Source organism: Gorilla gorilla, chromosome 6, assembly GCF_029281585.2.
Source record: "Gorilla gorilla gorilla isolate KB3781 chromosome 6, NHGRI_mGorGor1-v2.1_pri, whole genome shotgun sequence".
NCBI lineage: Eukaryota > Metazoa > Chordata > Mammalia > Primates > Hominidae > Gorilla > Gorilla gorilla.
This window is the reverse complement of record NC_073230.2, coordinates 25,449,608-25,521,696: the sequence shown is the minus strand read 5'-3', so window position 1 is coordinate 25,521,696 and position 72,089 is coordinate 25,449,608. Positions and strand designations below refer to the sequence as shown.

At 37.4% G+C, this 72,089-nt stretch overlaps 1 protein-coding gene across 1 annotated transcript; it reads left to right on the top strand.

The window, feature by feature from the left end:
* The first annotated feature begins 53,174 nt into the window (after window positions 1-53,174).
* PRPS1L1 (phosphoribosyl pyrophosphate synthetase 1 like 1) lies at window positions 53,175-54,274 on the top strand. Its single transcript, XM_031013207.3, has one exon. It carries the CDS (start codon window positions 53,262-53,264, stop codon window positions 54,216-54,218), a length of 957 nt encoding a protein of 318 aa, XP_030869067.1. The 5' UTR covers window positions 53,175-53,261; the 3' UTR covers window positions 54,219-54,274.
* Window positions 54,275-72,089: the final 17,815 nt, after the last annotated feature.

The window sequence follows — 72,089 nt, the reverse complement described above, 5'->3', positions numbered from 1 at the left end:
CCCAGGCAAACAAAAGCTGAGAGAGTTTATACCACCAGAACTGCCTTAGAAGAAATGCTAAAGAAATTTCTTCAAGCTGAAGGAAAGGACTCTAATTAGTAACAAAAATATGTATGAAAGTATAAAATTCACTGGTAAAAGTAAGCACAAAGTCAAATTCAGAATATTCTAATCCTGTAATAGTGGTGTGCAGATCGTTTATATTTAGTGTAAAGGTTAAAATACAACACTATTAAAAATAATAGCTACAATAATTTGCTAAGATATACACAATATAAAAAGATGTAGATTCAAACATCAAAACATAAAATATCAACATTATTGACTCAGAGTGAAAACTTTTTTAACATAAAATGGGTAAAATAAAAATACTGAGTTTTTCTATGCAATAAAAATTAAATAATTATCATCTTAAAGCAGCCTGTTATGAGATATTTTATATAAGCCTCATGGTAACCACAAAGCGAAAACCTACAGTAAATACATAAAAGATAAAAAGTAAAGAACAAAGCATACCACTAAACAAAATCACCTAATCACAAAGGAAGACAGTAAGAGAGGAATAAAGGAACAAAGGATCTACAAAACAACCAAAGAAAAAAATAACAAAATGACAATAATGAGTTCATACCTATCAATAATTACCTTGAATGTAAATGGATTAATTATCCAATCAAAAGATAAAAGTATATTAACAAATAGGCCCAACTACACGTTTGCTAGAAGAGACCCCTTTCACCTTTAAGGATACACACAGATTGAAATGAAAGGATGAAAAAAAAAACAAATTCCATGCAACTTGAAACCAAAAGATAGCTGATATGGTTTGGCTGTATCCCCACCCAATGTAGTTACCATAATCCCCACATGTCCTGGGAGGGGCCCGCTGGGAAGTAATTGAATCATGGGGGTGGTTACTCCCATGCTGTTCTTTTCATGATAGTGGGTGAGTTCTCACGAGTTCTGATGGTTTTATAAGGGGCTTTTTCTCCTTTTGCTTGGCACTTCTTGCTGCCACCATGTGAAGAAGGCCATGTTTGCTTCCCCTTCTGCCATGATTGTAAGTTTCTTGAGGGCTTCCCAGTCCTGCTGAACTGTGAATCAATTAAACCTCTTTCCTTTTTAAATTACCCAGCCTCAGGATGTCTTTATTAATACAATATCAGAGGTAGCTATGCTTACATCAAATAAAATAAAGAAGGTCATTATATAATGATAAAGGGGTTAATTCATCAACAGGATATAACATTCATAAATATATATGCACACATCAAAGCATCTTGATATATAAAGCAAATTTTAATAGTTTTGAAGGAAGAGATCGGCTGTAATATAAAAATAGCAGAGGACTTCAGTACCCCACTTTCAGCAGTGAACAGATTATTCAGACAGAAAAGCAATAAGAAAATCTTGGATTCAAACTACACTTTAGATCAAATGGGCCTAATAGACATTACAGAACATTCCATATAACACCAGGAGAATGCATATTCTTCTTAAGTGCACGTGAAACTTGTTTAGTGGCCTAGACAATAGTAGATCATATAGTATAGACAACTAAACAAGTCTTAACAAATTTAAAATTGGAATCATATCAAGTATCTTTTCTGACCACAATGGAATTAAACCAGAAATCAATAACAGGAAGAATTTTAGAAAATTCACAAATACATGAAAATTAAACAACATGCTCCTTGACAACCAATGGGTCAAATAAAACATTTAAAGAGAAGTTAAAAAATATCTTGAGACAAACAAAAATAGATACACAACATGCCCAAACTTATGGGATGTAGCAAAAGCATTTCTAAAAGGGAATTTTATAGCAATAAATGCCTACATCAAAAAATAAGAAAGATCTCAAACAACAAATCAAGGAGATAGGGGGAAAAAGAACAAACTAAGCCCAGAGTTAGTAAAATGAAAGAAATAATAAAGATAAGAGCATAAATAAATGAAATAGAGATTAGAAAAACAAGGAAGATCAATGAACAAAAGAATGTATTTTTTTGAAAAGATAATCATAACTGACAGACTAAGAAAAAAGACAGAAGACTCAAATAAATAAAATCAGAAATGAAGACATTACAACTGATACTATAGAAATACAAAGGATCATAAGAGACCACTGTGAGTAATTATACACCAACAAATTGGATTACCTAGAAGAAATTAATAAATTTCAAGACACATACAACCTACCAAGACTGAATCATGAAGAAATAGAAAATTTGAATAGGTGAGTAACAAGTAAGAAGACTTAATTAATAATAAAAAGTCTCCCATTAAAGAAAAGCCTAGGACTTGAGGTTGTCACTGCTGAATTCTACCAAACATTTAAATAAGAACTAATACAAATGCTTCCAAAAAATTGAAGAAAAGGGAATACTTCCAAATTTGAAGCCAGCATTACTCTGTTACCAAAGCCAGAAAAGAACACTACAATAAAAGAAAACTATAGGCCATATCCATAATGAGCATAAATTCAAAAGTCCTGAACAAAATACTAGCAAAACAAATTCAATAGCAAGTTAAAAGCATTGTTCATCATGATCAAGTGAGATTTATCCCTGGAATGCAATGATAGTTCAACATATGCAAATCTATAAATATGATGCACCACATTAACAGAATGAAGGACAAAAACCGTATAATCATCTCAATGGATGAGAAAAAACATTTTACAATATTCAACATCTCTTCATGATAAAAAAAAAAACTCACCAAATTAGGCATAGAAGGAATATACCTCAACACAATAAAGGCCATACATGACAAATCCACAACTAACATCATACTCAATGGTGAAAAGTATTCAAAGCATTTTTCCTAAGATCAGAAACAAGAGGAGGGTGCCCACTCTTTCCACGTCTAGTCAACATAGTACTAGAAGAGCAATTAAGGAAGAGAAAGAAATAGAAAGCGTCTAAATTAGAAAGAAGGGAGTTAAATTTTCTCTGTTTTCAGATGACATGATTATATATTTTGAAAACCCTAAAATCTCCACTAAAAAATTCTTTGAACTAATAAATGAATTCAGTTAAATTGCTGGATACAGAATCAACATACGAAAGTCAGTAGCATTTCTGTGCACTAACAATGAACTATCTAAGAGAAAAAATCAAACAAACAATATCATTTACAATGGCTACAAAAAACAAAATACATAGGAATAAATTTAACCAAGGAAATGGAAGACATGTATACTGAAAGCTCTAAAACATTGATGACAGAAACTGAAGAAGATACAGATAAATGGAAAGACACTGTATGTTCATGGATTTGAAGAATTAATATTGTTAAACTGTCCACACTACTCAATGCAATCTACAGAGTCAGTGCAATCTCTGTCAAAATTCTAATGTTATTTTTCATAAAAATAGAAAAAAAACTAAAATTCATATGGAACCACAAAAACTCCCAAATAGCCAAAGCAATCTTGAACAAAAAGAACAAAGTTGAAGGCATCACACTGTCTGATTTCAAAATCTATTATTAAGCTATTGTAATCAAAACAGCATAGTACCTACACAAAAACAGACATATCAACCAGTGTAATAGGATAGAAAGCCTAGAAATAAACCCAAGTATTTACAGTCAATTGGCTTTCATCAAAGCTGCCAAGAACATACAATAAAGAAAAGATAGTCTCTTCAGTCAGTGGTGTTGGGAAAGCTGGATGTCCACATGCAAAAGAACAAAATTGGACCCTTGTCTTAAACCAGATACAAAAATCAACTCATAATGGATTAAAGACTTAAACATAAAACTTTAACCTGCAAAACTACTAGGAAAAAAATAGAGGAAAATCTCCATGACATTGGTCTGGGTAATGATTTATTGCCTAGGACCCCAAAATCACAAGCAGCTAAAGCAAAAGTAAACAAAATGGGATTAAATCAAACTAAAAACCTTCTACACAATCAAGAAGACAATCGACAGAGTGAAAAAACATTGCAAAGATTAGGAGAGAATATTGCAAACCATACATCTGATAAGGGAGTAATATCCAACGTATATAAGAAACTCAAACAGTTTAATAGCAAGAAAACAACACAATTTTTAAAATAGACAATGGATCTGAACAGACATTTCTCAAAGAAAAACAGACATTTCTCAAAGAAAAACATACAAATGACCAACAGGTATATGAAAAAATGCTCAATATCTCTAATCTTTAGGGAAATACAAATTAAATCCGCAATGAGATATCACTGCATACATCTCGGAATGGCTATTGTCAAAAAGATGAAATATAAGAAGTGTTAGGATGTGAAGGGAACCTTGGTACACTATTAGTGGGATAGAAATTAGTACAGCTGTTTTGGAAAATAGTATGGAAATTTCTCAAAAAACTAAAAATAGAATTATCATGTCATCCAGTAATCCCACTACAGAGCACATATCCAAAGGAAATGAAATCCATATGTTGAAGAGATATCTGTGATCCCCTGTTTACTGCAGCATTATTCACAGTAGCCAAGATATGGGATCAAGCTAGGTGACCATCAACAGATGAATGGATAAAGAAAATGTGGTATATATACCCAATGGGATACTCTTCAGCTTTAATTAAAAGGAAATCCTGTCATTTTCAACAATGTGGATGAAACTGAAGGACATTATGTTAAGTGAAATAAGCCAGGCACAGAAACACAAATACAGCACAATCTCATTTATATGTGGAATCGAAAAAAGTTGAACTCATAGCAAAGAGTAGAATGGTGGTTACCAGGAACAAGGCTGGTGTAGATGTTAAGGAGAGGTTGCTCATAGGATATAAAATTTCTGTTAGACAGGAGGAATAAATTCAAGACATCTATTGTACAACATAGTAACTGTAGTTAATAACAATGTATTATATTCTTGAAACTTAATGAGAGTAGATTTTAAATGCTCTCACCTAAAAAAAAAAGTATGTAAGGTAATGCATATGTTAATGAGCTCAATCTAGCTATTCCAGAATGTATCCATATTTCAAAACATCATTTATACACAATAAGTATACACAATATGTATTTGTCAATTAAAATGGAATAATTTAAAAAGAAAGGTGATGCTATTCTCTACATTTAAGTAGGAAAAAAGCCTCATGCTAAATTTCCATTTAAAAAAAAGTTAGGCATGGAGGGGAAGATAAATGAGGTATTTGTGGTGATGGTGATGGTAGATGTTTTCTAGTTTTCTTTAGAGGGAGAAGTACTGTGTACATTTTACTATTATTTGAAATATTTGTGGCACTCCCTAAGGGGTCATACTTCCCATACAGCCTTCCCTTGGTTTTTCCATTTATCTTTTTGTCCTCAGACATTAAATCAGCAGTTTTGCATATAAAGGAAATTGCTCCCTTTTCCAAGAATGAAGGCCACATGAGCAGAACCTTTTCCAAATCACTGAGGATGTAAATGTGACCCAGAAGTAAACCACTGAGATTTGGGGGTTTGTTGCTATTACAACATTAGTTAGCCTATCTAGTCTGATTGCAAAATCCTAAGTTACTAAAATGAGACCACCAAATGCTGTGCTTGATTCAATTCTTATCAGTGATCACCTTTGGGGTGCAGCCTTTTAGGACTATTTGTGTTTGGTTATGATACAAGTATGTTTTAAAATGTTTTCCCATTATATTTAAAAATAAACATTGTTCTTTATAAAGGAACAAGCCTCATGTTTTGTTGCAACACTATCAATAAAATTAATTGAGCCCCCACTGTGTGCAGAACACTATGGCAGAAACTGTAATCATTTTTCTGAATATTAATTTTAGGATGACATCATTTACTTTTCATTGACTTGAAAAAGTAAAGATGTAATATTTAGAAGTAATAAACAAAGAAATTTAATTAGAATAATATACTATCAGAGGTGGATTTTACCATGACGCTAATGAAGCTTAGGCTTCAGGAAGCCTCATTTGCACAGGTACCTTCTAAGACTGTATTTGTAATTTAGTATTATTTTACTTAAAAGGGTCCCAGATGTGTATAAGCTTCACACCGCACCAAACCTGGCTCTTTCCCTCAATACTACCAAATATGAAAGCATGAAAACAAAGAGCTATAAGAGTCCTAAGAATAAATGGCAGCACTCCCACACTGGAGCAAGTACACAGAATCTGTACATCTCACCTCCCAGAAATAGGGTTTTTGGAAAGGTGAACCTGAAGCTTGAGTTCTGTAGTGAGATTTAAAACTGAGTCAGCATGTGCATCTATAACTGTAAGGCAGGAGGATACATTCAGCCTCGGGCAGAGTCCCCTTAATCTAGAAGGTACCTGTATTAGTCTGTCTCACACTGCCGATAAAGACATACCCAAGACTGGATAATTTATAAAAGAAAGAGGTTTAATTGACCCACGGTTCCACATGGCTTGGGAGGCCTCAAAATCATGGCTGAAGAGCAAGGGACATCTTACATAACAGCAGGCAAGAGAGAATGAGAGCCAAGTGAAAGGAGAAACCCTTATAAAACCATCAGATCTCATGAGACTTATTTACTACCATGAAAACAGTATGGGGGAAACTGCCTCCATGATTTCATTATCACCACCTGGCCCCACCCTTGACATGTGGAGATTATTACAATTCCAGGTGAGATTTGGGTGGGGACACAGCCAAACCTATCACCACCCAACATGCAAGGCCAGTGTCAGCGTACCCATCATAGCATTTTCCCATCATGTGGCTTTCATCTTATCATCCAAAAAATATTTGAGCAAGTTATTAGCCTTCTTCATAAAAGTTCCAGTTTTTACCGAGATTTTTTTCTAGAAGTCATTTCATCTTGAAAATAAACTTTCTTATAGTTGCTGATAATACTTTTTCTTGAGGTTTAAGTAACAATTTTTCTCAATTAATTTTGTCAACTTCTAGGTCTGCAACAATGGATATTGTACTGCTCATCATCTGTTCAGGAATTCCCCATTGAAAGGACAGGTCTGTGCAGTAATAGAAGTTGTAATGTGACCCATTAAGGATTTCTTTCTCCTGCTAAATTTTGAATGGGAACTGAATGAATACGCTGCCTCTATTTTTGATAATTCCTTTCTTATGCAAAAACATGTGGGTCATGGTGAAGTTTAATCACAACCCAATGGTCATTTATGAAATACCCTGAACTGCAATTAGTCATGTACAAATATGAAGCACCATTATCATGTGCATTGTTAGCAGGTCCTCAACAAAGTTTTTGAATTATGAAACAAACAAGAGCCTTTGCATATACATGTAGGCTTTCAGGGTGAATTTAAAATATTCCTTTTCATATCTATTATTATAAATACTTTATGTTAAGGTGATCCATGTACCCCAAATCTATAATCAGCTTACATTGCAAGAAAAGATTTTAAAATCTAGATATATATTTATATGTATATGCCTACATTTATACATGTAATATTAGTAGGTGAACTAAAGCCCTTATCAGAAAATAACATAAATAAGTTTTATACCAATTAAGTTAGAGGAATAATGTGAGCAAATAAGTACTATTTATGGGCTGTTTTCAGTGGATTTGAACTAATCATTAGGTTATATTTCAGCTCTAATATAATATTACCTTATGCATAAAATATAAGTTCATGTTGCCTTTTGAAGTTGGAATGTTCAACCAGCTGGAAAATTTTATATCCCATATGAAAAAAATAACATACTAAATTTAGGATGCCTTTATGAAGGGATCCATTTTTAGTCCTTTTAAGAGTTAGGGTTTGCTAAGCTATGAAATATCTAAATGGTGGCTCAATCAAATTAAGTTTTATTTATTTAATTTTAACATAAGAAGTCTAAAGACAGGAAGCTGTTGATATTGATTTGTGGTTCAAGGATAGAAGGCCAAGGTTGATAATTTTTGTGGCCTTTTTTTATATTTTTTTATTTTTTTATTTTTTTATTATACTTTAAGTTTTAGGGTACATGTGCACATTGTGCAGGTTAGTTACATATGTATACATGTGCCATGCTGGTGCGCTGCACCCACTAACTCGTCATCTAGCATTAGGTATATCTCCCAATGCTATCCCTCCCCCCTCCCCCCACCCCACCACAGTCCCCAGAGTGTGATATTCCCCTTCCTGTGTCCATGTGATCTCATTGTTCAATTCCCACCTATGAGTGAGAATATGCGGTGTTTGGTTTTTTGTTCTTGTGATAGTTTACTGAGAATGATGATTTCCAATTTCATCCATGTCCCTACAAAGGACATGAACTCATCATTTTTATGGCTGCATAGTATTCCATGGTGTATATGTGCTACATTTTCTTAATCCAGTCTATCATTGTTGGACATTTGGGTTGGTTCCAAGTCTTTGCTATTGTGAATAATGCCGCAATAAACATACGTGTGCATGCGTCTTTATAGCAGCATGATTTATAGTCCTTTGGGTATATACCCACTAATGGGATGGCTGGGTCAAATAGTATTTCCAGTTCTAGATCCCTGAGGAATCGCCACACTGACTTCCACAATGGTTGAACTAGTTTACAGCCCCACCAACAGTGTAAAAGTGTTCCTATTTCTCCACATCCTCTCCAGCACCTGTTGTTTCCTGACTTTTTAATGATTGCCATTCTAACTGGTGTGAGGTGGTATCTCATTGTGGTTTTGATTTGCATTTCTCTGATGGTTTTGTGGCCTTTTCTTCATTAAATGGCGATTACAGGTTCAGCCATCAAACTAATTTCTAGACAGTAAGAAAAGACAAGAGGAAAATATAAAAGGGATAGTACACGCATCAGGAAAACAAGGGCTTTCCCAGAAGTTCAACATACTTCTGCCTAGTTCTCACTGGCCACAACTATGACACATCATCAATGCTGTCTGCAAGGAAGACTGGAACAGAGAATTGTTTCTTAATGATTTATTTATTATGTATTTTCCCAGCCCCCATACTAGATAAAGATAAGGGAAAGAGGGTTAGAATGGATGAGTGAATCAACTTATAATATCTTCCATAGTCCTTAAAGTTAAGTTTCCTAAAAAATGTTGTATTGACTGTAATAGGAAAATTTTGTTATCCAACGATTTTTGAAGAATGTGCTTTGTTACAGAATTTCATAGAGTTTCAGACGTTCATTTACATGATTTTAGTGACCATATCTAACCCATCTAGGTTTTACAAATGAGGAAGCTAAGATCCACAAATTCTGGCTGACTTGCCCAGTCCAGAATTAGTTATTCCGGAACCAAGAGCCCACTCTGACTTATCACACAGCTTCTGTGTTAGCATCCTCCTCCCAGTGTAACCCCTGTCCATTATGCCTTTTCTGTGTAAGTACTTTTAAAAAACAGTTTTAAAAAGAGAGAAGGAAAGAAAAGCGTGCGCCCCATACTCTAACTTATTTCCATCTACTGAGCCAAAATTCCAAATACATAGCAAAGATGTCTCAATATATTGGTATGGTTTTGATTAATATGAAAAGACAGTTTTACATTATAACCCTCTTTTGCTGCTGCCCCCATTCTAAACCTTCTGCTGTTAACTTTGGAGTATTATTTCTGAACATTAAGAATACTGGAACGAAACTTCCTTTACTAAGGATAATTGTAACTGCCTATTCAGGAGTACAGTCTCATCTGTAACTCCTTGGAGCTGTCTGAGAAGACAGGATACAGCCACAAAATAGTCTTAAGAAAATTCAAGTTTAGAAAAAAAGATTAATTTTGAGAGCAGTTAAAAAATATTTGTTTTACAATAGTTTTGATCATTAAAATCTTCAGTCATGTTCTGTTAAATATAATTGGAAAACATAGAAATTTTTCTTAGAGTTTATTTTTTAAATTTTAATCTCTAGACTTTATTATGTAACAAGCTCTACTAGTTATTTATAAATTCCGAATTTTTATTTTCATGTAATTCAGGAACATTTAGAAGGCATTAAGTAGGCTGGGCATGGTGGCTCAGGCCTATAATCCCAGAACTTTGGGAGGCCAAGGTGGGCGGATCACCTGAGGTTGGGAGTTTGAACCAGCCTGGCCAACATGGTGAAACCTCGTCTGTACTGAAAATACAAAAAAATTAGCTGGGCATGGTGGTGCATGCCTGTAATCCCAGCTACTTTGGTAGCTGAGGCAGGATAATTGCTTGAACCTGGGAGGCAGAGGTTGCAATGAGCCGAGATCGCACCATTGCACTCCAGCCTGGGCGACAAGAGCGAAACTCCATCTCAAAAAAAAAAGAAAGCGTTAAGTAAATTCTCATCATGTCATTGTCTTTTTAAAAAAAATAATTCATTGTAATGTGGATTTGTGTAAAATATATAAGCTTTATTTATTCTAAGCTAAAGAACTCCAATAAACAGCTTTTAAATGGTCTCGGTCAGCAGATAATTTTTAAAAGATAAAATACTAAGATTGTATAGCTACATTCACACAGTTACCATGTTACTCTGAACAGAGTATCAAGAAATAAGACAATGGTGGAACAGAGCAGAGGATACCATGGACTCGACTTAAGGGTAGCATTGCTCAGAGGTTTTTTTTTGAGATGGAGTCTCACTCTGTCACCAGGCTGGAGTGCAGTGGCACATCTCGGCTCACTGCAATCTTGCTCAGAAGTCTTTTACTGGCCAAGTGGGCAAATTTGCTATGAAAGTAAAAACATGTCTTTACAGATATTTCTATCATTAAAAAGTAGACATAAACAAAGACCTGCAGATAGACAGTGAACAAGTAATAGTCTGACAATGAATTCTGATGGCATGAGGAATGTATTTGCTTTTTAAAAGTTATGCAAAATTACGAACACCCCCGCACACACACTTTAAAGGTTTATTTTATGTTCACGAAATTGGTCCTTGGCAGGTCAGCTATCAGTCTCTTCTACAATGTCTCTATTCCAAGGCCTAGGCACATAGAACATAGCTATCCTGAAAGTGCGTTCTCATAATGGAGGAAACAAAGCTATGGTGGATGGGTGCACTGGCTCTAAAAGCTTCCAATTGAGAATTACATACATCTGCTCTGCTCATATTTCATTAGCAAAAGCAAATCATTTGGCCATACCTAACTTCAGTGGAAAGAAGTATAATCGTCTCATGGGGAGGAAGTTCAAGTAGTATTGAATGTATTGTAATATTTATTAAGGATTTCCTATATACAAGGCACTAGACTAGGTGCTAGCACATAGATGATCTCATTTCATTTTTACAACCCTACGATTTGGGTACTGATAATTGTCACTATTAAAGAAGAGGAAATTAAGACAGAATAAAGTTGACTAGTTAAATCTCACAGCTAATGAATGAATAATGAAGCCTAATTCAGACACAGATAGTCTGACTTTGGGGCCCAGCTCCTAACAAATTATACCGAAGTAGCAACACAAGGGTCTACTGCACAGTTTATTGAATGCAGAAGGCAAAAGATGCAATATTCAGAAATATGAGTAAAACAAAGGAAGCTCATAAGACTTGAGCACTAAGTCAGCAAGTCTTGGTAATACAAATATTCAGTAAACTTGATTATTTGCAAAAGCAATCCAGACCTACCTTGCAACATCCATAATAGCACAGAAAGAGGCATTCCAGGGAAATGAGGCCAAGAAGGCCAATAAGGATACTGTCAAACAGATATTTATTGAAAAAGACCAAAGACTGAGACCAAGAGGACTGGAAAAATTAACCAAGATGTGGATCCCCGGCCTTTCAGGGATCCCTGGTTAGGAAGAATTTGTGGTCAAAACTAAACTCATACTGAATGTTTCTTTACTTACAGGTGTCTATATTAAAATGTTATCTTAAATCTTAATTTAGTAATAGTTTTATTTATAATACATACTTGTGACATTCTCAAATAATGCCATTTTATCAAATCTAAAATTTAGTGGATATTGCTCCCAGCGAAAATAACAATCAGAACCATCCTAGACATGGTCATTGGTGTTGTGATTATCATCATCACCACAGCTAACATTTAATGAGAGTTCATAATTATCATATGTTTCTCTCTATTTGCATTATCTCAATCAACCCAAATAATAACCTTGTGAGAAATGTACAATAATCAACCATGAGGTAACTGAGGCTTAGAGGGATTAAGTAACTTGCCTAAGTTCACAGAACTAGTAAGACGTGAACCAAGATTAGACTCCAGGTGTGTCGGACTCTCTGCTTTGGCTTTCACACTGGTGCTTAGGCAGTTCCTTCCTTTGTTCACTCCAGAATGAGTTAAGAGAAGTAGGCAGGAGGATATAGAATCAAGCCCAAACTGATACAATTACATGAAAGGTACATGGGATTAATCAATCAGTTTATTTTCCAAACCCAAAACTTTACTTTTCCCCCATTTTCACTCACATCCATCAAAATAGAAACAATATGATATTGATTATATTCTAGTGCAAATACATTGCCGTTAATTTTGTCACCTTAAGCAGGATAAGCTTACTGCTGTAGCTATAGAATCGTTGCTAGGGACAAGTGTGGACACACTAATATGTGAGCTGCTACCAGCATTTCCAGCTGGTCGAGTCCACTCTTTTCCTGCTCACCCAAATCAACCCAGTCCTCTTTCTCATTTGTCCTAACAGGCCCAGTTGCTGCTGCTTCTTCTTTCTCAAGCTATTCAACATAAAATTGTTGAGGTATGCAAGTGGAACTCAGTTATCCATAAAATTATTAAATAAAATGCTGCATATTTCTTTCAGTCCTATTATTCCTTGGTTCTAATCCTGGCCCTCTGATATACTAACAAAGGAGAAAGTTTTTTAAAAATTAAAAATTAAGTTAGACTTTGAATATAAATCACATTCTACAGTAAACCACTTACCTTGAAAAGACAAGTAGATGTCTGAATGGTTAAAGAAATGAACACAATATTGACTGAGCACATTATTAAATGTGTCAATTCATTTTAGATTCCAATCTTAACTGTTCATTTATGCTCAGCTCTTCATCATTTGTGGCTTTGTGTAATCAGTAATCAGTAAACGGGTCACATTTTCAGTTTCATTTCAATGTAGTTTCAGTTTCATGGTAATTGGGTCACATTTTGCAGTTTAAAGAGAATTATTTCATTCATTCTCTTCTCAGTCAGCCCAGATGGCTGACCTCTGCAGACTGCATCACCTGGCTTCCTTGCCTTTGGGCACCTGGTTGGGTTTGGCCAATGTGAGGGTCAGAAAGAGAGGTCACATATTATTTAGTACCACCACTCCCAGCTTTGTCTGCTGGGCCATAGCTTGGTAGTGACTGCATGCCTCTTCAGCTTGAAGTTTCCAGAGCTATGGCTCTTACAGGGTTTGTTAAATTGCCCTCACTTCTCAACTCTTCAGACCTAGGGGTACTAAGGACTTGCTGCTATTGCTGCAAGAATACCAGAAGTACCCAGTTCCTAGGTACTTTATTACTTGTTGACTATTTTAAACCTTGCCTACACCTCTATACGTTGTCACTGAAGCCCTTTTTACACCTTTGATTACACCTTTGATTGTGCTATCTGTTTTTCTGCCTGGACTATTATATAGGCTAAAACCACCTGTAATAAGAATAAGTCTTTAAGTCAGTCAACTGCAAAATATTCTGACTGAGGCTACCATGTTGCTCTATCATCATCACTAGAATGAGATTGGATACCTGTTTTAAGGCACACCAGGCAGCTCACTAAAGCTTAAAATTCCAAAGTTTCCCAAGAATGCTGGATTTTCCCACCTAACTGCATTAAAGGTATCTAGGACATGCTTGTATTTATCCAAGCTTTAGTCTCACTGGCCAGGGAAGAATCACTTTGTGTGTGTGCGTGTGTGTGTGTCTGTTTCAACTTAATTATGAACATGTATATCTTCAATGCATATATCTAATGCAATAATAGTAGTATCAATATGACAGGTAGAGCATTGCAAGGAGATGGATCCTTCACTTAAAATAGGTAAATTGTGGACCAAAAAGGAATTTGTTTTTGAAGTACTTGTCACAGAAAAGCATTCTTTCCATTATAGTGTGTTATTAGGGGCTATGGTTGAAGAATCAATAATTCTATCAGTCTTCAAAAGAGAGTGTCAATACTCCCAACCAGGCAATTTTAGAATAGATGATCTGAGACCATAATTAGGCATTAGAAGAATTGGAAAAACAGAAAATTTCAGATTTGAGGATATCCACTACATATAAAGAGGAAAAAAATGTGCCCATAAGGTTATTTTATTAGCATGGTGGTTCTTATCAAATCTACTAAACAACAACAAAAAAAAATGAGCTTGTTCGGAAAAAATAGATCAAAATCATAAACAAAAGTGATCTTTAATGATTTCAAAAGTAATCAGCAAAATTCAGATGATTCGATGAATGAGGACTAATCTCCTAACTCAGTAAGGAAAAGTTTAAATTAATTCTCTCAGTTTGGGACGGTATTTCCATATTATACCTCCAACCTTGGTATTTATTTGTATTTTTAAGGTAATGTCTGTATTTTACCTCTTATGGATGCATTTATTTTTATGCCTTAAAGAAAATGACTTTCTCTAGTTGAATCCAGAATATTGTAAATCCCCAGTACCATCAATAGCATCTTCCTACTCTTTTTAAAGATATTTTGATCTTTTGTTCTTGAGCGAGAATGTTCTAGTGTCAGTTGAAAACGCTTGAAAAACATATTTCAGCAGCTATATTTTACAGGGTTTTACTCACTTCATAACAGTTGCATACTTTAGTGCTTTAAAAGTCATTTTAGATTGGTAATATATTTCTTAAATATGTATCCTCTTCTCTCCACTGCCCCGGGGTTTGTTCAGACTTGTCCATTTAATACTCAAAAATGAAGTGCTACTTTCCCTAACTCTTTGGCTGACTGGTAAGAAAGGCATATTTTGTCATCTTTAAATATGAAATGCATCCATAATTTTAAAAATATGTTACTTTATAGCCTCACAAAGACTGAAGTAAAAAATATAGGGCACAGGAGACATAAATTATGTTTTCTGAGAAAAGCTTACTGGGGAAAATATTCTTTTCTGCTTGTTTTTCTCACTGAGAAGTTTTAAAGGGATGAAGCAGCTATTTCCCCAGAAAGGAGTAGAGAATTATAGGACAACTGATAGGCTATCTTCACAAATCCTTATATTGAAATGCTATTTTAATATATTTCATATGGAATTATAGCAAATCCTCTTTTCTCCTATTTCAAATTGATTTAACCTCAATAGTAGCCAAAATATTAAGCTAAAACAGAATACTTTTGAAGACTAATTCCTATATTTCATCATTATGACTTTTCTTCAATTTTATTATAAACTTAGCATCTATAACGGAAAAGTTTAACTGTTTGAGGGTACTCTATTTAAAACTTTGAGTTAAATGTAGTGGATTGAACATGTACTTATCTTAGCTTCCCCTAAAACCCCATTAAAATGACAGTGAAGATTTTGAAAAGCATAAATCCATGAACATATAAAGAGTGAGAAAGAAGATGAGAACAGCACAATTTTAGAGGCTGGAAAACAAAACGGATGAATGTAACTGACTTAGAAGCCAAGAGAAAACTAAAATCAGAAGTTAGTCAACCCACAACTCATGAGTCAGAAGTAACGGGTACCTGTAAAAGTGGAATTGCAAAGGGGCAAGAGTTGAAATAATGGAAGGAAACCCTGGACAATGTTTCACATTTCAAGTTCTCAGTAGCCACATGCAGCTAGTAGCTATGGTATCAGACAGTGCTGAGTTATATATACTGGCTCTGAGAATTTTCATTCGCCTTTAGGAGATGACATAATAGTGGATCACTGAATGGCTAGGGAAAGTGAGGAGACATATATGCCCATTACATTGGTAACAAGACCACATGGTGAGCTGACTTGAAGTGTCAGACCCCACTTGGCACTGTCCAGTTGATGCCCAGACTTTAGGAATTTGATTAATATGCCCTGGCATGGAATGAGTATGATCCTAGAAATCTTGTAGTTTGAGGATAGGATTCTCTTAAAAGAGAAGAAAAAGGTTCATTCTGGATGTTTGAAAAATGAGATGCTTAAGAGGGCAGAATTTGAAAATAAAGAACATAATAAAGGCTGGGCATGGTGGCTTACACCTGTAATCTCAGCACTTTGGGAGACTAAGATGGGCCGATTGCCCGGGAGTTTGAGACCAGCCTGGACAACATGGTGAAACCCATCTTTACAAAAAAATAAAATTAGAAAAAAACAAAATACAAAAAACAAAAATTAGCCAGGTGTGGTGGTATGTGCCTATAGTCCCAGCTACTCGGGAGTCTGAGGTGGGAGGATAGCTTGAGCCAGGGGAGGTCGAGACTGCAGTAAGCCAAGATCACACCCCTGCTCTCCGGCCTAGATGACGAGAGACTCTGTCTCAAACAAAACAAAACATACACACAAACAAATGACGTAATAATAAAGACCCAGGATGTGTTCATGAGGGTCCCCCAATTAGAGGTTTACCATTTTGTGCTTCTGCCTTTTACACTATGTGTTCAATCACATTTGGTTGTAATAACTTCTGTTGCCTGCAGTGCTTCAGTAAGTCTGATATATCCTTGTAGCTTGGTGTGGGTGATATTGTAGGAGAATAAAGGCTTAGGACAGAAAGGGAATGATGCCTACCTAACATACAGAGCTGTAGAGAGCCTCCTGCTGGGAAAAGGCAGTATTGCAGAGTTCCCAGAAATGACCAGCCGCAAAGAGAGGGATTGAGGCAGAGAGAGAAGATGAGCTTTTGGTGCAGTCACAACAAGGCCTCAGCTGACCCCATGGGGAGCTCTGAAGCTGGGACAGTCCTTCCAGATGTCCTGAGTTGGAGTGAGGGAGCTGAGCCACTTTTATCCTTAGTTCAACCAATTAGATGCAGGCTGGCCATAGAAGGGGGCATGAATTTGGACAAAAAGACTCCCTTCCACAGATGACATTTCGTCCCATCAGCTGAGAGAAGAAGACCCTCAGTTCTGAATGGAAGATTTGGACAACAGAGTACAGCATCCATGAAAGTGGAGAATACTGGTATATGGAAAAGTGTTAAAATTTAAAAAATACAGATTATATTCAGTTATCCAATGATACAGATTTATATGGCAGGGGAAGAGAGTTTGAAAATAATTATATTAACATGAATAAGAAATTGAATGGTAAAAATGAGTATAAAGATTGTGAAGATATCAAACTTTTCTTGGCATTTTATATTCCTCTGTATGGAAATTATGATCAAATAAAAATAATACATTTTTATCCAATGTTGTAGTCTTTATCCAGGCTTGAGAAAAAATGTGTATTGATTTGGAAAGTCCCCTCTTCAATACCCAGTCTCTGTCTCTCTCCCTCTTTCTCTTTCTCTTTCTCCGTCTCTTAAACACACATATGCACATATACTCTTTTAAAGAGACCTGCTTTGTTTGGCAGACACTTGGATGAGAAGTGTGTTGACATGGATGATTGGCTACTTAAAAGACAAATGAATTAGAGTAGAAGTTGCTAAACTGCTTTGTGAGAAAAGTAGATTCAGTTAAATATAGGGAAAGGTTTTGTTTTGTGGAGGGTGGAGGGTAAGCAAACCTGAAACTAGAAATGAATCGTTTGGGTGGTAAGGAAGTTTCTTTGAGATAGTAGGGGATCCGGGGAAGAGAATGGAGGTGACTGCTGGTGGCCCAAGAGGAACTTTGGGGGGGAAGAACAAAGAAGGAAATTTTTATTACATTTTATCTATGTAGTATGCAATGTCAACTTTCTCATCTCTCAAACCACAAAATCTGCAATACATTCTTCATTATTCACCAATACATTATGGAGTTGAATATTTTCTGTTCTGCTTCATTTTGTTTTATTTTGAGCTGCAACAAGTGTGAGTACTGTCTTCTAGTGGCCTTAAGGTTAGAGGGCTTAGACTGCTCACTAGTAACCAGCTGCACTTGGCAACAAATGTGTTTATAGCCAAGGTGATGGTAAAACTGGAAGCTGAAAATAGAGAAAATGCCTGTGTTTTACATTATCATTAGACCAACGTCAAGTACGTCAAAACACCTAAAAATCAATCTATTTGCACCATCACCACGAGAAAATACAACTGTATTAGAACTGAGAATTTGATCTGGTGAGTACACCAATCTTATCACTTTAAATACCATATATACGTGGACGACTTCCAAATGTATATCCTAGCCTAGATCTCTCCCTTCATTCCACATTCTGTGTCTGCTACCAGACAAGTCTGCTGAGATGCCCAAACCTGGCATCTAATTTTCCATCTGCAATAAAGTTCCACTTAACAATTATTTCCCTCAGTTAATAATAACTCTAAACTTCCATCTACTCATGCCAAAAATTTGGATTCATGTTTGACTGCTCTCTTTCTCTCACAAGTGATATCCAATCCATTAGCAATTCTTATTAGCTTTACCTTCACAAAATATCCAGAATCTGACCACATCTCTCCACCTCCACCATTCACTCTCTAACCGTCATTGCCTGGATCGTTGCAACATCCTCTTAACTGGTCTCTCTGCTTCCAAGCTTACTCCACAGCTTATTCTCAACACAGAAGCCAACACAAATAAAAGCCAAAGACTTAGCAATGGCCTACAAAATCCCTAGATGATCAATTGCCCCACTGACTTCTCTGCGCTCATGTCTTATAGCTGTCTTTCATTTTCCACGGGTCTGACTGTCCCTTGAACATGCCAGACACACTGCTGCCCAGACCATTTGCGCCTGCTGCTTCTTTTGCAGGAATGCCCTTCTCCCAAATATACGCAAACACATCCCTTTTAAAACGTTAGTATTTACTCACAAGTCACATATTTAAATTTACAAACCAGCACCCCCCATTCTGTCACTCCTTATTCCCTTCCCTGCTTATTTCTATGGTACCAATCTCCACCGATGTACTGCATTTTTTACTTATTTATTGGAATACTATATGTCTTCACTCCATTCCCACTAGAGGCAAACTCAACAAGGACAGAGATTTTTATCCTGTTCAGTATTGTATCCCTAAGTGCCTAGAATCATGCTTGGCACATAGTAGGCATGCAATAAAATTAACTTAATAATGAATTTAACAAATTAATTTTACATTATGAATGTTTGAGAATGTTAATGCCTTCATCTTGATTTTTCTTTTGAGAATTTTATCATGTTTCAATCTACGTATCTTTTCATTGATGCTTTACAAATAGGAGAGTTTCATTTGGCGATTTCACTTTCTAGTATTTTTTTAAATCCAGTCTGCTCAGGTTTGCTGTTATGAGGCAGATTACCTGCTGAGCATAATTTTACTGTGAGTATATGCAGGAGGCAATACAAGAGATGCTTATGATACAAAACCCCAAATCCCAACCCCTCTCTTTCAGTTCATTCCTTGTGGAAAACACAAAGCTGCATATAACATTTCTAACAAAATGCAATCATCTGGGGAAGGTAGAGTGGAAAAATAACTGGATGGCTTGAAAGAAAAACACTGGAAGTTGCAATTTGCCTTTCATAAATTCACACAGTAAGAAATTCATCTGAAAATGGAAATTCTAAAACAACTAGAAAAAATATATGATGTTACAAACCAAATCTTTGTTTTTCTATCTCTTCTTTTGTGCAAGTGGCTTCCATTTTCTGTGATTTCATCACCCAGAAGGGACTGTCTGCATTGGTAAATACACTCCTGGGACCCATCTGTCCTTTCATCCCCATCAATCGGGAACACTTAGTGACTGTCCACTGCTGATACAAGATACTGTGATGCATTTTTTAAAATTTTTTTTAGTATACTTTAAGTTCTGGGATACATGTGCAGAACGTGCAGGTTTGTTACATAGGTATACTCGTGCCATGGTCATTTGCTGCACCCATCAACCTGTCATCTACATTAGGTATTTCTCCTAATGCTATCCCTCCCCTGAACTAGACAATGCCTTCCTTAATCTTTTTAGTTTTTCCAATTGGAATGGGGAACATTGGAAAGACAACAATATCTCGTGAATTCACACTCCACTAAAGCTGAATTTGTGATAAAGAAGGCCAGACTAATGTTTATGCTATCTCTAAAGAAAGTCTTTGTTTTGCTTTTTGTTATTGTTGGGTTGTTTTGTTTTGTTTTTTCCTTTTAAGACAGAGTTTTGCTCTTTCACCCAGGCTGGAGTGAAGTGGTGTAATCTCAGCTCACTGCAACCTCCGCCCTCCAAGCTATTCTCCTGCCTCAGCCTCCTGAGTAGATGGGATTATAGGTGCCCACCACCACACCCGGCTGATTTTTTTTTTTTTTTTTTTTTTTTTTTTTTTTTAGTAGAGAAGGGGTTTCACCATGTTGGCTAGGCTGGTCTTGAACTCCTGACCTCAGATGATCCACCAGCCTTGGCCTCCCAAAGTGCTAGGATTACAGGTGTGAGCCACTGCACCCAGCCAAGAAAGTCTTTGTTAAGTAGATGAACACTTTCACAAAATTTTATGAAAACTCTTTCAACTATTTTAGGCCACTATTTTCAAGTACCTTTAAGCATTTAAGAACACTCACTTAAACATGGCTCACTGTTATGCTATCTAGAAATAATTTTTATCTATTTACTAAAAGCAAGTCAGTAAAATACATCTAAGCCAACTTTTCCTTCAGACCCAGTTATGGTATCTTCTTTAAAAGAGGAAAAATTGTAATTATTTTCAAATATCATATCGAGACATCAAAAATGTAGTTGGGTTTTTAATGCTAAATATAAATTGAATGCTTTTTAAAGTACTTGTGACAAATTTTAAAACATTCTTATAACTAACTTAAGTTATATAGAAATACATACAAGTGCTCTGTAGGTAGTGGGAGAATGGCAAAATGAAAGAAAGAAAGAAGAAAGAAGGAAAAAGAAAGAAAGAGAAAGAGGAGGAAAGAGGGAAGGAAGGAAGGAAGGAAAAAGGAAAGAGGGAGAGAAGGAAGAAGAGAAAAAAACAATCATAAATTTAGAGTTAATGACCATATGCTTTATCATTATATGTGAGGTAACTGAAACCAACTATGTTACAACTGTAGACTACACAGCTGCACAATCAAAGCCACCTGTGAACTGGTCCTGTCTTATTTAATTCATTCTCCAAATAAAAATATTTTGTGTACTTATTTGGTAGTATTATAAATTTTCCCAAGATGAAGACCATGCAGTTTGCATATTTTGTATCCCCAGTGAGTATATTGATTTGGACATGGCACATACTTAGGACTTATCATCCAAGAAAAGCGATAGACTAGGAGTCAGAATTTACTCCTAAATCTTCTACTTAAAATTTTTGGTGACCAGCATAGTGTAGGTGTTTAAGAGCTCTAGATCTCCATCCTTGGGTTCATATTCTGCTTCCTTCTCTTACTAGCTCAATAAGCATGTCATGATCTCCCTGCCTTAATTTTTTCATCTGTAAAATGGGGGCATAAGAGTTGTAAATACTTTGTAGGTTTTTGCAAAGATTACATGATTGCTGGCCTGGAAAGCTCTTGGTACTATGCGTGGTACAAAGTAAATGCTCTATAAATGTTAGTGCCAATTTTTACTGCCATTGTTATTATGAATGTGATGTGTATATGTAACTCACTCAACGTCTCAGTGTTTAGTTTCTTCGTGTACTTAGTGAAGGTAACTGCCCTGTTACACATCTGCCCTCCAGTCAAGCCAGTAATGTCACCAAGGCTCATGGAAGCAGGCTGGGCCCAATCTGAGTTGGAAGAAGTGTCTGCACACTCAGTCAAGTGATAACACAAAGAAGGGAACAGTCAGTTGTTGCCCCGGAAACTGAACATGGAGATAGACCCATGCTAGAAGAGCAGAGCAAAATAGCAGCTGATAAAAGGAGAGTATAAAATGACCCAGTCAAAGTGTGGTGAGTTATGGGTAATTAGTTCAAGGCTGAGAAAGGAGCTAATCCTCAGGTTATTGAGTGTTCACTCTGCGGCTGTGTGGGTTTGGGACCTGTTTTTAAAGCTGAAGGTAGAAGGAGACAGCAAGTAGGATGCCTGAATCTCCAATTTTGCCTGCTCTACACCTCACTATCCACCCTTTCCTGCATTCCCCTGCTGCTTCTTAGCTGCTGACTGCTTATTTTTTTCTGCCTCCTTCATTCTTGGTGCATGAACCAGTTTGCCTTAGCCTTCAATTCCTTAGCTATGCTAATCTCCCAGTTATGCTAATCTCCTCCTCATCTTGGCTAATTCATTGACAACGATCAGGAACACACTTGTCCAGGCTGCAACTGTCTTCTACACAAGACCCAGTAAATTGTATAAAATCAAGGAACATTATAAAATTAATTTTTAAAAACATTTTATTTTACATTCTGGATACATGTGCAGGATGTGCAGGTTCATTACATAGGTAAACTTGTGCCATGGTGGTTTGCTGCACCTATCAACCCATCACCTAGTCATTAAGCCCTGCATGTATTAGTTATTTTTCCTGATGCACTCCCTCCCACTGGCCCCATCCCTGACAGGCCCCAATGTGTGTTTTTTCCCCTCCCTGTGTCCATGTGTTCTCATTGTTCAGCTCCCACTAATAAGTGACAACATGCAGTGTTTGGTTTTCTGTTCCTGTATTAGTTTGCTGAGAGTAACAGCTTCCAGCTCCATCCATGTCCCTGCAAAGGACATGATCCCACTCCTTTTAATGGCTTCATAGTATTCCATTATGTATATGTACCACATTTTCTTTATCCAGTCTAACATTGATGGGCATTTGGGTGGATTCCATGTCTTTGCTATTGTGAATAGTGCTGCAATGAACATACACATGCATGTATCTTTATAATAGAATGATTTATATTCTTTTGGGTATATATGCAGTAATGGGATTGCTGGATCAAATGGTATTTCTGGTTCTAGGTCTTTGAGGAATCTCCACACTATCTTCCACAATGGTTGAACTAATTTACATTGCCACCAACAGTGTAAAAGTGTTCCTATTTCTCTACAGCCTTGATAGTATCTGTTGTTTCTTGCCTTTTTAATAATAGCCATTCTGACTGGTGTGATATATTTCATTATTGTCTTGATTTTCATTTCTCTAATGATCAGTGATGTTGAGCTTTTTTTCATATGATTGTTGGCTACATGTATGTCTTCTTTTGAGAAGTATCTGTTCATGTCCTTTGCCCACTTTTTAATGGAGTTGTTTGGTTTTTTTCTCATAAATGTGTTTAAGTTCCTTGTAGATTCTATCCATTAGACCTTTGTGAGATGGATACATTGCAAAAATTTTCTCTTATTCTGTAGGTTGTCTGTTCACTCTGATGACAGTTTCTTTTGCTGTGCAGAAGCTCTTTAGTTTAATTAGACACCATTTGTCAATTTTCGTTTTTATTGCAATTGCTTTTGACCTTTTTGTCATGAAATATTTGCCCATCCCTACGTCCTGAATGGTATTGCCTAGATTTTCTTCTAGGGTTTTTATAGTTTTGTGTTTTATATTTAAACCTTTAATCCATCTTGAGTTAAAAATTAATTTTTAAAAATCCTAGGTATTTATTCAAGAGAAATGAATACTTTTACTCACACAAAAACTTGTACACAAGTGTTTATAGCAGCTCTTAACTGTTTTTGGCAGCTTATAATCACCCCAAATTGGATACAACCCAAATGTCCTTAAACCAATGAATTAATAAACATACTGTGACATCTCCATATAATGGAATGTTACTCAGCAATAAAGAAGAAAGAACTGCTGATTCACATAACAACACAAATGAATCTGAAGTACCTTTGCTAAGTAAACAAAGCCAGACCCCAAAGTCTACATAGTGAATGCTTCCATTTGTTATGATTTGAAATGTAAAACTCTAGGATCAGAAAACATATCAGTGATTGTCCGATGCTGGAGGAAGGTGAAGGCTTGACTACAAAGAGACAGCATGAGGGAATTTGGGGGTATGATAGAACAGTTTTGTGTCATAATTGTGGTGATGGATACATGACTTTATGGATTTGTCAAATCCAATAGAACTTCATACTACAAAGCGTGAATTTTACATGACTTACAAAAGTAGAATAGTGCAGTTCCCCCAGATTAGTAGTAATGGAGCTGTTATCACATTGAGGCCTAAATAACCTCAAGGTAAGGATGCAGTCACTGGAATCCAGCAAGAGGGTCCTGTAGAGGAAAGGGCCACCTTGAGAGAAGTTGTATCTTTTAATTGAGGGACATATGCAACCCAAGGTGATGTTCCAAGGAGGGATCCAGAGAAATATTAATAAATATGCCAAACTTGCTCTCCTCTAACTCCTGATGAGATGCGTATGAGCTGAACCCTACTGAAAGCAATAGATGAAGGAAACCCACAGATGTAGTCTGTACAGCACATCCTTGCAAGGCACAGAAGTGGATGGAGGAAGGTGGAACATGAGTCTGGAGAAGCCAACAGAAGATAACTGCACCTTTAATAAAGCAGTGAAGATAGGAGGTAGGAAATTTATACCTTGACTTTTCTATTTTCCCTTAATGCCTTAGAGCACGCATTGCATGTTATGAATTAACCTTTTCCCGTGCATGATGAAGGGTACCATCCATGAGAGATCTGAAAAAAAAATAGTCACTCAAATCACTTTCTATAGGGCTTAGTTCTCTCTTGCAGCTCTGTTGAGAAAGGCATGTATAGTTGTACAGAAAAGTAAAAATTAGCTTTAAAAAACAAATAGGCCAGGTGTGGTGGCTTATGTTTATAATCCTAACACTTTGAGAGGCTGAGGCAGGAGGATCAACTGAGGCCAGGAGTTCAAGACCAGCCTGGGCAACACAGTAAAACCCTGTCTCAATTCTAATTAAATTAGAAAAAGAAAAGGAGAAGGAACAGAAGCTGCATCTTTCAAAGGTTTTTAGTAGTTGGGCTGTCAAGAGCAGAAGACAAAGGAGATCTGACTAATGCACTGACTGCCAGAGGAGAAGGGAGGGTTTAGCTTTGGATAGAAGAAGAGGCACTTTTTTCTTCTCACAGATGAAAAAAAGAAGATGGAATGGATGCTGGTAAATTTTAGGTGCATATCACAAAATTGAAGAAATTCACACATGATAACTCTTATTTTCTCTGTGCGAGATGAGAAAATTTGCATAATCCTACTTCATTCCCTACTCTGTTATTACTATCACCTATAAAATGAAGCCGCTGGGAAACAGCAATGTCAGAAGATCACTTTTTCTTTTTTTAAACACGTAATTCAACTTCGACTTGGCACTTGAGTTAGCATCGGCTAATAATCATTTTCTGAAGTATTCTATTTCATTTACATCTCTTGTCTCCTAGATGGAAGAATGTTAGTGGTGAGGAAAGCTGTCAAGTCTCTGATTACTGCCTACAAATGTTATCACTTGCTACTGTTAAACAATGTTCTGATGAAAATATTACTACTAATGGAACAACGTGCATATGTTCTTAGGATAGAAATAGTACTGCTACATTCTGTTTGCTTACAAGGAGAGAAAATTCACATTGAACTGAGGTGAAAAGTAATTTCTTGAGCAAAGTTCTTGTGAAAATTTAACTCTGAACACATGCATTTCATAGAAGTTTGTGAGAGACTTCAGAGTTGAGCATATTCCTAAGTAAAACTTCATCTAACATTAGGAATTGTTACAGAATGAAAGCAGGTAATGCAGCTCCTGAAGACTAATTTCATACTTCTGGGTATACTACCCATACGTTTAGTGCCATAAACTTTCCCAAAAATCCTGATAAAGGACAAAAGATAGGGCTAGAAACCACCCTCAACTCTATCCACAAGCAAATTTCACACATGTACCAGCCATCTTCACCAGTCTTTCTTAAATTTATATTAAATGATATAAAATCACATCTAATGTATTCAATGAAGATGACAGAAATGCAAATTTGAATTTTAAAAGACTTAAGATACAGTGTATTAAAAAGCAACAGGGAGGTAGATATAAGCATTTTACATAAAATAAGAAATAGCAAAGAAATTTTAAAATTAAAACCGTATTTTTTACAATGTGGTATATTCTTTAATTGGTACACAGAACCATCTAAAATATTAAAGAATTAAAGATTACCACATAAAAAGCTTCCAGCCGGGCGCAGTGGCTCACGCCTGTAATCCCAGCACTTTGGGAGGCTGAGGGTGGCTGATCAAGAGGTCAGGAGATCGAGACCATCCTGGATAACATGGTAAAACCCCGTCTCTACTAAAAATACAAAAAATTAGCCAGGCGTGGTGGCACGTGCCTATAGTCCCAGCTACTTAGGAGGCTGAGGCAGGAGAATCACTTGAACCCGAGAGGTGGAGGTTGCAGTGAGCTGAGATCGTACCACTGCACTGGAGCATGGGTGACAGAGCAAGACTCTGTCTCAAAAAAAAAAAGAAAAAAGAATAAAAAGGCTTCCTTACAGAAGGCAAACGAAGAAAATCTTAAAATTCTTTTTCACAAAATGTTTGAATATTATTCAAAATATTTAACCCTCTGGGCAGAAATTCTTGTTTCATTGGCCAGTAAAACAATTTAGATCCTGATACCCTATTTAAAAAAAAATTATAAGATTGATCAAGAGTCTTAAGCTTTTTCATGTCTTGAATTAATAATTCTAACAGTGGGACTCTATCTTAAGGAAATAATTTTATACGTGGACAGTTATTTATGGGTAAAGATGTCCGCTGCAACATTGTTTTCAGTTTAGCATCACTCTTAGTTTTTAAAGTTAAGAAACAAACTAAGCCTCCATCTCCATTAATGGGGAGTGGGAGTGGACAGTGGGGAAAAGTTAAGGACACTGTTGCACATCCATTCAATACAACAGGGGTGTCCCATCTTTTGTCTTCCCTGGGCCACAGTGGAAGAAATTATCTTGAGCCACACATAAAATACACTAACACTAATGATAGTTGAAGAGCTTAAAAAAAATTGCAAAAAAATCTCATAATGTTTTAACAAAGTTTACGAATTTGTGTTGGACCGCATTCAAAGCCATCCTGGGCCAAGTTGAACAAGATTGTAATACAATTTTATGTAATTATTAAGATTCTTTTTTTAAGATATTGCACTATGTAGCTGTTAAAAGGGGTAAATAATACATAAACATGAAGATGATAGATAGTAACATATCCAAAATGTATTAAGTATAAAATGTAGGTTGCCAAACTCTATACAAAGTATGATCCCAGTGTTGCATGTTTACACATATATTTATCTGTATATACACATAGAAGTTTGTGTTTAAAAGCATGGGCAAAAATTTGGAAGGATATACACTAAATTTAACTGCAGTTATTTCTGTGTGGCAGATTACTGTTGCTATATGCACTTATGTATTATTTGGAATTTCTATAACTAGCATGAATTATTTATATCATGAGACTAGGAAACAAAGAAATATTCATTTTTGTTTAAAAATTATGCTTGCTAGGCATTTTAAATGGCTAGAAAAAATCCTTATGTTATAATATTAAATGCAAGAGCTAGAACTGAGACTCCATGTATAGTAAAGTTTCAAATGTGTTTTAAAAATTGAGGAAATATGCCAAAATGAGTGGTGGGATTTTCAATGACTTTTCCTATTTATTTATACTTTTTTATACTTTTTAAACTTCTAACAATGAATGCTTATTAATTTAAAAATAAGAAATAGACAAACATAAAACTTCACAGGAAGTGTCAAGTCTCAAAAGTACTAGGAACTAATGTTCATTGTAGAAAAATGCCACTAGAACATGCTCAGGTATGTATATTGCACAACCGTGTGATTCAGTGTGTCATATGTTGTTTATGACAGGCACTTTCTGCCAAGTGTTCATTTATTCATTTTTGAAATGATCTTGAAAACTTTAGCATAGACTAGAGCCTCCAAATTTCTATGTTCTGGGCTGCTGCATGGTTGACCCTATCAAATACAAACTAATCAGAGGCTAAGGTGACTAAGCCTCTGATGAAAATCTAACCAGTTGCATAATGTATCCTTGAGCCATTGTCAAATGATAGGTATAAAATATAATAACAATGCTTTAAATTCAGAGGTTAAAAAAGGGGTTGCTTCTATGACTTAAAGTTTAGTAAAGTGAGGCTATGAGAGTTTAGGGAAGGTAAACGTGTAGGACTTATATTGGGCAATATTTGATTAAGATGAGGAAAGTATTTCATGTAGTCATAATTTACATTGAAGTGAGTTAAAAAATAACATCTTACAACCCAGATATGCAAAAATAATAATAATAATAGTATCTTTGTGTTTTGTAATGGCCATCCTATCTATCATGAGCCTGGTCCTGCAGGGAGTTGGCCAGGAGAGTGCTGTAGGTGAAGGACACACACTTACCAAAAGTTGGTTTCTCAGTCTCTGACCCTCTCATTGATGACTCAGTATTTTTAAAATTAATGCTGCACCTTTCATATTTCCTTCAGGAGGTAAGAGGGGAATTAGTTATTCTATGTAAAAAGAATAGTTGTTATAATTGTTGTAATCACCAGGTTCCTGACCGATTTCTTTCTCCACAGACCCATCAAGGTAAAATGAAAGTGATGCCATAGCCTTTAATTTTTTGAGACAGTCTTGCTCTGTCGCCCAGGCTAGAGTGCAGTGGCATGATCTCAGCTCACCGCAACCTCTGCCTCCCAGGTTCAAGCAATTATTGTGCCTCAGCCTCCAGAGTAGCTGGGACCACAGGCGTGTGCCACCATGTCAGGCTAATTTTTTTGTATTTTTTCTAGAGATGGGGTTTCACCATGTTGCCCAAGTTGGTCTCTAACTCCTGGGCTCAAGCGATCCACCTGCCTTAGCCTCCCAAAGTGCCGGGATTACAGGAGTGAGCCACTGTGCCTGGCATATCCTTTAAATAATGGACTTGCATTTAGCCATTTTAACTTTCCCAAAACAGATGTTAATTAGGGGATAGTATCCTCTAAATCCATACTAAGAACAGAAATGCTTTCTCAATTAGTGAGGTGTCTCCCCCTTCCCAGATTATGTCTCATTTGGTTACTTCCATCTGAGGCATACTACAGATAAATAATTTCTTCTAAGGAGTTACAAAGCACTCTAAATGCTGTTCGCTTGTTTCTATTTTAGATATTTATTTATGTTTAGTATAGACAATTGCACATTAGGCCAGGCGCAGTGGCTCATGCCTGTAATCCCAGCACTTTGGGAGGCCAAGGCGAGCAGATCACCTGAGGTCGGGAGTTCAAGACCAGCCTGACCAACATGGAGAAACCCCGTCTTTACTAAAAATACAAAATTAGCTGGACATGGTGGCACATGCCTGTAATCCCAGCTACTCAGGAGGCAGGAGAATCGCTTGAACCTGGGAGGCAGAGGTTGCGGTGTGCTTAGATTGTGCCATTGCACTCCAGCCTGGGCAACAAGAGCAAAACTCCATCCAAAAAAAAAAAAATTGCAGATTAGCATCACTAACCTAACAATCTGAAATGCTCCAAAACCCAAAAAGTTTTGAACACCAACATGAAACCACAAGAGGAAAATCCTGCACCTGACCTCATGTGATAGAACAAAGTTTAAATGTGGACAAAACTTTATTTCATGCACAAAACTATTTAAAATATTCTATAAAATTACCTTCAGCCTATGTGTAGAATGTGTGTATGAAACATAAATAAATTTCCTGTTTAGACTTTGGTCCCATCCTCAGATATCTCATTATGTATTGCAAATATTCAAAAATCCAAGACAATTCAAAATCTGAGACACTTCCAGTCCCAAGCTTTTGGATAAGGGATATTCAACCTGTAGTTTGGAAGTGTGAGGAATCAGCAAAACAGGGATGCCAGAAATTCTTTTTAAAGCATCCTATTCTTCCCAGTCAGCTTTCCAACAACTCTGTTGCCCCTTTTAAAGGTTCCAAGCTTCATTTCTGCATTGCTGACTAAAAGGACTCCTTGCCCATCATTTGCTCAGTGGCTCTCAGTTGTGTGTCGCTTTAGTTTCTGCTTTTTTTTTTTTTTTTTTGAGACTGCAACTTCTGCCTCCTGGGTTCAAGTGATTCTCCCAAGTAGCAGGGACTGCAGGCACGCACCACCATGCCCAGCTAATTTTTGTACTTTTAGTAGAGACAGAGTTTTGCCATGTTGGTCAGTCTAGTCTTGAACTCCTGGCCTCAAGTGATCTGCCCACCTCGGCCTCCCAAAGTGCTGGGATTATAGGCATGAGCCACCATGCCCGGACTAGCTTCTGTCTTAGGAGACCTCTTCCTGGGGCTCTGCCACAAATTCTGAGGAAGAAAGGAACTGGGGAGAGAAGAGCTGGGCTGAAGGGTCTCCTAAGTGTTAGGCTTCATGATTCACTCAAAACTGCCCTTCCCTCTGACCTTCAGCCACTGTCTCTGGGGCAAGTCTGTGAAGCTCAGCTCTGTGCCACTCAGGACATGCTCCTTCTCCATCAGGCATACTGCCAGGGAGCTTTGGAGATAGGTTTTATTTGGGGATAGGTTGAGAGACCAGCCAGTGACTCCGATAGGTTTTATTTGGGGATAGGTTGAGAGACCAGCCAGTGACTCCAACAACTCTTGCAACTGCCCTTTCCAGGAGGCCTTCAGCCCATTTCATGAAAGATAAGCTGTGTCTGGTTTCTCCATATCTGCTCCATGTGGCCCTCTCTTTGAGTCACCCACCATTAATCCAATGTACCCTGACCATTGCCCACCTGCTAGGTCCTGAGCTTCGGCTTTAGCTGGAATAAAAATGTGTAAAAAGGCATGTCTGTACACTAAAATATGTCAGAGGCGAAGAAGAAATTAAAGGCAGAGGCAGAAAAATTTCATCATAAAACTGCAGTGTAGAGGTTCTGGGAGTGGGTGGGCAGTGGAGGTGTCTGAAAGGTAAACTGGGGCTAGAGTATGGAGGACCTTTAATTCTGAGTGAAAACGATGAAATGCTACACATTTTATTTCTTAAGCAGTGGTATTTTTGTGATTTATGTCAACAGTTTATTTTTGAATCTTAAAAAAAGTTATTTTGGTCACTTTAAATATACCACAGGCACATTTTTAAACTCTTAGATTTTGTTAACACCTGCAGCTTTGTCATTGTACAAAATAAGTCACATTAAATGCTAAATGGAAAAGCTTAAATTAAGTCTTTCAAGAATAGCCTCATCTGGAAACCAGTGCTTATGGTGAGGTTTTGGAGCACTATTGCTCTAATACCATGCTAATCACTCTTAAATATGACTCTGAGATAAATACTTAAGGAAATGTAAAGAAAGGGACCAAATCACTTGCTGATCGTTCATCAAAATCATCATCAGCTATCTATGAACACATACTTCTATGCTATGTGCTATTTAGGAAGAAGTTAAAAGCATGGTTTTCATTTTTTCACATCTATAACCTATAAATCTATAAAATAAATTTAATTCTAAAAACTCTGTCATAATTCATATTGATTTTTTAACCTACATCATAAATCTGTTACATGATCTTCACTTTTTCAAAAACCCATCAATTAATGCTAACTACATTTTAGTTATTGAGCTCCTACTCTATTATTTATTTATTCTATATCAATTATGCACTTGACCTTTGCATATGCTACCCAATTTAATCTTCACAACACCTACATGAGATAGACTTTACTATCCTCATTTCAAAACAAGCAACCTGACTCTTGGCAAAGTTAAGTAACAGGGCTTAGTTACCCAGCTAAAACGTGGTCAAGGAAGGACCTAACCCAGTTTTGTCTGAGTGCAAAACCTGTGCTCTTTCTCCTTCACATATTGTTTGCTCATCAAGTTATGAAAAAAACAATGTGGAGAGAATAAATACTGGGCATGGTGGGGTCATAAACATTGGCATGCCTGGCTATGCCTAATGGAGTCAGAAGCAAAGAAATCTCCCCATGGACAGGCAGAGACCTAGGTCCAGATTTAAGGAATAAATATTTCTGGATAGAGGTATCAGCATTTTCAAAGACAAATATGAGTGAAGAAGCATGTTGGCTTCAGGAACCTTCAGGTGATCTGATAATGTTAGAGTACAGAGTAAAGTGAATTACTCAGAGAATAAATCATAAAAAGCTTCTGGAGTTTGACTTCATAGGAACTTCTTGTTTCCAGAAAATGGAAGTTTCATTTAGAGGAATTCTATAGTTATAACAGGTTCCCTTGTTTGGTGAAGTTGCCAAATGGAAATGTGGCACCCAGGCAAAAATGATTTGTTCGTTCATTAGCCATTTACTGAGTATTGTTATATACCAGAAACTGTGCTAGCTACTGGGAATACAAAGATGAGTAAGATACTTTCCTATTTAGAATATTGTAATGTAATTGATATTGACTCTCCATCATCCATCCTGCCATGCCCCTTGTGTACCAGCAATGTAATTTTGAGGATTGGCCCCAGTCACAATACATATAGTAATCCAATCTCTCTTTCAAGTGATTGGTTCAGGAAACCAGACTTAAGTCCACCAGTTTCAAAATATCCTTGAGACATTTCTTGTCCATAGGTGAATTCATAGTCCAATTTTTTTTCCAGATCCCATGGAACTGATCATAATCCCATTGTTAAGAGACCGATAGATTGATTGATACACCACTTTATTCTAAAAAAAGGTTTGAGGCTGCCAGCAGATATGCATGCAAAATAACAGGATCAAGAATGAACCGATGGGCTGGGCGCAGAGGCTCATGCCTGTAATCCCAGTACTTCAGGAGGCCAAGGCAGGAGGATTGCTTGAGCCCAGGAGTTTGAGACCAGCCCTGGCAACATAGCAAGACCCTGTCTCTACAAAAATGTAAAAATCAGCCAAGAGTGGTGGCATGTGCCTGTAGTCCTAGCTACTCGGGAGGCTGAGGTAGGAAGATCCCTTGAGCTTGGGAGGTAAAGGCTGCAGTGAGCCATGGTCACGCCACTGCACTACAGCTTGGACAACAAAGCAAGACCCTGTCTCTAAATAAATAAATAAATAAATAAATAAATAAATAAATAAACTGATGAAAAATTGGGAATAAGGAGAAAAAGAACAGTGAACAACTACTTGAAGAAGCAAACATGATCCTAATGCTCCTAGGAGAAAAAACAAAATGGAAAACTTGAATAGTTACAAGAATCACCAATTCCATGATTAAAAAAAAGTAAAGGTTTACATTTTTAATTATTGTGTTCCAAGTACTATTCTAAACACTTAAAATATATTAACTCACTTAATTTACAGAACAGCCCTGTAAAGTGGGTAAAATTTTTATCTCCACCTTTGAAATGAGAAAGTGAGGCCCATGGATGAAATAAATTATCCAAGTCTTATATCTAATGAGTCTTCATAGTCCAATTTTTGTAGATGAGGCTTAATATCTACTTACATTTCAACCATGAAAAGAATCTGAAGGATATAGTCACTGAATGTAGGGGTTAGCTGGCAGGGGTTAGCAATTTAAACATATACTCCAAGTTGAGGGAAGAGACAAAGGGAGGGAGAAGCAAAGGGAATAAAGTTCAAAAGTGACGGTGCTAAGAAAAAGTTAAAAAGTGAATGAGTGAATGAGTGCTTAGGGGAAGCACAGTATTCCTAATACATTGTCAAGAGAAGAAGATCTCTCATGGGTCCTCATAAATAAAGTTTGTACTTTGATCTTATAAAAGTAAATATTGCATTCTAATAGCTATTCTGATTGCGAATTAATGCAGAAAATCCCAAGGCAGATAAACAAGGTTTTTTTTTAAAGTATAGGGGAAAGCCCATGAAGGAGAAAGTCTGGAAGTTAGAGCTGGATGCTCTGAAAGACCTTTGTATTTTCTCTCAGTAGTTATGATCCTTTTCTCTGCCAGATGAGTAAGGTTTTCAGTTTCAAAAATATAGGCTTAAGCTGATTATGAAATGAATCCTTCAATGGGGACTGGAAAATCTACTTGCCTAGCAACTACCTTTCAAAGATATATATATCTTTGAAAGATAGTTATATATATATATGTATGCCTATAAATATACAACTATAAATATATACCTATATACATATATATGTGTGTATGTGTGTGTATATATATATATGTAAAACTATGTATACCCAATATATACCTAATTTGCTATCTGAAGTTTCCAGTAAAACTACTATTTTGATAAATAGTAATTTCTATTTTTTCTTACAGTAAATAAAATTGAAAAATACCTTAAAGCCTCATATATTTTCAGTGCAATCATCTTACCTTTCCTTCATCATCAAATGTTTGGGTTGTTTTCCACTTGGGCAATAATTCTAACACGAAAATCACAAGTAAATCTTTGGTGCTCTATTACCAGGCATGTATCCCAGACAGACATGGCCCCCTTTTATGATATCCCCTCTCCACAGCTGAATCACTCCCTCCCCCCAGGCTTTCCTCTTCTCCCTTTTATTAAAAGCTGTTTTCAGGAAAGGATCTGAACAACTCACTCCCACTATGGTTAAATGCAGGTGAGGCTTAATATCTACTTACATTTCAACCATGGAAAGAACCTAAAAGATCTAGTCACTGAACGTAGGAGTTATCTGAAGCTAGCCAGGCCTTGCAATTTAAAGATATACTCCAAGTTGAGGGAAGAGATGAAGGGAGGGGGAAGCAAAGGAAATAAAGTTCAAAAGTTACAGTTTACATTTCATTCTTATGTTACATTATAAAGAAATACATTTTCTGCAAATGAAGAGTATGTACTAGAATATTGCTGCATTGTAAGTGTTGTAATATACTTATTTTTGCTAAAGAATTTCAAACTTAGAAAAACAATAAAGTCAAAACTTGCCTTTCAAGACCAGTGCTACTCAGTATTGTTCACAGACCAGGACAGTTCTGTGAACTCTTTGCTACGACAATTATAGACGCTCACTGAGAATAAAAATTTAGAGACAAAGAATTTTAGAGCAGTTTGACAGAATAATTTTATGTCTTTTGCATCAAATGGTAAAAAATTTGCATTTGCATTTTTATGCCTTCTTAAAAACATTCTTTTTCTAGTAATTCATTTTTTTGTATTGGTAATACAATTACAATGCATTGGTAATTTTAAAAAGAACTGTCTTTACACCACAGTTAGTTTGAGAAGCTCTCTATTAGACCAGATAAATGCTTCTCAAAACTTAAGAGTGTACAAATTGTCTGGGGACCTTTTTAAAACAAAGATTCTATTTCAGTAATTCAGGGGACAGGTATTTCTAATAAGCTGCTGCATTTCTTTTTGGCATGTTCTCGGCTCACTGTAACCTCCACCTCCTGGGTTCAAGTGATTCTCCCACCTCAGCCTCCCTAGTAGCTGGGATTACTGGCACCTGGCCACCACGCCCGGCTAATTTTTGTATTTTTAGTAGAAACGAGGTTTCACAATGTTGGCCAGGCTGGTCTCAAACTCCTGACCTCAAGTGATCCACCTGCCTCGGCCTCCCAAAGTGCTAGGATTTCAGGAGTAAGCCACTGCGCCCGGCCTGCTACTGCATTTCTAATAAGCTCTCAAGTGATGCTGAGGCTGCTGGCTGTAGAACACACTTTGAATTGCCCCGCTATTACTGAATCAAAATTTGCATTTTTAATAGGATTCTCCTAGATGATTCCCCTCCATGTTCACATTTGAGAAGCACTGTTCTAGAGTTTATTGTGGCTAGAGAAATAGCACTTATTGATAAACTTGTCATCCTGCAGCTGCTGTTTGGTGCGCTATAAGGCCTAGAATTTGTGGAAAGGTATACCACCTGGAAATCCTGGGGTCTTTGTGACACACCATGGAACATAGACATTGTGTCAGATAAATACGATGGTATGCACCGTCTCATATATTCCCTTGGCCTCACCTGTTTCCTGTACCTTAAACATCATTGTGACTGAGTCTGTGAGAGCCTGCTTGATTTCTCCTTCTGCAAGTTGCATCTTCTGAAACTGACTTGCGTCACTCCTGTAGAGTGCATTTTGACCAGTAGGAGAGTCAGTAGATAAAGTCCCTTGTTTTTTTTTTTTTTTTCTGTTTGATGGACGGTTCCGGGGTTAATTTTTTATACAACTCATCTGAAGACTTCATGCAAGGCTGGGCAGATGCACCTGCCGAGGAGTAGCCATGTCTCTTCTGGGCTTGTTAGAAGCTGTGGTCAGAATGGTAAAGCACCACCTCATATTTGCTTCCCATCTTTTTCTGCCTCGATTTTCTTTTCTGTCACTTTAGCTGCTGTGTGATTGAAAATTTCAACAAAACATTACCATGTAAGCCTTGCCTCTGGTTCTGTTTTCTAGAGAATATAGGTGCTAAGGCAGATATATTTTGTATGAAATTATAATATAAACAATTTTGCACTGCATGGAACACACTATCGTATTTTGTTCTAATGCAAACAAATGGTGTCAAGTGTCAGAGGTTTTAAAAATATTTTATGGGAGAAATCTTCTATCCATTAATTCAACTTTTCTGGTGAATTTGGAAAACATTTCCATGATTTGTATAATCAAATGTATATTCAGAAATCAATATTTGAGAAACACTACACTCAGGTAATAAAAAAACTAGATGATAGAAGATAAATGAATTTCCAGAAGATCTTACGGAGTAGCCAAGGGATCTCTAGGCATGGGCGCTGTTGCATTTTGGCAAATGGCTGTTAACAAAAACTGAAAGATTAATAGAATCATAAAAAGTTAGAAATCACAGAATCCTACTTCATTTTGACAGATGAGCCCATAATAAGGAAGAAATTGTTGGAACTAAAAAGATAGACTGGTGGGTGAGAACTGCAGTTCCCAGTATATGCACAGTTTACATATATAAATATATCCTTGTTGCTATTTTGTAATATCCAGAATCACACAATATTAGAGTGAGAAGAAATCGTTGCTATCACATAATATAGCTTCTAAATTTTACATATAAGACAACCAAAGACATAAGAGGGTGGGTGACATGCCTGAAATTACCCAGTACTTCTAAGGCAGGCATGGAGATTAGAATCCAAATATTCTGACTCCCATTTCAGTAATTTTATGTGGCACCATGGCATGGGGAACTTCTAAGTGAGTTACCATCTTAATTCCTCAAAAATCTTCAGCGCAGTACCTGGAGTGTAGTAGTATATTTTATCAGAATAAAGCTTTGCTTTTCTTATGTAAATTAACAAAAAAGATTTATTTCATAAATTAAATAACTAACCATAAGGATGGGAATAGAGGAATTTTGTCATGTAAAGATAATGTATCTGAATGAATGGTACAATTTATGAAAATTAGAGGATTTCAGGACTAGAATAGGCCTTAACTAATCTCCATATCCTGGCTGGAGCTACTTACTATCTATCCTACCCACCAGAAGAACGGCAACAACCTCCAAAACCAAAACTTCCACATTTTTAGATGCATGAATTTCACTGACATAAAAACAAAGTTATTTCCTGAGTACTTTTATAATCGAGACACCAAGATAACCCATTTAAAAGCCTCTTAGTAACCCTATGAGGCAGGCACTATTGTTAACACCATTTTACAGATTGGATCATTGCAGCTGAGAGAAGTCAAGCAAGTTTTACATGTTTACATTGCTTTTAAGATCAAACTTCAATCTGCTTCCATACCCCTCATTTATATATATTATACCACATTATAGTCTAGCTAGCCAGTCAAAATGGCATCATAGGCAGCCATGAGGCCCCTGGAGTCAGACAGAGTTCAAATCCTGCCTCTACTGCGCACTAGCTATATGACCCTGGGAAAACTACTTAACCTCTCTGTGCTTGCCATTTCCTTTCCTGTAAAATGGCGGTGGGATTTTATGTGTCTGGTCTATAGTAAGCACTCAGAAAATTAGCTATTATTACCAGAGGTTGAAGAGCCAACTCAAGCTAAAATAGACCTCCTGGTTGTCCTGGGCACAGCAAAATCAAATTGACTCTACCATCACTAATATCCCTGCCTTTAGGCTCACCATCTAGTGGGAAGAAGCTTCTGTAATACTTCTTAAAGAAGTCATGTATTTATCCTGCTAAGGTAAACAGGCTCAGACATTTCCTTATGCCAGAACTTGCTTGGAGGTGTCAGCCTCTGCTTCTCCCAGGGTTCATCAGTGTCATTTTATAAGTTAAAAAAAAAAAGAGAAATATTTGAAGATGGTAATGAAATTGTCAAATTGTAAACCAAATCAATATTCACTACAGGAAACTCTGAATATTGTATAGTTTAGAGTATTTGTAGTAGACTGTATTCATGAAGCTATAAAGAACTGCTTGAGACTGGTTAATTTGTAAAGAAAAGAGGTTTAATTAACTCACAGTTCTGCATGGCTGAGGAGGCCTCAGGAAACTTATAATCATGGCAGAAGGGGAAACATGCACATCTTACATGGTGGCAAGCGAGAGACAGAGAGAGAGAGTGTGTGTGTGTGTGAGCATGCAGGATAAACTACCACTTATAAAACCATGAGATCTCATGAGAATTCACTCACTATCATGAGAATAGCATGGGGGAAACCATCCCCATAATCCAATCACTTCCCTTCCTCGACGCATGGGAATTACAATTCGAGTAAGGTTTTAGTGGGGAAATGGAGCCAAACTACATCAGTAATAGTTCTCAAACATGGCTGGACATTAACCTGAAAAGCTCTTAGGGTTAGGGTGACCCAGAACCACATATCTCAGAATCTCTGGGGTCAGGGCTGAGGCATCAGGGTTTTTTTAAGCTCCTCAGGTCATTTTAACATACAGCCAAGTTTGAGAATCACTGGTCTAGTGCTACTGAGTAAAAAAAATTCCCGGGGTTGGGAATGGAAATAAATATTTTCAAAACATTGATGATTGGCCACACTGGCAGTCACTGGTTTAGAAAAGATATCACCCCAACAAAATGGCTGAGGGCCTATGTTTTCAGTTATGAAATCTGAGGACACATTGCCAGTGGAGTTTTCAGACAGGAAATATGTAGTAAGATTTTGGTTTTATTTATTTATTTATTTTTTCTTTTTGAGACAAGGTCTTGTTCTGCCACTCAGGCTGGAGTGCAGTGATGTGATCATAGTTCATTGCAGCCTTGTCCTCGTGGGCTCAAACAATCCTTCCACCTCAGTCTCTGAAGTAGTTGGGACTACAGGTACAGGCCACCACACCCAGCTAATTTTTGTATTTTTAGTAGAGATGGAGTTTCACCATGTTGCCCAGGCTGGTCTTGAACTCCTGGGCTCAAGAGATCTGCCCGCCTCAGTCTCCCAAAGTATTGGGATTACAAGTGTGAGCCACTGTGCCCAGCCGATATTTTGTATTACAGATCATGAAATTTGAAATCGCTTCATAATATCTCACTATTTACTAGCCTGTAAACAACATAGAGGATTTGAAGTTAAAAGAGAACTTCATTTTATTTTAAATTTTTTGAGACAAGGTCTCACTATGTTGCCCAGGCTGGTGTCAAATTCCTGGGCTCAAGCGATTCTCCCATCTGGACCTCCCAAAGTACTGAGATTATAGGCAGGAGCCACCACGCCTGGCCTAAAGGAGAACTTTAGATTTGTAGTTTCCCTTCTGTTTTACTTAAATCATAACCCTTAACACTGGACCAACATAGTTTATCTTTTACCTACTAGGAATTAATTTTGTATGAAAGTTGGGTGAAACTCAGCCTTTATAGTACAGAAGAGACAGCATGAAAATCACAGCTATGTAGGAACCAAGCAAAAACAGTGCTGATTTATGAAACTTCACAGACTTAGAAATAGAAACAAAACACTAAATATTCATGAAATCCCATACAGTGCTTGCACATAAGTTACATCTCAGGGATTTGTAACTTAGTTATAGGAAAAAATAATAAGCTGAGCACATCCAAACATATGAAACTTCTCAAGTGTTAGGTTTCACTAATTTCTGGTCTTATTTTGTTTTGAATCATAAATAAACCATAAGTATGCTATAAGTGGTTGGCCACAATCTAAACCTCCCAATGAAAAGTAAACAAAGATTTCATCAGCAAAAAAAGGAGTAAAGATGGAAAGAAGGATTTAATATCAATCTTCTCTGATTGCAAGGTTTTTTAAAAAGTGGTAGAAGAGCTCCTTAAAGACACAAAGCCACAAGTGAAAGAAGCAAGTAAAATTATATCATTCAATGAAGCAACATCACAAACCTATCATGAAAACATTCAATTAAAATAAGAAAATCTGTGCCATATACACTTTAGAGTGAATAATAAATTCAATAAATTATCTGAGAGGCTAATACCATAATCAAGGGAATCTTAGATTTCATTGAGTTACTTTGTCAATTTTGGTCTCAGTTTCGTACCATAATTATCCCAATTTTATTTAACTATACTAATGACAGATGCAGACTTCAAACACAAACACTGTGCACACAAGCCACATTTCAAGTGAAAAGATGAAAAGTAGCTCACTGATGAAATCTAACAATTCAACTCAAGAGCCATTTATTTATTTCAGACACATTGGCTTTTTAAAATAAGTATTATTCAACGAATTACTAAAAATCCATCATTGTCATCCTTTTTGCAACTTGTGTTTTTTCTCCTTCAACGTGTAATAAGTCGTAATTAACCCCAAATCACTCTGGAACATAATACTGTTTTTTAACAACTGTTAAGAACTTGTTTAATTAGAAAAAATTTACCATAAAGATACACTGCGTCTGTGTATATGTGTGTGTAAGGAAGAGTGTTTTCAAATGGCCTTAGTTTACCTGCGACACAAGTAAATGCTAGGAGATAATGTATCGCCTCCACTGAAATGCTTTTACTGTTCTTAAAAAAGCATGTATGATACTGGAATGTATAAATAGCAGTTAAGCATTAGGAATGTGGAGTGACACATCCAGTGTAATACTACACTGGTCAGACCCACAAGAGCTCAGTTGCTTAGATTCAGATATTTAAGAGAGATGTGGAGGCCAGTAAAAATGATCAAAGAATTTAAAAATGTGACCAATAATGAAGGCCTTGACAAAACGAGATTATTCAGCAAAGGGGTTTTTAAATGAGGGTTCTCAAGTATATAAAGAGGATGATATCAGCTGCTCTCCATCTTTACCGTGGAATGAATGAGCAGGAATGAGATTAAACTTCAGCAGAGAGACTTAAGCAAGATATAAGAGAATTTCCCAAATGAGTTATATTTTTAAAAATAGAAAATCATCAAAAGGGTCTATGGAATTTCCTTCCCCAGAGATATTTATAAATAAGGCATATATTTTCTTATTCAGAATGTTCCAGCGATGTCTTGCTGTGAGGAATAGTCTGCTATCATAGAATCTCAGCACAGGAAGAGTATGTTTCCCAGTCACCATTTATTGCTATAAAATATACTAAAAATGGAGACTTAAAATAGAGTTATAAGAAGTAAGCATTGGCCAGACACAGTGGCTCAGGCCTGCAATCCCAGCACTTTGGGAGGCCGAGGCGGTCTGATCATGACGTCAGGAGATGGAAAACATCCTGGCTACAGTGAAACCCGGTCTCTACTAAAAATATAAAAAAATTAGCCGGGTGTGGTGGTGGGCGCCTGTAGTCCCAGCTACTCGGGAGGCTGAGGCAGGAGAATGGTGTGAACCCAGGAAGCGGAGCTTGCAGTGAGCCGAGATCATGCCACTGCACTCCAGCCTGGGTGACAGAGTGAGACTCCGTCTCAAAAAAAAAAAAAAAAAAAAAAGTAAGCATTAAAACACTAAAAAGATTTTTTAATCTATAGTTTAAAATATGCTTAATTCCTGTAGGATAAACTGAGGAAAGCAATAAACTGTCCTCTTTTGGTTAACCAGAAATTTTTCACATGGCCTTATGACCAAACTTTTTTAAAAGGGAACTCACCCTATCCTTGCATGAGGAGACAGCCTGTTATTACAAGGATCCATTAAGATGTCAATGTAAACACACCTCAATCCATGGAGAAAGGAAATAAAAACCTGCTCCACCTATAGACCCAGGCTTCACTCTCACCTGAAAACCCTCCCAGGCACAACATAAAAAGGCTCCTTTCGGTCTCACACCACACCACTCATGGTCATTTTGTTGCCATTCTTTAGGCCACACCGTCCTGCTTTCGATTTTTCAGATCCCTACCCTATTGATTAGTCCGAATGTTCTATCCTCACTTTGTACTTCAGATTGAGCAGTGCCTTCCCAACTCTCAGCTGACTGGAGAGTTTTTGGGTGAAGACTCACCTGCTTTGAGGAAACCGACGGAACCATGAACTCTTTAGAAAAGAGCTACCTTCAGCGTGTTCCCCTCTCATCACAGCTCACTCTCACTCCCTGGAGAGAAATGGACACAGTGATAATTTACCTGTTCTACCTCACTGTTCTTGCCCCTTTAGGAGGAAGATAAATGGCAAGTGAAAAAGAACTTGGAGTGGGTGCCCATGTAGACCAGGACTCCATTATCAGTTTTCAAAAAATTTCAACACCTATCTATATCATGTGTACAAATTAGCTTATATGTGTAAAGTATATCTGGTACACATATAACGTATAAAGTTCCTAATCCTTTACATTTGATTTATTTATTTCATCCTAACAACCCTAACAGGTTAAGACTATTATTGTATTCATTTTGCAGATGTAAAATTTGGCAAAAATGTGTTAAGTACTTTGCCCCAAGTCACCCAGATCTTAGGTTAATGAGCCAGGATTCAAACCCAGGCAGTCTGGCACCAGAGTCTGTGTGCATATCCACAACACCAAACTGCCCCTCCGCAATTAGATTAAACTTAAAGGACGTAAGAAATCAACTATTTTGCTCTACTAGTACTTAGAAAGATCATTAATCACCATTTTTCTGTACTCCAAATAGATAAAAGAACTAGTGACAATAAAACATTGCTTTAAAAATAAGTAAATTTTTAAGAAATAAAGTATTAGCTTAACCACTGGCAAAACCTCCTTTTCCTATGTCTACAAAGGGAATAAAACAGATTGACACTAATAAGCTGTTTCTTATGTTTCATTGTAGTTTGTTTGAAATGAGAACTCATGAACTGAATTGATAAGAAGTAAATTAACATATAAGGATATGAAGCAGAATGTATTTACACAAAAATTGACTGTTGGTGAAGTAAACTGCTAAAGTCAACAACAATTACAAGTAACATTTTAAAGATGAATTACTAGAAGGTAGTATGTAGAATATATATTTATTATACATATTTAGTGTCTGTTAGTGTTACCAGTTAAGGGTAGTTTTCCAGGTTCTTGATGTTTTGAACAAAGAATTGGACAAAACACACAAACAAAGCAAGGCAGCAAAAGCAGAGATTTATTTTAAACAAAAGTACACTCCACAGTGTAAGAGCGAGCTCGAGCAAGTGTCTCAAAAGCCTTGGTTACAGAAGTTTTGGGGCTTTAAATACCCTTTACAGGTTTTCCATTGGTTCACTCTATGCAAATGAAGTAGTGGCCTGCGACCAGTCTGATTGGTTGTGAAACAAGAAGAGTAGGCCCATAACTAGTCTGATTGATTGCAGGAGGGGACCAATCAGTGGTACTTTCATTTTGCAACTGCCACAGAGAAAAATGAGAGGTTGAAAAGGGAGAAGCCCCTAATGTCCAGCTACCATGAAAGGGCCTTAGGTTCCCTGCCTCCAGACCCTATTCTCCTGCCTCATTTGCACTGACCTGGAGTATATTATAAATACAAATGGAGACCTGATTTCCAAGGTCCTATCAGACATGGGAAAACCAAGTTGGAATTGCAAATATAATTATGACACAAACTTACATTAATTCCAAAAATTCCCTCATCTCAAAGTGTCCTACAGTGAACTATTTCTGACCGTTTCTCAGACTACTAGTTTCTTCTATTTAATACAGGATCTCACATATTTGTCCACTCCAACCTCTTCATCCGCCACCATGGCACAGCCTCTGCTACCACTGATCTTCCTAAGATGGCTTCTCCTTAGGGCACACGTGTTCTCTGCCAGTGGCCACTGTGGCTTGTGGCTCCCATCATTCAGCCCTCAGGGAGGGGATATGAGCACAGACTCACGCTAAATTATTGATAGAAAAGCTAAGACTAGATATAATCATCTCAGGCTTCATTTTTAAAGACTTTATTAGCCAAGGGAGATAGAAGTTAAGGCCCAGGGCCTGCCCAAGGTGAAAAGTCTGATAGAAGACCTTCTGCTCATTAAATTGGGACCTGAGAGCGCTCTATCTTCAGAGTAATGGTGAACCAGAAAGAAGCCTGTCGCCACAGTCCATAGCAGAGAGGAATGGCTTGTGAGCGCAGCAGCCAGCAGATGAAAATGATGTGAGGTGGTGTGAGAGAGAAGATACCTAAGAAATTGTTACCTCAGGCCACCCTTGCATAGTTCTGCCATCTGGGGTTGTATCACCAAGATAATCTGGGGAAACTGTAGCACTGTACTTGATTTAAGGTAGTCCCAGATAGTAGCTTCTCCAGGCAGGAGTCAGAAACAAATTACCTCTGGAAAAAGAAACTTTCATTTTAGACTTCAAAGAATTTTAATAGAAATAAATTCTATTTTCATGAGAGTACATAGTTAAACATAAGCACAAAAGGAAAAAAGTCATCAAGAGGAAAACAAAATAAATAGCAGATAAAGACTCCAAAATTTTCAGATATTGGAATTACCAGACACATCTTATAGAACAGCTCTTATATTAAGGCTCAGGCTGGGAGCGGTAGCTCAGGCTTGTAATCCCAGAACTTTGGGAGGCCGAGGTGGGCAGATCAGGAGGTCAGGAGATCGATCGAGACCACGGTGAAACCCAGTCTCTACTAAAAATACGATTAGCCGGGCGTGGGGGCGGGCGCCTGTAGTGCCAGCTACTCGGAGAGGCTGAGGCAGGAAAATGGCGTGAACCCAGGAGGTGGAGCTTGCAGTGAGCCGATATCGCACCACTGCACTCCAGCCAGGGCTACGGAGCGAGACTCCGTCTCAAAAAAAAAAAAAAAAATAATAATAATAATAATAATAATAATAAAATAAAGATAGTTTCAGGCCGGCCGCAGTGGCTCACGCCTGTAATCCCAACACTTTGCGAGGCCAAAGTGGGCGGATCACCTGAGGTCAGGAGTTCCAGACCAGCATGGCCAACATAGTGAAATCCCGTCTCTACTAAAAATACAAAAATTAGCCGGTCGTGGTGGCACGCGCCTGTAGTGCCAGCTACTCGGGAGGCTGAGGCAGGAGAATCGCTTGAACTCAGGAAGCAGAGGTTTCAGTGAGCCTAAATGCTCCAATTAAAAGATACAGAATAAACATATTCTGTTACATAACAAAACAAAACAAAAAAAGAAAACTACAGGCCAATATCACCGATGAACATAAATGCAAAAAGCTATCTGAATCCAACAGTATATCAAAAAGATAGTACAGCATGATCAAGTGGTTTCATACCAGGGATGCAGGGATGGTTTAACATACACAAGTCAACAAATGTGGTACATCGCATAAACAGAATTAAAAACAAAAATCAAATGATCATCTAAATAGACACAGAAAAAGCATCTGTCAAAATCCAGCATCCCTTCATGATTAAAACCCTCAGCGAAACTGGCATAGATGAGAAATACCTCAAGGTAATAAAAGTCATCTATTATACTGAAAGGGAAAAGTTGAAAGCATTTTCCCTGAGAACTGGAACAAGACAAGGATGTCCACTTTCACCACTTCTATTTAACATAGTACTGGAAGTCCTAGTCAGAGCAATCAGACAAGAGAAAGAAATAAAGGGCATCCAAATCAGTAAAGAGGAAGCTAAACTGTGGCTGTTTACCGATAAGATTGTATACCTAGAAAATCACAAAGACTCATTCAAAAAGCTCCTAGATCTGATAAATGAATTCAGTAAAGTTTTAGGATACAAAATTAATGTACACAAATGAATAACACTGCTATACACCACCAACAACAAAGCTGAGATTCAAATCAGGAACTCAACCCTTTTTACACTAGCTGAAAAAAATAAAAAAAAAAAAAATTAGCAATATACCTAATCAAGGAGGCGAAAGATCTCTACAAGGAAAACTATGAAACACTGCTGAAAGAAATCACAGACAAACAAACAAATGGAAACACATCCCATGCTCATGGATGGGCATAATCAATATTGTAAAAATGACCACACTTCAAAAGCAATCTACAGATTCAATGCAATTCCCATCAGAATATCATCATCATTCTTCACAGAGCTAGAAAAAACAATCCTAAAATTCATGTGGAACCAAAAAAGAGCTCACATAACAAAAGCAAAAAGGATAAATTTGGATCCATTAAATTACCTGACTTCAAACCGTATTACAGGGAATAGTTTGGTAACAGCCAACTGATCTTTGACAAAGCATACAAAAACATAGAGTGGGGAAAGGACACCCTATTCAACAAATGGTCCTGGGATAATTGGTGAGCCACACGTAGAAGAATGAAACCGGATCCTCATCTCTCACCTTATACAAACATCAACTCAAGATGGAGCAAAGACTTAAATCTAAGACCTGAAGCCATACAAATTCTGGAAGATAACATCAGAAAAACTGTTCTAGACATTGGCTTAGGCAAAGAGTTCATGACCAAGAACACAAAAGCAAATGCAACAAAAACAAAAATAAATAAACGGAACCTAATTAAAAAGCATATGCACAGCAAAAGAAATAATCAGCAGAGTAAACAGACATTCCACAGAGAAAATATCTGCAAACTATGCATCCGACAAAGAACCAATATCCAGAATCTACAAGGAACTCAAACAAATCTGCAAGAATAAAACAACTAACCCCGTCAAATAGTGGGCTAAGGACATGGACAGACGATTCTCAAAAGAAGATATACAAATGGCTAAGAAACATATGAAAAAATTCTTAACATTACCAATTATCAGGGAAATGCAAATTAAAACCACAATGAGATACAACCTTACTCTTACAAGAATGGTCATAATTTCAAAATCCAAAAATAATAGATGTTGGCATAGATGTGGTGAAAAGGGAATGCTTTTACACTGCTGAAAGGAATGTAAACTAGTATAACTACCACGGAAAACAGTACGGAGACTCCTTAAAGAACCAAAAGTAGAACTACCATTTGACTGAGCAATCCCACTACTGGGCATCTACCCAGAGTTAAAGAAGTCATATGAAAAAGACACTTGCACACACATGTTAATGGCAGCATAATTTGCAATTGCAAATATATGGAACCATCCTAAATGCCCATCAATCAATAGGTGGGTAAAGCAAATGTTATATATATACACACGCACACACCATGGAGTACTACTCAGCCATAAAAAGGAATGAGATAATGGCACTCACAGCAACCTGCATGGAGTTGGAGACGATTGTTCTATGTAAAGTAACTCAGGAATGGAAAAAACAAATATCCTATGTTCTCACTTATAAGTGGGAGCTAAACTACGAGGACACAAAGGCATAAGAATGCTGTCATGCATTTTGGGGAGTCAGGGGGAAGAGTGGAAGGGGGCGTAAGGGATAAAAGGACTACACATTGGGTACAGTGTACACTGCTCAGGTGACGGGAACACCAAAATCTCAGAAATCACCACTAAAGAATTTATCCATGTAATCAAAACCACCTGTTCCCCAAAAACTATTGATGTAAAATAAAATAAAATAAAATAAAATAAAATAAAATAAAATAAAAAGAATGAGGGTGGAATGAACATGTTATCAGAAAAAAAGGAAAAAATGGAGTTTTTCACCAGTAGCACCTAGAAAATTTGTAAGGATATACTTTAAGCAGAAGAAAAGTCATGCCAAATAAAAGCCTTAAGATATGACAATAAAAGAGGACCAAAGACACTAAAACATAGGTACATATATCTAAAGGGACACTGATTGTATAAAATATTGATAGTAATAATGTGAATGTAGAAGTAAAAGAAAGAAAAGAAGAAAGGAAGAAAGAAAAGAGACAAAATGATAATAGCTGGCTGCTACTATTTATATCAGGAGGAATAAATGAAGTTAAATGACATGAAGATCTTTGCATTTTCTGAGAGGAGGGGAAAGGTATTCATTAACTTATAACTTTGATTAGGAGATACAATAAAATCTAACCATATCTTATTTATAAGCAACACATTTAATACATAAACATGCAATAAGATTGAAACTAAAAAATAAGAAAATAAACCAAATGCTATCTAAAAAGATAGCTAATATAATAAAATAATCACAGACAAAATAGAATTTAAGGCAAAAGGCATTACTAGAAAAAAAATAAGTGTTACTTTAAAATAATATCATAGTTCATCAAAAAGTTATGACAAATTAAATTTCAGTAACTACTGAGCCTCAAAATATAAAGAGAAATAAGAAAGGGCTATGTAAGGAGAAATCAATATATACCAACAGTCACTGTGGAAACCTATTTCTTTCAGTATTTGATAAAGCAGACAAAAAATTCAGTAAAGCTATAGAAGATGTAAATAATACTACAAACAAACCAGATCCCAGATCTAATGTGTGAATATGTATATCGCACCTATCCACTCAAGAGTACATTTATTCTTCAGCGCACACAAAATATTTATGAAAAGTGACCATGGAGGACCATAAGAACAGTTGCAGCAGATTTCAAAGGACTAAAATCACAGAGAACATGTCCTTTGGCATGTGATTAAGCAAGAAACCCAAAACAATGAAATATCTAGAAATGCCCCATGTATTTGTAAATTAAGAAATAAACTTTAAAATAACCCCTGAAATGAAGAAATTGCTATCCAAATTGGAAACTGGCCTTATCTGAACAATAACAAAAATACTACACATAAAACTCCAGGTAAAATAGTACTTAGAGGAAAAATATATAGCTTTACTAGTGATAAATAGTAAGCTAAGCACACATTTCAAATTAGAAAAGCGACAGCAAAATAAACTCAAAGATGAGATGAAAGTAAATAGTAAATAATCTTGAAGTCAATAAAGTTAAAAACAAGCAGCCAATGAAGTATGATACATCAACCATTAGGTATACATCAAAACATTAGGTTTTTTAGAAAGGGCTGATGAAATTAATACTGTTGGTGAAATTGATCAAAAAGAAAGAGAATAATTACACAAATCTAATACCAGAAATGACAAAGGGAATTGTACTAAAGATGTTGCAGACACTAAAAATATAATAGGAGGATCTTACGGAAAGCATCTAGCCAATAAATTTAGATAAAATGAAATAGATTCTCAAATGTATCAACAGAACAACAGCATCAGTCTTGTCTAGTGTCTTGTTAGAAACACAAACTCTGGGCCTCCACCCCAGGCCTACTGATGAGAAACTCTGGAGATGGAGCTTGGGAATCTGTATTCTAACAAATCCTCCCAGTGATCCTGATGCTCTGAAGTTTGAGAATTGCAGAACCATTCCAAAACAAATGGTACTCAATTTTCCTGTAGGCGAGTGCACAAGTAGTCTCAATGTTTATTGTTAGAATTAAATAAATGGCCAATTTTGAGGAGGGAAAAACTGTCTTTTTAAAGGGGTTTAAATAGCACAAATGAAGCTTGCATTTTGTCAAAATAAACATATCTTTTTATTAATTTCATGAGACTAACGTTGCATGTGAGAAACAAAATATTCATTATCAAAAACCACTTTGAAATACTTTAAAATATTTCACAGAAATACTGAAAAGATATTTTCTTATTTGCAATTTACTAGTTATGGAACCTCTCTATATGTTCGTTTGTCTTTTACAATGACATATTCAGCTCGTGTAACCTTGCTGTCATTCCAAGATTATTATTTTATGCTAAGATTTTTAAGTTCACCAGAAAGTTTTTTTTAATTCCAAAGTGCATTTCAAAAATACCCTCATGAGTCTAACGTAACACTCAGAATTAAAGCCACATTTCTGAATCACAAAAATTTCTCCTATTCTATTTGTTTCACTCAGCTTTATTTAGTTGCTATCTACACATTTATTGTATAAAATGACAGATTTCCAACCAAAAGCTCAGTAAACACTCAGAGTAGTCAACTTTAATCATAAACAATCACAAAACAAACCTTAAAGCATTTATATCAATGTGAAGCTTTGTAGGAAATTGTTTTCCCAAAGTATTGTGGATGATTATTATGAATAAAATAAATGAGGTAAAGTAATGTTACAATAATGATCTGGAACTGTGAGTCAAATTAGTTAAGATTAAATACACAAAGAAACTCTGCCTAATAAACAAGCAGATAACTGCTGGAAAGAAAAATATGTTCCTCGTTTGAAATTAACTGCCAAACATTCCCAACCTACACAAAGCTGTCATAAAGGACATCTAAATCTGTCCTTGTTTGTAACATGTGTTGTGACAAGATTTGACAGTTTATCAAAAAACTATAATTGCCACCTAAACATCTAGCATTTTGTCAACTGCAAGTTTGTTTAGTGAAAGCATTTATTTCATTTAAAATACATCCATTTTTCTTCACTTTCTGAAAGAACTGACTGAATTTCTTTTTTCTCTAGCTGATAAGCTGCATCAGAGCTCTCTTTGAATTATTTATGTTGGAATTGTGAAGGGTAAAAGAATAATCAGTAAAGCAAGAAACTATTACCAAGGTTTTTAATATATATATATATATATATATATTCTGGGTATTGACTCAAAAGACCTTCAAAATACAGTAATTCTCACAGATCCATAGAGATGACATTTAAATATGCTTGCCTTGGGAAGGAGAAAGATAAGGCATTGTCTCCATATCGCAATTTTTGTTTCCAGAATAATTTAAGAAACAATGTCCTTAATAGAAGATACTATTCAACAGGCATCATTCCCACCTGTAACTTGTGAAATGCAGTCAATGATAAAACAGATGTCCCTCTCAACCTACAGAGACCAAAGTAAACAGACGCTAAATCCCCTTGCAATAGACCAGGTAGGTAACAGAAACGTCAGAATAACAAAGCTACTTCCCTGACACTACTAATGGTTCATTTCTTTCTGGGAAAAGTTTTTGTTTTTAAAGCAAAAAACTTTCCAGTCTCATGTTTGGGATTTTGTTCTTTATTGTAGTTGCTTGGTAAAAGAGAAAAAAAAATGCAAATATTTTGTAGTACTTTTAAATTTTTCCTTTATTCTGATAAATCTCAAAGAAAAGGCTTGAAAGTGTATAGTTGATAAGGCCCTACTTGGAAATTCAGGAGTCCCACATTCTAATCCACACTCTGCCTCTATTTAGCTGATAGATCCCAGGCAGGTTGCTTCATTTCTCTGAGCCTTAGTTCCCTGTCAGTGAATTGTGATTATCAGACTAGGCGGTCTCTAAGGCCATATCTATCTTTAACATTTTATGACTGTAGACAAATTTCTGGAACTATAACATATAGCAACAGCTAGAGCTTGAAACAAAAATAGCAGCAAGACAAAAATTTCTCCTCCTTAACACCTCAAGGAAAATGCAACCAAGTATGGGTTTTAAATGTTCACATTAGCATTTAATCCTATTTAGGTAATATTAAACCTGTTTAGAATCTGTTTTGTTTTTTAAAAAACACTGAAAAATGTGTGACACACAGAATAGTAAGAGAAAAATAAATTGAAACTACAAATACTTTTAGTGCTTCTAAATTAAGCCACGGGATTTTTAGAAATCACTTTATGTAGTCTGGCTAAGGGTGAGAATTATGTGGTATAGGTAGGTCTGTTGATTTTTTGTGTGTGTGATAAAAAGAATATGAATGAAGGGTTATGGACAGAAATGGGCTGGCATACACTGTCAACCAGGAAGAGGCTGAACTAGGGAGAAAAGCATGTTGATGCCAGGAGAGAAATGATTGGATCAGCAGCAAGCCATTTTGGTGTAAAATTTAAAACATAGCTGTTTATTTGAGTTTATAATAATACCTCATTCAATATATAAAACTACCTTTTTATAGCTAAGTAATGTTTTTCACAGACATTGCTGAATCTTACCCATCTTTGTTGCCTACCCCATTTCTTATCCCATTTCTGAGTTTATCCTATTCATGAACCCAACACATTAAGGAAGCCCAGAAGTGTGGTGAGAAAAATCTATTAAATTATTTGGTTATTTTACAATATGAAAAAAATGATGATTTGGTTTTAGGCTAAATAAAAACACCCTGGTATCCAAATGTCAGGCACACAATTAGCAAGATATAAATGGTTGATCTGTATCTGATGCCTCCATTATTTTTATGAAATTATTGGCATCTATGGTCCTTTCTGCCTCCTTCCTCACTATTTCCAGCCCCGATACGCCACAGAAGCTGTACACTTAAAATTTGCTAACAAACATTTAATTACCAAATACATTTTGTTCATCTTTTTTACTACAAAAGTAATAAATGTTCAAATGCCACACTGATAGCAGTAAAATGTAACAGTCCTCCTTCATTCTCAACTCTCACAACCTACTCCCCTCTCCAAAGGTAATTATTATAAAGAGGACTTCCATACTAATTGGATGCTTTCAGTATCACATAATCTTAAATACATAAATATAATACTATGATATTTTTGTGACTGACTTTACCTTTAAAAAAATACCTAGGAGACATTTCCACATGATTACACTTAATCTATTTAATGGTCGCATATGTATATACAATAAATTATGTGGTAATTTACCTATTGATGAACATTTGTTGGTTTCCATATTTTGCTTTTATAAACAATTCTAGGGCAATTACTATTTGTCATGCACCATTTTTATACCCTAGAAGTAGTATAATACCTGACATATAGGAGGTGTTCACAAAATATTTATTGCATGAATGAATACAGCAACACTACTATGTAGCCATATATATTTGGGGTGCTTGTGAAAATTTCTCTGAAATAGATTCCTAGAAGTATACATGATGAGTCAAAGTTTATGTGCAAAATTACCCATGCAAAATCTACATATTTATACATTCCATCCGAATAGAAGACCTTATCTATCTTAACATTTTGGCTACTTGATGTGTGAAAATAGCGTTTTCTTGATTACTTCCATTGTTTCACGTTTCTTATCCTTTTTTTTTTTTTTTTGTGATTGCCTATTTATGCCATTTTTCAACTTTCTATTTTATTGTCTTTTTCTCACTTCATTGGGGAAATTCTTTCTAAAATAATCTTTTCATATACTTTAGTAGGTAATTTTCCTTTTAAACTTGGGTTTTGCTTTGTAGAAGTTTTATGTTTTTATGCATTCAAATTTGTTTAAATAGCCCTATGAAACTAATATAGGTGCTAATAGAAAAAAACTCCATACACTGTAAATACTTGATTATTTAGTCTAAAAGTGTGAAGTGGGAGGTGGCAAGCAGAAATTTTTTCAAGAGACCCAGGGTCAATTTGGGACCGCGCGCCGCAAGGGGAAAGGGACCCTAACGGTTGAGTAACAACTGGAAGCCATTAGAGTCTGTGCTTCACTTCCGTTCCAGCCTCAGCGGCAGCTGGATCGCTCGACGGAGTGCCTCTGGTAGTTGGCCAAGATGCCGAATATCAAAATCTTCAGCGGCAGCTCCCACCAGGACTTATCCCGGAAAATTGCTGACCGCCTGGGCCTGGAGCTAGGCAAGGTGGTGACTAAGAAATTCAGCAACCAGGAGACCTGCGTGGAAATTGATGAGAGTGTGCGTGGAGAGGATGTCTACATCGTTCAGAGTGGTTGTGGCGAAATCAACGACAGTCTAATGGAGCTTTTGATCATGATTAATGCCTGCAAGATTGCTTCAGCTAGCCGAGTTACTGCAGTCATCCCATGCTTCCCTTATGCCCGACAGGATAAGAAGGATAAGAGCCGGGCCCCAATCTCTGCCAAGCTTGTTGCAAATATGCTCTCTATAGCAGGTGCGGATCATATCATCACCATGGACCTACATGCTTCTCAAATTCAGGGCTTTTTTGATATCCCAGTAGACAACTTGTATGCAGAGCCAACTGTCCTGAAGTGGATAAGGGAGAATATCTCTGAGTGGAAGAACTGCATTATTGTCTCGCCAGATGCTGGTGGAGCTAAAAGAGTGACCTCCATTGCAGACCAGTTGAATGTGGACTTTGCTTTGATTCATAAAGAACGGAAGAAGGCCAATGAAGTGGACTGCATAGTGCTAGTGGGAGATGTGAATGATCGTGTGGCTATCCTTGTAGATGACATGGCAGACACTTGTGGTACAATCTGCCTCGCAGCTGACAAACTTCTCTCAGCTGGAGCAACCAGAGTTTATGCTATCTTGACTCATGGAATCTTTTCTGGCCCAGCCATTTCTCGCATCAACACTGCATGCTTTGAAGCAGTGGTAGTCACCAATACCATACCTCAAGATGATAAGATGAAGCATTGCTCTAAAATACGAGTAATTGACATCTCCATGATCCTTGCAGAAGTCATAAGGAGAACTCATAATGGGGAATCTGTTTCCTACCTGTTCAGCCATGTTCCTTTATAACAGAATAACTTCTAGGTTATGCTATTTTAAAATAAAATAAGATTAATAAAAACAAACCTTGCCTTTATTTTTTCTTAGGTTTGATTAAAAGTTCAGCAGAAGATCCAGCTTGCTCCAGTGTAACTTTCTACACCCCATATCAGGTATATAAGAGTTTACCTTAAATTAGGGAAAAACAGGTTAAGAATAATCACTAGGATTTCCTGACTGGGTTGTCTCATCTGGCTTCTTTGATGATTTTGTTAGCCCAGCAGCTTTAACTACAGCCCTTCTGCTGCAAGATTTCAGACTTTTGAGGGTGTTTTGTAGAGGTGTTTGAAAGTGGTTGGAAAGCTTACATGTAAATGCTTCGGAGTTTTCTTTTTTCAGAACAACTAGCAATAAAGCCACCCAATCTACCCCCTGCCCCAAACCCCCACTTTGTGTCACAAATTCTCCAAGTTCTATGCTCAGTTGCAGCAAGAGCCCTGAGCAACCACAAAATTAATTCTGGTTGCTGAACCCCCTGAACGGCAGGAATAGGCAACTTTCAGCTTGAGCAGCCATTGGGATCTTGAGAGGAAGCAACAAGTACAGTAAATGCTTCTTGAGAGGAGGAAGATTGATCTGTCACCATCTATTTGGAGACTATCTATCTTGGATTCTCAGTTATACCTGTTGCTTTTGATTTAGCTTTACCTCCACCCATCTTGACCTTTTCATTGCTAAATATCCTACTGGGCCCCAAATGGTCAGGGTACCATAGTCTTCTGGAAGGCAAACCCACTTTTTGCTATATAATCTCTAATATTTATATTAGTTATTTTTGCTGTAACTTAATCCTCCTTAGTTTATTACCACCATTGTAGTAGATGTTAGGTGACATTGTAGTGACTTTTGTTAAATTTAAACATTTAATTTTTATCTCCCTTCCTTGTATTTTGTTGGCCCCTCAAATGACCTCAGATTTATATTTTTAAAGTGTTGTTATTGTCCTTTTTAGGGAAAACCAATAAAATATCTGCATATATGTGTGGGGTGGAGAGGGGTGGTACAGAGCACCATACCTAGATTTATCATGTGAAATTTCTGATCTCCAAGAAAAAATCGCTAAGAATTTCTAAAGAGTAAAACAAAAACAAGAAAGTTTTAAAGAAACAATATTCAGATTGCTTTAAATTTTTCATTTGAACTCTTGGGCTGTAAGCAAAATGGAATAATTTCCTCACAGTTCTAAAGGAATATTATTTTTCACCTAAATTTCTGTGCTTAGCCAAACTATCATTGACATATGAAGACAATATTAAGGGACTCAGAAACTACTACCACTAGTGTTCCCTGAAAGTACTTCTTGGAGATACTGAAAATAAAAAATATATACAGCCAAGAAGAACACATAGAATAAAAGAGATGGTGGTAAGCAAAAAAAGAAGTGATGCTGACAGAAAAATAATTTTTATGAAGTTACTGTAAAGATTATGGCCATTATTAAGGTAAAACTCACATAAAATTGGGCCACATCATGAAGCAATTTTGAGGCTGGGAGGAGTTAGGGTTAATGTAAATTTATTAAGGATCTTGTCTAGTTTTGGATGGAGGTTATTAACAACAATCATTCACATTATAGAAAAACCTGAGTTTAAATAAGGTATTTTCTAAAATTCAAGGGCAAGGAGCAAGCCAGAGAAGAAAAGAATGGGATAAATAACTTCCAAACTCCTAGAAAGAAAAAGAAGGTGGAGCGGGGGGGTGGGGGGGAATAAGCAAAACTCAACAAATTGAGCTGAAGACAGGAAATAAAGAAAGAAAACATAGCAAAGATAAAGTACCCGATATATACTATCACAAAAGTCAATAGGTTAATTTTGTAAAAGATACATTATTAGATTGGGTAGCTAAAATACCTAATAATATGCTATTTATAGGACACACATCTAAAAGGTTTGGTATAAAGAGAGAAAATATACAAAGTAAATGGTAACAAAAAGAAACGAGCAATGATAGTTTTAGTCAAAACAAAAGTGGAACGTGCTTTACTGATTAAACCCACCAATAAGTTATAATCATCATGAATCTTTATCTACCTAACAACTCAACATGGAAATAGAAAAAGAAAAGCGAATCAGCGAGAATATAAGAAGAAATGGAAATGCACAATCAACATAATCAAAGAAGGAAATTTTGACAAAACTCTCGTAAGTTATCAAGAAAAGGTATTATAGGGTTTAAATGACTCCATTATCACAACTTAATATAGAAATTAAACATAATTCACATTTCAAGTATGCATGAAGCAAATATAATAGGTTTCACAGGTTTTAAAGATTTTTTAAAAAGAAAAAATACATAATAGGTCATAAAAAGTCTTAATAAATTTTTTAAAGAAATGTATGTAGACTATATATAGTATAGTAGCTATACTACTATCATCTTAACAATATTATGAAAAAACAAAACTATCAGTAAAATAGGAATAGAACAAACCTTGCTTGACCTGCTAGAGAAAATCTGGTATAGACCTAATTAAGGACATACTTAATGATGAAACATTGAAAACATTCCCAGTAAATTTCTAAACCAATGGGAAAGAGGCAAGGAAAAAAAGAGAGGTATCAAAACCAGAAGGAAAGAGCCAAAACTTTCATTATTTGAAGATGTCATGATTGCCAACAAAAAATCCAACAATCAAAAGAAAAACTCAGAATTCATAAGAGAGGTCAGTAAAGTGAAAGTATGTAAGATAAAATGACATCTTTCCTAAATACCAGTAAAATATAATTTTAAAACATAATTGAAAGAAAAGTTTCCACAGCCTAAAACAATAAAATCTACAACATGACCAGTAATAAATCCCAAAACTGTAGGATTTGTATGAAAAAATGCTGCTAAAGGATATAGAAAATACCTGAATAAGTACATTATGAACTTGGATAGGAAGAACAATATTGCAAACATGATAGTTTCCTATCAAGTCAGTGTGAACCTAATCAAAATCTTAAAGGGATTTTTTTTTTTTTTTTTTTTTTTGTCAGAGTCTCCCTCTGTCACCCAAGCTGGAGGGTAGTGGCCCAATCTTGGCTCACTGCACCTCTGCCTCCTGGGTTCAAGTGATTCCCCTGCATCAGCCTCCCCACTAGCTGGGATTATAGGTGTCCGCTATGACGCCCTGCTAATTTTTGTATTTTTTTTTTTCAGTAGAAACGGGATTTCACCATGTTGGCCTTGCTGGTCTTCAACTCTTGACCTCAAGCGGTCTGCCCTTCTTGGCCTCCCAAAGTGCTGAGATTATAGGTGTGGGGCACTGTACCTGGCCAAAGGGATTTTTAAGATAAGAGAATTTGACACAAGCTTTTCTTAAAGTTCATCTGGAAAAGTAAATAAGCAAAAATATTCAAGATCTTTTCTGTGTCACAATACATTAAAACATTTCAAAGCTACAGTGATTAAAATGTGGTATTGATGCAGGAATGGACACATAAATTAATATTGCAGAAAGTATATTCCTGAAACAGACTCATGTATACTTACAGGAATTTAGTACACACATACCCTATTTAGTGGAGGGAGTGTGTTACTGGAAAGAGGTACATAATCGAATCAACTCTATCAGAGAATTGCTATCACAAAGTCCCTATGGAGATGCTTTCCTGATATCCTGCCTTGGCAACCACTTCTGCGGTCTACTCAGAGTCTCCGAAGTGGGGATGAGACTCCTACCTTAGTTTTTTCCTAGCTATCTTCATACAATTGTTGGTCAATCTAGATCACAGTGATGCTTAGGATGGCCTTTTTAATGTCAGTTAGCACTTATCAATATCTAGTTTCTCCATGGTCTTAACCTTCTGCTTCCTTGATTGTATCCTGGAAAGTGCCTCTTCAAAAGCCTCTCCAAGGCTTCTACCTTTAAGACCCATTGTAACACTATTTTCTTGCTTATATGAAGCATATTCAACATTATTATTTCCACATGCTTAATCAGTCATTTGGGACAAACTTCTCTACAGAATACAAAATAAACAAAAGACAGGCCATTGAATAGTAAATAACACATGCTGCAGAACATATTCACCCTATGGTAGCTAAGCAGTGGGCCTCCTAGCTGAGGCTATGGTGTTCTTATGCTTATTGCCTGAGAACTGTTTTATACAGTTCGTCACACTACACACAAATTCCCATTGGCTGAGAGCTCACACCCATATTTAGAGAAAGAGAGAGAGAGGGAGGGAGGATTCTGTTAAAATGTCATTAAATAAACTCATTAAATCAGGAATCGTGGCACATGCCTGTAGTCCCAGCTACTCCAGAGGCTGAAATGCTGAGATGAGAGAATCACTTGAACCCAGAAGTTAAGAGACCAGCCTGGGCAACATAGCAAGACCTCATCTCTTTAAAAAAAAAAAAAAGGCATTACATCAAATATTCACATATATGATAAAACTGGCATATTATAGATAAATAAGGCATTGGTCAATCAATAGGATCAATAGGGCCAGATAACTAGCTACTGATTGGGAAACCACAGCTTTATCTCATCCTTAAATGATGCACGAGAATAAATTCCCTAGGAATGGTTATAAAAAACGGAATTGTAAAGCATGAGAAGAAAATGTGGAATCACATTTACCTTTATAGTTAAAAAGGCCTTTTTTTTTGTTTTTTTTTTTTTTTTGAAACAGGGTATCCCTCTGTCACCTAGGCTGGAGTGCAGTGGCTAGCGATCTCGGCTCACTGCATCCTCCATCTCCTTCAGGATCAAGCAATCCTGAGTAGCTGGGATTACAGGCGCATGCCACCACACCTGGTTAATTTTTGTATTTTTAGTAGAGATGGGGTTTCACCATGTTGGCCAGGGAGGTCTTGCACTGCTGGACTCAAGAAATCCTCCCAACTCAGCCTCCCAAAGTTCTGGGATTACAGGTGTGAGCCACCACACCTGTCCAAGAAGGCCTTTTTAAGAAGGATATAAAACTTAGAACTCATAAAAGATAAGATTGAAACATGACTTCTGCGATTCTACAGCCAGAAACAGACTGATAGAGATACTCAGCTACAAATGTGTACTACCCTTTGAGAGAGGATGAATGACTCTAAGGGCAGAGTGGCACAGAGGCCAGCTGGGGCTGCTGAGGACAGCCCAGAAGCAGACTGAGCTGCCGCCATAGGCCCAGAGGCTAATGGAGCTATTGCTGCAGACTCAGAGGCTAGAGCTGTGGCCCCAGCAAGTGAAGCATCATCTTGGTCCACTCAGGCTGCTGTGATAAACTACCATAGACTGCGTAGCTTATAAACAACAGAAATTTACTTCTGACAGTTCTAAAGGATGAAAAGTGCAAGATCAAGGTGCTAGAAGATTCTGTGTCTGGTGAGGGCCCACTTACTGGTTCATGGACAGCTGTCTTTTCACTGTGTCTTCATATGACAGAGGGGTTAGAGAACTCTTGGGGGTCTCTTTTATAAGGGCACTAATCCCATTCATGGGGGCTCCACCCTTATGACCTAATCACCCACCAAAATTTCCACCTCCTAATACCATCATAGTAGGGGTTAGGATTTCAACATAGGAATTTTGGGGAGACACAAACATTTTGCCTATAGCAAGCATCAAGCCACATATAATTAGTCTTAGGTCTTGAAACTTAATTAAATTTCTCCTACTAGATCTCAGAGTTGGGACTGACAACCTTTTTATTCCTTCCAATTTCTCTCTTTTTGAATAGGAATGTATAAGGATATATACTGTAAACCCAATTCATGCATAAGGATTCGCAATGCCTGTCCCACTCTTTTATTTTGGAAGTAGATAACTTGTTTTCTATGTTCGTGATCCAGAGATAGAGAGGAATTTCTGCCCCAGGATAATTTATACCCATGGTCTCACCCACATCTGATTTAGATGACAAGATCTGAGGCTTTGGAGCTGATAATATTTAGGTGAGATTTTGGACTTAGTGCTGATGTTATCATGGGCTGAGACTTTTGGAGATATTGAGATGAGGTGAACATGTTTTATATGTGGACAGACATGAAATTTGGGGAGCAAAAGGGATAATAGGCTAAATAGTGGCCCCCAAAAGGATATATCCAAATCACAACCCCCAGAACCTGTGAATGTGACCTTATTTGGATAAAAGATCTTTACAGATGTAAATAAGTTTAGGATTTTGAGGTGAGGTAATGCTGGATTTAGGGTGGGCCTTAAATATCATTATAGGAATGAATAGGCAAAAGAAGGTTGGAGAGACAGAGACACAAAGGAGAAAGTCATTGATGATGGAGGCAGAGATTAGAGTGACACGTCTACAAGCCAAGAAATGCCAAGGACTGCCAGCAGCTGCTAGAAGCTAGGAAATACACAAGAAACAGATTCTCCCTTAGCGTCTCCATAAGCAACCAACCCTGCTGACACCTTGACTTTGGACTTTTAGCCTCCAGAGAATAAATTTCTGTTGTTTTAAGCTACCCAGTTTATAGTAATTTGTTACTGCTCCCCCACCCCCTAGGAAACTAACACAGATTCTGGTAGCAGGAAGTGGAGTCCTGCTATAACAAATATGTAGGAATGTGGAAGTGGCCTTGGAATTGGGTAATGGTAGAGGCTGAATGAATGCTGAGGTATATGAAAGAAAAAGCCTAAATTGCTTTGAAGAGACTGTTGGTAGAAATAGAGTTGTTAAAAGAGATTCTGGTGAGGGCTCAGAAGGAAGAGATGCTTCTCTCATCTTAGAGAATGTATGTGCCCCCGCAGATTGTTGGTAGGAATATCAACATTAAATATGCCTCCAGTGAGGTCTCAAAAGAAAATGAAGGGTATGTTATTTGAAATTGAAGGAAAGGCTGTCCTTGTTATAAAGTGGCAGAAAACATGACTGAATTGTGTTCTACTGTTGGGTGGAAGGCAGAACTTCTAAGTGATTAACTTGGATATTTAGCTGAGATTTCCAAGCTAAGTGTGGAACATGCAGCCTGGTTCCTCCTTGCTGCTTATAGTAAAAGCGGAGAGGAAAGTGATAAATGTGGAAGGAATAAAGTAAACAGGAACCAGAACTTGATGATTTGTTGAGTTTCTTAGCCTATCCAGATGGCAAAGAATGTGAAAATTAGGAAATTCATTGTTAGAAAATCATGCTCTGGATAGAAGGCCAAGGGTGTGTCTAGATAACCTTTTCCTGAAGAAATTAAGTGTGTGACTCATAGGTCTAGTCAACCATCTCAGCAGAAGGAAAGAATAGCGTCTAAATAGACTGATAGAGTACTAAATAGCTATTGTGCTTTGGTTGATTTTTTAAAATTGATATAAACCTTACCTAATGATAGGCAAACCTAGGAATAACTAAGTAGGCATCTAAAATACCAGCCTAAGGATTTTTCATTTATTTAAAAAAGCAATGAGGAGCCCTTGTAGCTTTTTAAGTGGATTTTCAGTAGATGGCTGATGCAATGAAAACTACTTTCATTTTTTTTATTTTTATTTTTTTTTTGAGACAGAGTTTTGCTCTGTTGCCTAGCCTGGAATGCAGTGGCCCAGTCTTGGCTCACTGAAACCTCTGCCTCTCCGGTTCAAGCCTCTGCCTCTCTGGTTCAAGCGATTCTCATGCCTCAGCCTCTGGCGTAGCGGGAATTACAGGTGTGTGCCACGGCACCTGGCTAATTTTTTGTATTTTTAGTAGAGACAGTGTTTCACCACGTTGCCCAGGCTGGTCTCAAACTCCTGGCCTCAAGCAGTGTGCCACCATTGGCCTCCCCAAAGTGCTGGGATTACAGGCATTAGCCACAGCACTGGGCAAAAACAGTACTTTCTAAAGAGAAATCAGCAGTATTGTGCAAGCTGAACTGTACTGGAAAGATTCTGCAACTGGGAAACTACATGTGCCTGGGTGGTTTCCATTTTGAGAAATCGGGCCTAAACAATATTTTTTTAGTGTTATAGTAAACAAAGAAGCCTTCATTTTTTTCTAATCCCTAATGCACACGGGAGTTGTTTACGGGAATTTAGTCTGGGTATAAATTTCTAAATGTAATGCTGACAGAATCTCTTATCAATGACATGATTAATGATGTTTTCTTCAGAGTGGCTTCAGTTAGTGTTTATTAAGATGCTTCCCAAATCCTAATTCTATTTCAAAGATACAGTCAGATGATTATACTTATGAGTACCCTGTAAGAATGAGAAAAGAAAAGGCAGTGATTGAATGGTTTTAAATAACACATTTTATCCTGATTAATTATTATGCAACTAGTGACTTTCTTCTTATGTTTTTATATGCATCATTCTCTTTCTTTCTTTTCTAGGAAAACCATTAATTTTTTTCATCTTGATTTCATTGCAAATGCTATGTAATGACTGGCATAACTCACTGCTTAGGGCATGGGAAGGGAGCCTCCCTTTTGCAACATGAAAGAGTCTCTGGTTGTGGAATAGGCAATGAGTAGTGTCTGTTTCACAGACTGAAAATTGTGCTTTTCTTCTTTCTCCTTGCTTACTGATATGGTTTGGCCGTGTCCCCACCCAAATCTCACTTTGAATTGTACTAATCTCCATGGGTCAAGGGTGGGGCCAGGTGGAGATACTTGAATCATGGGGGCAGTTCCCCCATACTGTTCTTGTGGTAATGAATAAGTCTCATAAGATCTGATGGTTTTATAAATGGGAGTTTCCCTGCACAAGTTCTCTTGCCCGCTGCCATGTAAGATGGGACTTTGCTCCTCTGTCGCTTTCCACCATGATTGTGAGACCTCCCCAGCCATGCAGAACTGTGAGTCAATTAAACCTCTTTCCTTTATAAATTACCTAGTATTGGGTATGTCTTTATTAGCAGTGTGAGAACAGACTAATACACTTACCAGTTGGCTTTTCCACTGAATAACCTACCAGTTAAGGAAGGATTAGAAAAACTAGCCCTGTGAAGGTCTCCAGGCATATTAAGATATGGGAAGAACAGCAAGAGCAAAGGCTTTGAGGTGGGAACATGCATGAATTACAGCAACAAAAAGAAGATCAGTGTGGCTGGAGTAGAGTGAGCAAGAGACAGAGCAGAATGAGATTAAGTCAGCAAGCTGGGGCAGATTCAGATAATGTAGGTAAGCTATCACACGCTCTAAACTTCTCTATCTCCAGTCACCATCAAATTGACCTTTTTTATTTTAATTTTTTTCAAGACAGGGTCTCACTCTATTGTCCAAGTTGGCATGCATTGGTGTAGGTCAGGGCTTACTGCAGCCCCGAACTCCTGGACTCGAACAATCCTCCCACCTCAGCCCCTCGAGTAGCTGGGACCACAGGACTATCACCGTGCCTGGCTAATTTTTAAATTATTTTCTTTTGTAGAGAGATGCGGTATCACTATGCTGCCCAGACTGGTTTTGAACTCTTGGGCTTCAGTAATCCTCCTGCCTCAGCCTCCCAAAGCTCTGGGATTTTGGGAGTGCACCACTGCACCTAACCTCAAATTGATCTTTTGTTTGCTCCTTGCTTGTTAGTGCTCAAGTCTCTACTAGGAAAATTATGTCTTAAATTATTCCTCATTAATAAGAGTTTTATCTTTCACAGGAGCTTTCTGAAAACACTGGCAACTCATACATTCCCAAACTTGCCAGGTCATCAAATTCTTGGCTTCCCACTCTTGACTTCCTGAATCTTCAGATAAGAGGCTTGGAAAACAACATTTTTAAATGATTATCTTCAATGATTCATATGATCTGGCAAGCTTAGGAAACACTAAGCCTCAAAACCAAGACTGATTGAGATAATTTTGAGTGCAGAAGACAGTTTTGAGCAGTAACATTCCAAAAGACATGCTACTTTACTAATACCTGTGGCAGCTCTGGCCAATACTTGAGCTGCTACTTTCCCCTACAATGACCATGGCCTTCATCTCTCATGGATCCTAGAATTCCTTCCTGCTGACTTGAGACATGACCTCAGATTTTTTCTCCATGCAGGTATCCAGGCAGCCACTATCAATTGATAAGACCTGGCATAGAAGGCGAAACTTAAATGCCATCCCTCTCATAAGGTTATCACTAGACTAGGGCAACTTCTCAGCTGACTTTTATTTGGGGAAATACTAAATTATTACATTTTAAAAAGTTTCGGTTAATCTATGGGGTTAAACTTATTTTATTGACTCAGCAATATATACTGATGTAAACTTCACAACTGCAGTATCCAGAAAAAACAGATTATGACTATTTCTTTTATAACAGTTTATATATGCAGACATATTTCTGAAAGAGACAGTGAAAACAAAAACGAGTTTTAGAATTAGAGTTTCAGGTAAATTCTGGCTGTGCCAGCTATATTACCGTACAGCTGTATTACGGCGCATTAGCTGTTAATATTATAATATTAGCTGTACTATCAGCTTTCTTAGTAACCAATTAATATATGTCTTTGAATCTTTGATTCTTCATTTCCACAAAAGAGACAAAATACCTCACACAACTGCTGTAATTTAATATAAACGTTTATGTGTGAAACAGCTAGAAGAGTTTTGGTCACATTATGTGGACATGAAAAAAGCCTAGATTTTCTCCTTTTATTTACTTGAAACAGAAATCTCCATCCATTAGCTGACTCACTTATAAGACTCTTTGTGTGTTCCTCTGTTTGGTTACAGAATTTGGGTAACACATGGAAATTTTAATAAACACCCTAAAATGCTATTTATGCAAAGTTTAATAGTTAATACATATTCAAACAAGCAAAATCTTTGAGTAACCTTTTTAATTCTTATGGGCATGTGCCCTAGACTTGTAAGGAAACCATGGAATCAAAGTCTCTTCGAGTTAAATGGGACCCTCAACATCATCGGTACGATGTACTGAATTCTTACAATAGATGAGAGAAGCTAAAATTGGGGCCTCATTTACAAATATGTTTGTCCTGGAGTTAATAAAGTATTTTCTAAAACTAAATTTTCTATTTCTTCAGTAAAGAGTAATGACTGTGAGTAATGTGCAGTCTTCAATTATTGAAGAAATATTAATTTATATTAATGATAAGGCAGGAAATTTAAGCTAACCCAAGAAAAACAGATGTAGGAAAAACCTATGCCCAAAAATGTTTTCTAAATAACTCAAGTAATCAGAAATGTAAATAAATAAGAAAATCCCATTCCTAAACATGACAGTTATTCAAAATTATACTGAAGTTGAATGTGTACACCTCTCAAGTTTTCCCAAGTTTTGTCTTTCCTCTACTCCTTAAGCATAAGTACTTCTTCAAAACATATATCAGTAGGCTAAAATATCAAAGAGTTAAATTATAGGTTGTTGCTACCTGCAGTATTGCATCAGCTTCAAGGGTCAACCCCTATTTTCTGTCTCTCACCTCCCCTTCCTTGGCTATTCTCAAAGAAACTTGCTAGCTTCTCAACCAATCCTAACAAAAGCAGGCTCAAAACCTTTGAATCTGCAACCTGGTGCAGATTTTAAATTAATCACAGCAGTGGAACAGCTACCCACAGTGGTGGTTCCATATGCCCTCTGTTTCTCCTTTACCACCAACGTGGCTAAGCCCAAGGTCTGCCATATGAGGACCCAGCCTCGGGTGTCTGGGCATTCCTTGGGTTGTCACCCTCTGATCCTCCCTCTTATGTTAGCCATTAGACCAGCTTTTTCCTTTGATTCGCCTTCTTCTCTATATTCTAGCAGCTCTGTGCCCTTGTACCCATTTAGACTGCGGCCCTACCCTGAGCCCCAGGTGATGTGAAGACTCTAGAAGCTTGCTAGTCCTAGTGTCTATGTCCTTTCCTGAGGAGAAGCTGGTTTCTCTTGCACCTCCTGCATTATCACATCTGTTCAACTCTTTTGCATCATTACCTAGATTTCCTATCATTGTATTCTGCCCATCAAATCCACTCTTCTGATGCTGGCAGTTGCTGGTATCATGCCCAAGCTTGCTGTGTCTTTTGGGTGCTCCGCTTTTGGAGCCCCCGTCTGATCTCACTGGGGCCACCCTCTCACTTCCCATACCCTAATCTTTGCCACTGTGAGTAGCTCTCCACCCAGTTTTGGCCTTGACCAACTCCCTGCTGAGGTCCCCATGTGCTTGCTAACAAGGCTGACCCAAGTCAATTCTACCTGTTCCCTTGCCACTAATACGTATCTACACACTTTCGCCTACGAAATGCTGATAGTAACCTTCAAAAGCATCCTTTTAATCTCATCATTCTGATGTTCAAAAGCCCAATATTAATTTCCTATTGTCTACTGCATTTGAAAAATTCTTCTGTTTGGCTGTTAAGAATCTCCCAGCGAGGCCAGGCATGGTGGCTCATGCCTGTAATCCCAGCACTTTGGGAGGCCAAGGCAGGTGGATCACCTGAGATCAAGAGATCGCGACCAGCCTGGCCAGCATGGTGAAACCCCATCTCTACCAAAAATACAAAAAATTAGCCGGGCATGGTAGCGGGCACCTGTAATCCCAGCTACTCAGGAGGCTGAGGCAGGAGATTGCTTGAACCCAGGAGGCAGAGGTTGCAGTGAGCTAAGATCATGCCATTTTATTCCAGCCTGGGTAACAAGAGGGAAACTCCATCAAAAAAAAAAAAACCTCCCAGTGAAACTATCCTTATAAACTTTATAAAATAAACTGAGCTTGCAGCACATTCAGCATTAATCATTAGGTCAGCTTGCCTTCTGACCTGCTTCCTCATAGTTGTGTGGTGCCTGTTGTTCTAGAATCACATAGACCCTGGATTATAGTTCCCTTAACTGCTCTATAGATAACAACTTGAACATTACGAAAGGTTAAATTTTTCCTTTGAGATATTCTTTCAACTCCTACATACCAGCAAAACTACTAATGTCAGTTGAAGGACCCCACAAGGAGCTGACTCACCAAAGAATGCAGTTTTCACATCCTGATGATTTTATACCCATTACCCTGGCCAATAAATAACCCCAATTTTCTAGCCTCTTGCCCTCCATGATTCCCTTAAAAACTCCAGCTCCGAACTCCTTCGGGAGATGGATTTGAGGGTCTCCTCCCATCTTCTCACTCAGCCACCCTGTGATTATTAAACTCTTTCTCTGCTGGAAACCCTTCAGTGTATTGGTTTATTACTGTACAGTGGGCATAAGAACCTGTTGGTCCTGTAAAACCATGGTCCATTCAATCAAATTTCCCAAGAATTCCCAAGAGTCAGATATGATTAGCTCACAGGCCAAGTCCTTTTCTCATGCTGTTGGTTCCACATAATCTGCCCTCCTTCCTCTTCCCTGCATGTTCCAGTCCTACTCGTTGCTCAAAGGCAAGCTCCAGTAGGAATCCCAACATAAAGTCTTTCCTGGACCCTCCAGCTCTTTGGTACATTGACCCAGTATATACTTTTTTAATAGTTTAGTACTTCTTTCCTAATTGCTTCATACGTTTTGTTAGTCCTGCCGTTCACAGGAGGATTGGAAGGATTCTGTAAGAAATGACCATTTGCTCTACTTTTTTATCTCTTACAGTGCTTAGAACAGTGATAGGAGGCATAAAATAGACTAATAGAAGTACGGTTGGTTTTAAAAGTGCCTTATAGGCAAATCTTTTCTTTGCATTGAAAACACATTGGTCGAGAAATGGATTCAAGATAGCCAAATAGGAACAGCTCCGGTCTACAGCTCCCAGCAAGATCAACACAGAAGGTGGGTGATTTCTGCATTTCCAACTGAGGTACCCAGTTCATCTCACTGGAACTGGTTGGACAGTAGGTGCAGCCCATGGAGAGCTGCCAAAGCAGGGCTGGGCGTTGCCTCACCCAGGAAGCACAAGGGGTCGGGGAATTTTCTCCCCTACCCAAGGGAAGCTGTGAGGGTCTGAGCCTGAGGAACTCCGGCACAGATACTGTGCTTGTCCCACAGTCTTCGCAACGTGCAAACCAGGAGATCCACTCCAGTGCCTACCCCACCAGGGCCCTGGGTTTCAAGCACAAAACTGGGTGGCCAATTGGGCAGACACTGAACTAGCTGCAGGAGCTCTTTTTTTTTTCCATACCCCAGTGGCGCCTGGAATGCCAGCAAGACAGAACCGTTCACTCCCCTCAAAAGGGTTCCTGAAGCAAGGGAGCCAAGTGATCTGGCTGGGCGGGTCCCACCCCTATGGGGCCCAGGAAACTAAGATCCACTGGCTTGAAATTCTCACTGCCAGCACAGCAGCAGTCTGAGATCCACCTGGGGCATTCGAGCTTGGTGGGGTAGGGGCATCCACCATTGCTGAGGCTTGAGTAGGTGGTTTTACGGTCACAGTGTAAACAAAGCCACTGGGAAGTTCGAACTGCGTGGAGACTTCTGCAGCTCAGCAAGGCTGCTGAGGCCACACTGCCACATTTCTCCTCTCTGGACAGGGCATCTCTGTAAAAACGGCAGCAGCCCCAGTCAGGGGCTTATAGCAGACTTAAACGTCCCTGCCTGGTGGCTCTAAAAAGAACACCGGAACTCCCAGCACAGATTTCGAGTTCTGCAAAGGGTCAGACTGGCTCCCAAGTGAGTCCCTGACCCCCGTGTATACTGACTGGGAGAGGACTCCCAGTAGGGGCCAAAAAACACCTCATACAGGAGAGCTCTGGCTGGCATCTGGCAGGTGCCCCTCTGGGTCAAAGCTCCCAGAGGAAAGAACAGGCAGCAATCTTTGCTGCTCTGCAGCCTCCACTAGTGATATCCAGGCAAACAAGTTTGGGAGTGGACCTCCAGCAAACTCTATCAGACTGGCAGCAGAGAGGCCTGACTGTTAGAAGGAAAAGAAACAAACAGGAAACAAACAGAAAGGATTAGCACATCTACTCAAAGGCCCCATCCAAAGGTCACCAACATCAAAGATGAAAGACAGAGAAATCCACAAAGATGGGGAAAAACCAGCACAAAAAGCCTGAAAATTCCAAAAACCAGAATGCCTCTTTTCCTCCAAAGGATCACAACTCCTCGCCAGCAAGGGAACAAAACTGGATGGAGAATGAGTTTGACAAACTGCCAGCAGTAGGCTTCAGAAGGTGGGTAATAACAAACTCCTCCAAGCGAAAGGAGCATGTTCTAACCCAATGCAAGGAAGCTAAGAACCTTGAAAAAAGGATAGTTGAATTGCTAACTAGAATAACCAATGTAGAGAAGAACATAAATGACCTGATGGAGCTGAAAAACACAGCATGAAAAGTTCATGAAGAATACATAAGTATCAATAGCCAAATCAATCAAGTGGAAGAAAGATATCAGTGATTGAAGACCAACTTAATGAAATAAAGACAGAAGACAAGATTAGAGAAAAAAGAATAAAAAGCAACAAACAAAGCCTCCAAGAAATGTGGGACTATGTGAAAAGACCAAATCCACATTTGATTGGTGTACCTAAAAGTGACGGGGAGAATGGAACCAAGTTAGAAAACACTCTTCAGGATATTATCCAGGAGAACGTCCCCAACCTAGCAAGACACGCCAACATTCAAATTCAGGAAACACAAAGAACACCACAAAAATACTCCTTGAGAAGAGCAACCCAAAGGCACATAATCATCAGATTCACCAAGGTTGAAATTAAGGAAAAAATGTTAAGGGCAGCCAAAGAGAAAGGTCGGGTTATCCACAAAGGGAAGCCCATCAGACTAACAGCAGATCTGTCTGCAGAAACGCTACAAGCCAGAAGAGAATGGAGGCCAATATTCAACGTTCTCAAAGAAAAGAAGTTTCAACCACCCAGAATTTCATATCCAGCCAAACTAAGTTTCATAAGCGAAGGAGAAATAAAATCCTTTACAGACAAGCAAATGCTGAGGGATTTTGTCACCAGACCTGCCTTACAAGAGCTCCTGAAGGAAGCACTAAATGTGGAAAGGAACAGCCAGTACCAACAACTGCAAAAACATACCAAATTGTAAAGCGTATCAACACTATGAAGAAACTGCATTAACTAATGGGCAAAACAACCAGCTAGCATCATTAAGACAGGATCAAATTCACACATAACAGTATTAATCTTAAATGTAAATGGGCTAAATGCTCGAATTAAAACACACAGACTGGCAAATTGGATAAAGAGTCAAGACCCATCAGTGTGCTGTATTCAGGATACCCATCTCACATGCAGAGACATACACAGGCTCAAAACAAAGGGATGGAGGAATATTTACCAAGCAAATAAAAAGCAAAAAAAAAAAAGCAGGAGTTGCAATCCTAATCTCTGATAAAACAGACTTTAAACCAATAAAGATCAAAAGAGACAAAGAAGGGCATTACATAATGGTAAAGGGATCAATGCAACAAGAAGAGCTAACTATCCTAAACATAAATGCACCCAATACAGGAGCACCCAGATTCATAAAGCAAGTTCTTAGAGACCTACAAAGAGATTTAGACTCCCACACAATAATAGCAGGAGAATTTAATGCCCCACTGTCAATATTAGACAGATCAATGAGACAGAAAATTAACAAGGATATTCAGGACCTGGACTCAGCTCTGGACCAAGCAGACATAATAGACATCTATAGAACTCTCCAGCCCAAATCAACAGAATATTCATTCTTCTCAGCACCTCATCACACTTATTCTAAAATTGGCCACATAATTGGAAATAAAACACTCCTCAGCAGATGCAAAAGAATGGAAATGATAACAAACAGTCTCTCAGACCACAGTGCAATCAGATTAGAACTCAGAATTAAGAAACTCACTCAAAACCACACAACTACATGGAAACTGAACAACCTGCTCCTGAGTGACTACTGGGTAAATAACGAAATGATGGCAGAAATAATATGTTCTCTGAAACCAATGAGAACAAAGGCACAATGTACCAGAATCTCTGGGACACATTTAAAGCAGTGTTTAGAGGGAAATTTATAGCACTAAATGCCCACAAGAGAAAGCAGGAAAGATCTAAAATTGACACCCTAACATCTAAATTAACAGAACTAGAGAAGCAACAGCAAACAAATTCAAAAGCTAGCAGAAGACATGAAATAACTAAGATCAGAGCAGAACTGAAGGAGAGACATGAAAAAAACCCTCAAAAATATCAATGAATCCAGGAGCTAATTTTTTGAAAAAAATCAACAAAATAGATAGACCACCAGCCAGAATAATAAAGAAGAAAAGAGAGAAGATTCAAACAGATGCAATTAAAAAATGATAAAGGGGATATCACCACTGATCCCACAGAAATACAAACTACCATCAGAGAATACTATAAACACCTCTATGCAAATAAACTAGAAAATCTAGAAGAAATGGATAAATTCCTGGACACATACACACTCTCAAGTCTAAGCCAGGAAGAAGTTGAATCCTTGAATAAACTAATAACAAGTTCTGAAATAGAGGCAGTAATTAATAGCCTATCAACCAAAAAAAGTCCAGGACCAGATGGATTCACAGCCGAATTCTACCAGAGGTACAAACAGGAGCTGGTACCATTCCTTCTGAAACTATTCCAATCAATAGAAAAAGAGGGAATCCTCCCTAACTCATTTTATGAGGCCAGCATCATCCTCATACCAAAACCTGGCAGAGACACAACAAAAAAAGGAAATTTCAGGCCAATAACCCTGATGAACGTTGATGCAAAAATCCTCAATAAAATACTGGCAAACCGAATCCAACAGCACATCAAAAAGCTTATCCACCATGATCAAGTTGGCTTCATACCTGGGATGCAAGGCTAGTTCAACATATGCAAATCAATAAATGTAATCCATCACATAAACACAACCAAAGACAAAAACCACATGATTATCTCAATAGATGCAGAAAAGGCCTTCGATAAAATTCAACACCCCTTATGCTAAAAATGCTCAATAGGCTAGGTATCGATGTAATGTATCTCAAAATAATAAGAGCTATCTATGACAAACCCACAGCCAATGTCATACTGAATGGGCAAAAACTGGAAGCATTCCCTTTGAAAACCAGCACAAGACA

Coding starts and splice junctions, on each gene's coding strand:
- PRPS1L1 (XM_031013207.3), top strand. CDS start 53,262: ATGCCGAATATCAAAATCTTCAGCGGCAGCTCCCACCAGGACTTATCC.